Genomic DNA, 72089 nt, shown 5'->3' with positions numbered 1-72089 from the left:
TTTCTTATTTAATAAAAACTTATAACTATATAAACCCATTACTAGAGTTTATTCCAGGACCTTGAAGCCACCTGGGCAAGTAACATTTCTTGAAACTTAAGAAATTCACTTCATGGTAAGTCTGCTTTCAATTGGCAAAAGAAAGAACTCATGGACAACAATGTGGAGATTGCAGCGGGGAGAGGTGTGGAGAGAGGCGGAGGAAGGTATAGGGGGGATAAATGGTAATGGAAAAAATAGACTAGAATAAAAAAATAAAAATAAATAAAAATAATAAAGTGAAAAGAATAATGAAAAAAATACTGAACCAAGATATTGCTCTATCTTTTTAAATTGTAATTATTGAATCAAATATTTTCTCATCCTGGGGTGTAAAGAAGGGTGTATTGGGGTGAGAAGGGAAAGCAAACTGTGCCACCAACTACTGTCATCCTTCTTCCAACTGAGGTGTTTGCAGGTAATTAATAATGATGATGATGATGACAATAACAACAACAACTAACATTTATTGAGTGTTTTCTATATATGCCAGGCTGTGGGCTGTTTTTTCAACTGTATCATCTCCACCAGTCCTTACACAATCCCACAATGTTATCATCATTCCCATTTCACAGATTGGGCAATTGATGCTCATAATCCAGAAAATACATTCAGTGTCACCCAGTTAATGAGTAGTAAAGCCAAGGCTCAAACTTAGGAATTCTGACTCCGGAGCTTAGGTTCAAAATCACTTACTCTCTATAGTAATAGGAATAAAATTCAGGTCTGATTTGTTCAGATGGCATCTGCATCTTAAAAAGGGTCACCCTAAAATAAAAAACCTTCAGCAATCAAAAATATAAATAAAAATGTGGCATATTAGATGGTTGAGGTGAATGAAATTCATAGACATATAATACTCTGCATGTTCTGTGTGCAAATAGTAGAATAAACCTGTGTGTGTGTGTGTGTGTGTGTGTGTGTGTGTGTGTGTGTGTGTGTGTGTGTGCAGGACTGGTGAACTCTCTCCGTGATGGCATCATCAAAGCCACATCTCAGAATAGCTCATTGCTTTCTTTCTGGGTATACTTCATGGACAGAGATCTATCTAATGCCCCAGAGATTTCCTTAGCAAAAGGTGTTCAGTACACATCTGTGCCCAGAAAACATCAAAACGTGACAGGTTGCAAAATTACCTTAGAAATTAAGCTACATTTAGGGGAAAAAAAAAACTACTTTACTGTAAAGATCACTAATGGGTAATAAATTGGTTACCAAAACTAGACCATAAGTTCATAAAGTTTATTCTAAAAGTCTAAGAAGGCAGGGAGTCCCAGCCTTTGATTCATATTTGAATCTTACCAGCACAGATCCTAGTATATGAGGTCTGTCCAGAAAAGGTTCAACCATTGTTAATATGAGAGCAGTTTGTGCGACATCAAGGTAACCTGGCAGCCAAGGAGAGTGGACTGGAATGTGCATGTGTGAACAATAACAACTTCACTGTACTAGTCAGTGGGTGTGGTAGACACAATTGTGTGAGCATGTGTACTATGTGGCCATGGCATTCAAAATGGCTGAGCGAGTAGAGAAATGAATCTGTATCATATTTTGCCTTAAGCTTGAACATTCCTGTGTGGAAACTATTTGGGTGGTTTAGAATGTCACAGTTATGGGCAACTGGTGATTGGCAGCTTGGTCACAATAATATGCCCACTCACACATCATGTCTCATGCAGAGTTTTTTTGGCAAAACATCAAATCACCCAGGTGACTCAGCCCCGCTACTACCCAGATTTGATGCCCTGTGACTTCTGGCTCTTCCTAAAACTAAAATCACCTTTGAAAAGGAAGAGATTTCAGACCATCTATGAGATTCAGGAAAATATGACAGGGCAGCTGATGGCGATTGGGAGAACTGTGTGAGGTCCCAAGGTGTCTTCTTTGAAGGGGATTGAGGCATCGCTGTCTTATGGACAGTGTTTCTTGTATCTTGTATCTTCTTCAATAAATGTTTCTATTTGCCATATTACATGTCTGGGTACCTTCTGGACAGACCTCGTATAACCATTAGGCTATCTCTAAACACTCACTGAGTGCATCAACAAGCTGTAATGTTTTAAACTATATATTCTCCACTGACTGCACCACAGGTCTTGCATTACTCAGAGCACTAGTTCAGTAGCATCATGCATTTGCTCATTTGTTCCTTCGTCCTATGAAGCAGTGGTTGCCACAATCACTGGGATGGCAGATACTCCTTCCAAAGAGATCATCAACAGGGAATGAGCTTTGTAAAGAACCTTGCTCTCTGAGCCTCATCTGAGCAGGGCTCCTAATTCTAACAGGTGTTTGTTTGAGATCACTCTACCTCGCTGCTCCATCTGCAATAGCTTCCAAGCTTGTGTATGGCATGTCAGAAGTTCTGGCCCCAGGACGGGGCTTGCATCAGCTCTTAATCCCCCTCCTATGCTATCTTTTTGAAAAAGAGCTGTCAGAAGTAGTTCTTGTGATAAAGCAAGATGTTTTGAAATAGATTAAACCAATGACATTTGATTCTGCCTCTTTGTGGAGTGGGACTATTTGTTTTAGCTCATAAAATAAGACTGAAAACTGGTAGACGTGCTGTTACTACTTAAAACTGGACTCTTCTCTGAACATGAAATACAGGCAGACCCTAAGTACCATTTCTAGCTCTGTTCTCTCAGTAGGATGCAAAGCTTTTGTGCACATAATGAACTCAGATGTCTTAATAGCTGATTTGTACCCTTCAGGCCTCTGTTGTTATAACCTCTACTGACTCACTGTGGATTACTATGTGGAGTTTAATATTGTTGATTTACTTCTTTTTATATCAGTTCCTAAAGTGATAGAAGTTGTCACTTCTGTTTGGAACACATTTGTTGAAATTTTTCTAAAGGGCACTTAAGTCGTTTTTATTTAAAAGAAATTAATTAAATTTATCTTCCTCATTCGCCTTAACATGACCTTTTGAGAACTTGGGAATTAAATTTTCTCCTAATATTTTACTTTCCAACTTGGCAAACATTTGACACTGTTTTAGATTCTGAACAAAGTTGAAAAAGTGCAGATTTCTTTTCAGAATCACTTCAGCTTTGAAACAAGAAATGATAATGATTCTGGATACTTTTCCTTTTTAATTACAAATGAGAGGGTAAAGATGAATGTAGAAAATAATGAGATCATGAAAATAACAAGTAAAATAAACAAGAAACACCCATGAGGGTGATTTCAACTGTAAATATACACACTTAACAACGTTAAATGTTCATATTGCCATTTAACATATATTATTTGGCATTGATAAACATATTAAATTACTAAACAGAAATTAAAATATATATTATTGAGTAGGCTGAATTAAAACTTCTACTAATGGTAATGATACTAAGTAAAGTCTCCAAAATATGCTAAAATAAATAAATAGATCAAAGAGAATTTGCTTATAACTTAAAATACTTTTCCATGCTTGATCACATAGTTATGTAATAAAAGTATTTCATGAGTTTTAAGAAATATTTTTAAAGCATTTAAAAATGCTCTTGTTTAAGTATAATAGTGAAGATTCCTTTTTGTTAAAATGTCAGTTTTTTAAAATAAAAGAAATATTTTTACTGTAAGATAATTATACCCTATAAAAACAAATTATAATTTGTGGAGGTCTCTTAATATTTATCTCCTAAAAAGATAGGTAAGACAAATATTTATTTATCTCCATTTAAAGATATAAAGTGGAAGTGATTTGCCCAAATCACACAGATAAAGTGTCAAACCTGGAACTTGAAAACAGGCCATCTGACTTTGAATCTACTTTTTGGTTAATTAAGAAACATACCCTTTCTCAATTCCTGCCAAAGCAATGAAAATAGTTTTCTATGTGGTTTAGCAACACTGAAGTGCTCCCTTTTTTAATTCGTCTCATCATTACTACCACTGATGGATATTTCTTTAATGTATCAGGTTGGTGCAAAAGTAATGTGCCTCTTCTTATAATTTTTTGATGTCACAGAGACTAATGTATACTTTATTTTTTCAGATTATTGAAGTATTGTTCATAATCATCTGCAATATTTGCACTCATGTTCATCCCATCTAAAGACCACATTAGAAATGTTTTACTCTATGAGTTTCATAAAGGTGCCAATGCAAGCACAGCAGCAAAGTCTATTCAGAGCACTTATGGGACAATGCAGTGACTGAAAGAAGTTGCAGGACGTGGTTTTCCCATTTCCAAAGTTGGGATTTCAGTTTTAAAAAAGAGCCAAAAGAGGGTCATCCAACAAAAACTTGATTCAGAAGTGTTGGAAGCTGTTGTCACAGAAAACCCCACCATTACCTCTTATTAAAGCATGTTGCTTGTTGTGAATAATTGCTTTCGCGACACCTTCAGGCACCATTTTTCGGTAGGCTTGTTACAGGTGCTGAGAAGTGGGTCCTTTACTATAACGTTAAATGCCGCTGATCGTGGATCAGTCAAGGAGAAAGAAGAGTCCAGCAACCAAGAGGAGGACTTCATCCAAAGATCATGTTGAGTGTACGGTGGCATATGGAAGGAATAGTCCATTACGAACTGTTAGACAACAATCAAACAATTACTGCTAATCTTTACTGTGAACAACTTTGTCATTTGAAAGCAGCTTTGAACCAAAAGCGACCCTCCTTAGTCAACAGAAAAGGTGTCATCTTCCATCACGATAATACTCATCCTCACACAGCTCGACTCACCAAAACTTTCTTGAAAGAGCTTGGTTGGGAAATATTGCTTCATCCTCCATATTCTCCTGACCTTGCTCCTTCTGATTATCACTTGTTTGGGGGACTACAGAACCATTTTGATGGTCTTAGGTTGACATCAAGAGAAAAGGTTGAAAATTAGTTGGATTCATATTTTGCTTCAAAACCTGAAGAATTTTACAAGTGTGGCATTTATAAGCTAGTTGACAGATGGAATGAGGTTCTAGGAAGCAAAGGAGGTTACATTAACAAATAAATATTTTCATAATCATGGGCTTTTTCATGTTTAAAACAGACCTCAAAATCGGACATTATTTTTGCACAACCTTATAGTAGTTGCTGCTATGGAGAACTCAGAGAGGAATGAGAAGAGCAAGTCATGGGCCAGGCTTACAGTGAGAGGCCGGTAGGGGAGCAAGCCAGGAAAGGATTGAGTCACAGAAGGGACACACACACACACACACAGCAAGAGTGACAATTCTAAGTAGCAGTGGCCTTCACAAAAAGAAGTGATCAGCTTGGAACTGGGGTGAAAAACAAATAATTCAATCCTTTTTTTTTTTTCCTAGTCAACTATATTGAGGTATAATTTATATACAATAAAATGTATCTATTTTCAGTGTGCTGTTCAGTGACCATCAGAGTCAAGTGCAAAAGCATTTCCATCACACCCAGAAGTTCTCTCCATTTTCTGCAGCCAATCCCTCCTCCCACCCATGGCCTTATACAAGCACTGGTCTAGCAGGTTTTAAAAAACTTGGAGAGTGTAAGGGAAATAGGGAAAAAAAAGGAGGATTTAAATGAGAGGAATTTCCCAATTTTTATAATTCCAGGTTATAAGTCTAAATAAAATTTCCAGGCAAGGAAGAGTAGTGAGTTGGGTGTGGGGGAGAGGGACAACCAGATGCTTCTTCTCCCTGTTCTTTCTAGCAGTAATTTCCTGGTTTCTCACTCCCTATCTCACCACCACCACAGTCCCATCATTGCTTATGTTTATGGGATGAAAATGGCACTTGCAGAGGCAGCCCTGTCTGACTGAGAAGCTGCAACCTGCATTACACTGGTCGCTTCCGCCACCATCCTAGACACCCCTGAATCATTGTCAAGATTCGACTCACGTGGTTCTTAAACTTCTGGGGGATACAGACCTCTTTGAGAAGGCTTTTGATCCTCTCCCTAGTGACATGCAATTCAACACACAATATTGCATTCAGGTTCAGGTGGTCCACAGGGTCCCTCAAGCCCATTTTTAGTATCCAGGGGGTGTCCTTGTTATTCAGCACCCTCCTCTGGGCACACCAGGGAGAAATATCTCATACTGTGCAAAAGGACTCAGGAAAGCATCCACATCATCATTTTTAAGTCCTACATTAGCACTTCCTCTGGAAAGTTTTTTTTTTTTGTTTTGTTTTGTTTTTTGCCTTTTATAACACCAGATCGTTTGTTGTGTTTGAGGTGAAGACTTCTCACCACTTTACACAGAAAATAACATTCTGAAAAAAAACTTGTGTGGTTAAGGAGTTGTGTGTGGCTTGTCAAAAAGAAATGCAGTGAAATGTAGAGAGAACACAAGACCAGGGTTCCTCTTAGTCCTTTTTCCCCCCAATAGCTGTGGGTAAAATGTTTAGAAAGTAACAGACTTCTCTAGGTATCATCAATATGCTCATTTTTCAAATGAGAAGGAATTAGATTGGATAATGTGGTTTAGCTCAATATTCTAGGATTCCATACTCCCTCTTCCTAAGTGAAACAACCTTTCTCTTTTATAATTGAAATAAATATTCTGCACACTTAAAGTCACCTTATAAAATATCCAGCATACACATGCAAAACATCTAGATTTTTGAGAAGCCCCTAAGACTAAGAAGTGATCTGGAATGTCAGTGGCCAGCAGGAACATGTTTCTGAGGCTATCCCGCCTTTGTTAAGCCATTTCTACACTGAAGCCCCCTTTAATGGGGGCGCACAGAAAAACTGCACTTCGCTTTAGGGACCAACTGACTAAACACACTAACAATGTGACACTGACAAACCAGTGACGTCTGTGACCAGCATGCTGGGTGGGTGGGTGAGAACTATGCCAAGGAACAACATACCCCCAGTTAAATACGTCTTGAATGCATGCATGAGAAGAGGGAAATTCTGTCACATTATCTGAGCACATGAGGTGCGACAGGGAATGAATACCTAGATGTTTTATTTTAACTGGGACTATCAGATTTATTAAATGTGCATTTAAGGTAAGCCTGACTTGGGAGTTTCTTTGCCTGTGCAACAGGCACTGAATTTGTTCTATTTGCTTCATTTCTAACCTTATTTTAAAAAGACAATTAAAATGGTGCCAAACAGTCCCCTGTGCACAAAAAGTCAGCCGCTTCCCCAAACTTCTCTGGCTTTATAGCTGTGGAGACTGTGATGTGTCTTTGGGAGTTTCCCTAATTCTTTGTAACATTTTAAAATAAGTACTCTGGGACAGCTAAACATATAACTTGTCATCTAAATATGCATTTAGAGACTCCTAATACATATTACAAATATGTATTTAGGGATTTTCTTACAAGGAATAAAAAGCTTTATAACAACTCCTTTGGAAGAATTGTATTCTATTGGAAGAATTGCATTATATTCCATTATGTTCACTCTCTTTAAAAATTCATGATATTTGCTTCATAGACCAGGATGTCTGATAAGAGATGGTAACGAGACACTATCATTGAGGCATGCAGAATCTCAGGTTCCACATGTGATGCAAAGCCCCATTCTTTATAAAGACAAGGTATTTAGAGAGGAGCTGAGGATTCTTTTATTTTCTTATAAATAATGCAATAATACAATTGCTCACATATCAGCCCATAAATGGGCAAACACAATCCACATGAACTGGGTCATCAATGTTCAAGGCAACCTGTGAGGAAGCCTTCACACAATTTTGGGTGAAAGATGGAACATGCTATTAGGTGCAGATGGCTGAATGCAGTGAGTTCCTACACTGGAACCTACAGTCCCTTCCTCAGTCAGATCCTTTTGGTCCCAGGCATGTACACCTTACTATTGTCTGGAGCAGTGGACACTAGGATTTTTGATTAAGTATTCCATAAGTAAAATATTTTTGCAAATATATCTCTAGTATATGTATATTCATGAACTTATAAGCTAATTATATTGAATAGTAAAGCTTAATTTATATTTTATTTTTAAATAAAACATGCGTGTAGGTGATGATATTTTTCTCCCCACTACAATAAATCACCAGGTTTTGGAAAAGTCAGCCCAGATAGGGGAGCATGTCTAGGACATTTATTGCTTCATTAAAGTCTCTTCAAAACATGCATAGAAGGGAGCCAAAGCCTGTGGCCATAGCAGCCCACTTCAGCAATTCTCTTTGACCACAAGAGAAGCTAGGAATGGGTCAGAGGGTGAGTATTCATCTGTTTGCTTGCCAGAATAAAATTCTGGATGGACAAAGCACCATGACCTCTGGAGAAGTTGGTCAGAGTGGGAAGATGAAGAGAACAGGCCACTCCCCCACTGCCAGAGGCATTGGCAAGGGCTGTCCCAGAACCAAGGTGACCACTCCAGTCATCTTACTGGAGGAAAGTGTCAACTTTGGTGGCATCTGTAGGCAAGACAGGTGCCTTTACAGTGAGCATCCTCTTATGAATAGGGCAAAACTCTAAAGCAGGGTTCTTTCTTCAGCCCTATTTGCTTCTTTCTAGAACCTTTCCCCATCTCCATATTAAGTTCCCATGGTCCTCATTTCTTTCTCATCACAACAACAAGGCCATGTCACTAGGAAAACATTATAATAAACAGAGTCATCCTTCCTTTTATTTGACAAATGTTATTGAGTTCCAATGATGTGCCAGGTTGAGAAACACGTCATTGATCAGGAATTACTCCCCTGAGGGCTATCTGCTTAAAGAGGGTCTTCTATGGCTAATGGTTCAGGTGTCAGTAACCAGATCTGCCACACACCACCAGGGCCATGCCACAGACCACTGAAGTCTCTCAGCTAAGCCTCCACTGCATCATTCCCTGCCATCAGCTGAGTCCAGATCACAACGAGATGATTTCTCTGGAAACTAGCCAACTCTTCTCCATTTAGTTGTCACATGAACCAAGATCATGGCCCAGGATTCATATGCACTGGAACTAATGCCTGGGTTGGGGATATGTAGAAAGAAGTGCAGGATGAGAGGAGGTGGTGAGGTTGATGCAGATGTGTACATCAAGACTACAAGGCAGACCACATAGAGCTAATTAATGTTAGTGTGTCTATCAGCATGTGTGGCTTCTGTGGCCCTCAGAAGCACATGGGAATTGAATAAATTCCTTGGTTTCTCTTAGAGTGCCTTACAGTTTTACCCTCACACTGAAAGGATCACACTGAGCACATTCTTTCGGAGAAGGAAATCCTCTATATAGCTTGGAAAGGGTGGGTGTGGGGCTCATTCTACCTAAATGGACATTGGCTTTAAGCTCCAGCTAAATGCCAGGCCATCCATTAATTCATCAACCGTTCATTAAAGGCTTCTCTGAACCATGAACAGTACCAGAGGCCAAAGCAAATAAGGTACAGCTTCTACTTACAAGAAGCTCGCAGTAATTTAGAGCAATAGATGTTTACATTCATAATAATATAGAGAGAGGTGTGGCAGCAGATGTATGTCATGTTCAGTAGAGGCAAAAAGGAAAAGAGATTAATTATGCTTGATGGGAAAGCTTCAGAAAGGAAATACTGACAGAGCCAAGAGGGTCTTGCAGAATGAGAGGCAGTGCCAGTGTATTCAAGGGTGTGAGGTGTTCTACCAGAGGACACAACATGCCAGAGAGTGTGGCATAAATACAGAACTGCATGTAGCTTAGTGCGTTTGCAGCATGGGTGTCTGTGGGGACATGGCTGGAGAAAGAGGCCAGGATTGTAAGCGAGTTAAAAATCAGGGAAGGCCATGTGTGCACTCTGTGATTTCTGGACTTCATCGGCAGCCAAGTGGGCATTATTGATGGCTTCTAACAAGGAAAATGTGTTTTCAAATGGATTGGGTCTGTTGAAGTCATTATCACTTTGCTGAGTATTTCAAAACAGGAGTTCTCAAATTCACTACAACACACATGACATGTGATACTCCCACATGAAACATTGTTATAACTACAGTAGGTGAGGTGATGTTTAATTTCCAGCATACTAGCTATAACTCCATTGTTTTCTCTTTTTCTGAAAGAAGCCTATATGATTTCAAGCAAAGGAGGATGAGATTAATACAAAGATAATATTGCAACAAAAAAATAAACCATTTGTAAAGGTCATTACTGAGTTACTGTATCTAAACACCTGCTCTACACCAGATTGAGACCTGCCAGTGGGTTATGACAATGAGTGACCACTACTGATTTAAATAATTATGTGCAGTGGTAGTTCTTAGCTTAAAAAAGTCTAAACACCCCATTTGTTAACTGAAGAACTGAAGTTTATGCACATATCCTCTATATAATGTGTACATAAGTGAAGAACTGTATGTAGCTTAGTACGTTTGCAGCATGGGTATCTGTGGGGACATGGCTGAAGAAAGAGGCCAGGAGTGTAAGTGAGTTAAGTTGAAAATTTGAACCAAAATAGTAAAAATTAAAAAGTGAAAAAAACAACCTCTTTACTGAACTGCAAACAATATAAATATTATACAAAAGGTTCAGTAATCATAACACATGGGAAGAATGAATAGTAGGCAGCAGCTAAACTAGTACTAAGGAAATTAATACTCAGTAACTAAGTACTACTATGTTAAGTCAACAAGTGTGAAATACCAACTGGTATACACCATAATTAGCAATATGTGAAACAGAAGCAGGTGTGGTTAAGTCCTGAACAGAAAGGAACATGGGACATGTTCAAATGGGAAGAGTTGATATATAATTGTAATGGGACGATGAGTGAGTTTTACTTTTGTTTTTTCAATTTTCCATACATTTTTAAATGACATTATCATAAAAAAATGACAATATCATTTTAATAACATACAAATGTAAGTATTGTAACAATCTGAAATCAAACAGAAATTTTGTCTGTGTAATAGTTTTGTACTTTTCCCAACAAATAAACGAACCTATATCATTCTGGATGCAGCTGACCATTTGCCCCATTATCTGTGTTTTGACATGTAGTTATTATACTTACTCAAAGGACTGAGGATGAAGAAGTAGCCTTCCATCCTTAAAAGCTTATGCTGGCACCATAGGAGTTATCTTAGTTTAAAGGAAATCAGCTGACCCACCACTCTCAGCTGCTCCGCACTCACTAGCAATTTGTTGAAGGCTTATATATCCCATCTCCACTGACAAGCCATCCTTATTCATTCTGGCTAATATGAATGCTTTACTTTTTGAATATCCACAGCCTGTCAATATTACTTAGCTGGGGATCACAATCTACTTTGTATTGTTAGTAACTCTGTGTGTTGATTATAAATTTCATAAGGATTTGTTATACTTCTCTGAATTGCTCCTTACAGTGTTCTGCATGTAGAAAGTAGGCACAGGGGAAAAGGTCCAAGATACAGTCATTGATGAGAGAGATAATGGCATACTCAGTCACGTTTCAGCCAGGTGCAGATCACATCCAGAATGAGAGTGTGCCCGACTCTAAAAAGTAAGTGAGCCTCTGATTGGGATTCTGACCACATCCCAAAGACACTGTGACTGTTGTCTAGATCATCCATTTGCTTCTCATCCTTATTTACTCTCTTTGCACTTACTTGGGTCTAGATATAGTAGGCTATTAGTAAAAGGGAATGTTTTTAGATGTCCTGGGAAAACAAACTCCTACAGTAGGTTGCCATAATTAATTACTTAATAGTAGCTCATGTGTGAGTGTACCCTTTTACCTTCAAAAAACTGAGGAATTCCAAAGTTGTTAAAGTTTGGTGGTGATATCTTGATGGAAAACGCTTTTAAAAAGTTTTCTTTAAAGGCTTATGTCAATATTTTTTCAGTGTATTCTAGTTATATATTACTATATAAAGACCATCCACAAACTTAGCAGTTTAAAACAATAATAATTGTATTATCTCCCATGGGTTCTCAGACTCAGGGGTTTGGGGACAGCTCAGCTGGGTGTTTCTGGTTGGGGTCTCTTGTGAGGCTGCAGTCAGATAGTGGGTGAAGGTGGGACAGCAGGTTCTTGAGCAGTAGGAGCTGGTGGAGCATCTCTCTGCTCATATAGTCTCAGGACCTCTCCATGAGGTCACTCCACGTGGGCTAGTTTGGGCTTCCTCACAGCGTGGTGGCTTTAGAGCAGTCAGACTGTTTAAATCGTATCCAAAGGCTCTAAAAGAGTCATTTTCACTGAGCAAAGCAAAAGCTGCATTGCCTTTACTACCTCGTCTCACCTGTCACTTCAACTCTTCTCTATTGGCCACCAGTATAAGAGCTTGCCCGGTTTCAAGGAGAAGGGCACAGATCCCACCTCTCAATGGGAGGACTGTTCGGATTGGAAATACTGATGCGGCCATCTTTAGAAATACCAGCTGCCACAAGGTGACATATCTATCATTGCATTCCATGTAATTGGTAATCATTTTAATTTGCTGCATTGGAATGCAGTTTTCTACCACCACTGGCAGAAGAAAGCAATGTTCTAGTCAGTGCACTCATTTGTAATAATCTGAAACTACAGTACTCCTGGTTTCTAGTAGGATTAGCCCACCTATTTTGGTTCTGGAGACTGCTACATGGTACACACACATCAGGCTTAGAGGGAAGAGACAATAAAGAGTAACTCTAGTCTATTTGGAATTCTTAGAGGTTTGTGGGTTTTAGGGTTATTCTGTGTAATAGCAGGATTTGCCTATCTTATAGCAAAACTTTTTCTATACAGAGAATCAACACATGGAAAAGATGACTCTGTCACATTGCAGCTGAGGACCAAAGCAAATGCACTTCCAGTCCTGGCATTTCTAATTTAGATAGTAACAATAAAGCAGACTTGTATAGCACCGCTCACCCTGGAAGGTGGCTAGCAACCTAAACAATGTCAACTTGTAAAGTTTAAAACCATAAACTTTTGTTAGCACTTCCACATATGTTGTTTCTTTATAAGACAGGTACCTAGAGAAGGTATTTTTCTCATTTGAGTGATGAGAAAAGAAAGAGGCACAAAGAGATCAAGCGACACAGGTCATGTGGCTAGCTGGTGGCAGACAGCAGGACCCCCAACTGCAGACAAGGGCTTCTTCCTGTTCAGCTTTGTGGGGTAAAATTTTCTGTGATGGCAGAGATAAGAGGGTATCCTTTGACAGTGTGGTTATAACCTACGCCCTTCACAGGAAGAGGTGGTGAAGAGAGAGTCTTGCAGTTCTGAGTGTCTCCAAGATAGACCATCACATAGTGTGGTCACAGATCTTGGAAACATTGGCGATTCTCTGAATTGGACGTGTATAAACATTATTAATGGATTTTAACCAAATTTCAGTAAAAATATTGTCCATGCATTGTGAATACAAACTTTGCTAGACATTTGGAATCCTTTTCCGAGCTATTTACTCCAATTATAATATATTGAATGAAATTAGGATAAGTTTTAGCTACCTTTACATAGACATTGTACACTATACAGAAGGTATGATAAACTTACTGGAAAGTGGAAATAATTCATGAGTTAAAAACTTGGCAGAAAACATAGGCAGGAAAATCTAAGATATCACACGTAACAATATTTTCATGGATACATCTCTTAAGGCAAGAGAAATAAAGGAAAAAATAAACAAATGGGACTACACCAAACTAAAGAGTTTCTGCTCAGCAAAAGAAAACATCAGCAAGATGAAAAGGAAACCAACCATATGAGAAAACGTATTTGCCAATGATATCTCAGACAGGGGACTGATCTCCAAAATATATAAAGAGCTTATACGACTCAACATCAAGAAAACAAACAACCCAATTAAAAAATGGGCAAAGGACCTGAACAAACACTTCTCCGAAGAGGACATACAGAAGGTCCATAGACACATGAAAAAATGCTCCACACCACTAGCCATCAGAGAGATGCAAATAAAAACCACAATGAGATACCACTTTACACCAGTCAGAATGGCCATCATCAACAAATCAACAAACAACAAGTGCTGGTGAGGATGTGGAGAAACGGGAACCCTACTGCACTGTTGGTGGGAATGCAGACTGGTGCAGCCACTATGGAAAACAGTATGGAATTACCTCAAAAAATTAAAAATGGAACTGCCTTTTGAACCAGTGATTCCACTGTTAGGATTATATCCGAAAAATCCTAAAACCCTAATTCAAAAGAACTTATGCACCCCTATGTTCATAGCAGCACTATTTACAATAGCCAAGTGCTGGAAACAGCCTAAGTGCCCATCTGTAGATGAGTGGATCCAAAAACTGTGGTACATTTACACAATGGAATACTATGGAGCAGAAGAAAGAAGGAACTCCTGCCATTTGTAACAACATGGATGGAACTAGAGAGAATTATGCTTAGTGAAATAAGCCAGGCAAAGAAAGCAAAATACCATATGATATCACCTAATACAGGAGACTAAAGAACAACATAAACAAAGGAACTAAATAGGACAAGGAGCAGAATAACAGTCAATAGGGGAGAGGGGGAGGGAGAGAAGGGGGATAAGTAAGGGAAGGGTTTAATTAAAGAACCTGTATAAATGACTCATGGACATGGACAACGGGGAGGGATATGATTGCGGGAGAGGGGGTGGGTTGGGTGGGGGAGAGAAATTAGGGGAAAAGGGGACAACTGTAATTGAAAAACCAAAATAAAAAAAAAGAAAACTTGGCTAATTATCTCATCCAGTTATACTAATATTAATAGTAAACTAAGGAAGTTGGATTTGCAGGTGTCCTATCAGTGTAGAGAAGCGCCATTCTCCCTCCCACACTCCATCCCTCCCAACCAAGGGAACCATATGGAAATCAGCCTCAGGCTACAAACATTTGCTTTACTCCTTGGATTGAAAGGTTATTAACAGACATTTATAATATATCATGCTTTGGAACATATTCAAATCAACCTTATTAGAAAATAAAGTGCATTGGCTATGATTCCATAAGACATTTGAGAATATAGAATCTTCGAAGGCCAGTTTTTTTTTTTTTCCTTCAGTCAACTGAGATCTACTGTTGCCAAAAAAAAAAAAAAAAAAAAAAAAATCATGCAGCATCTATGGCTGAAAGACATCTCTGCATTTTTAAACTCCTGCCCCTAAACTTTTAAAAGACAAATGGTATGTCAAGCTATTATATAAATGACATTGTGTCTACATTACTTTACAGTAATAAACATATCACTCATTGTGTGAACCTTCCATTATATCTTTACATCGGTGATTTCTCACTACATCTTGTTTCCACCTTCCCCATTTGCACTACAAATTTCTTTTTACTTCTCTGACTTTGGTCTACTGTAGTTTCTTTCTGACATTATTTGTTCTGTATTTCCCTTCACTGCTTAACTTGTTTTCCACTTCCAGATGATTATTTTTCCATTAAATGTCAATTATAAGGTGAAAACTTGTAAAAAATAATAGTAATAATAATAATATTTTGGAAGTTAAGAATTATTGCCTGAGAAATAGACTTATTTGTATTGAAATACATGTGATCTGCTTATGTGACATAGGTCATACATACTTAAGAAAGACCAAAAGAGACTCATCAGTAAATACAAAATAGTATTATGTACAGTGAAGGTCTTAAGGCTAAGAGGACACTATTTATGATTGAGCACACAGGGCTGCCATGGAAAGGTAGGTGTCAAGCAAAGTCTTGGTGAGATGGTGGCATTTCAAGAACAAAGGAAGAAGGAACAAGTTGATGATAAATAAATGAACTTGGTTGTAGTGTTTGGTCTTCTAAAAGTCAAGAAAAGAACTATAAATGTGAGTCCTAGCAATAGGTTCTTCAGAAGATTCCATAGAAAATTGTCACAATTCCCACTTTCTTTTTCTATTCTCCTTTTTATGGGATAAAGTATCTGATTAGATATATTTTAAGTTGCCTCTGTGTCCTCATTGCTAAAGCCTTTCATCTGAAACAACATGGCTGCATTACTTTTTGATCAAGAAAATGTCCTCTGAGGTCACCAATGACCTGTCTAATTTGTCTATCTTCTGTTCTTGAGTTCAGCCACTCTTATTTAGACATCATTCATATCTTCTTAGCTTTACCTTCAGAAACATTGTACACTAGCTAGTTTGACGCCTGCCAAAGTCATTCTTAACAAGTGGTCCTCCCACCTCTCTGTCCCAAAGCTTAGTTGGGGGTCTCGTCCTTTTTCCTAGGTGCTCTGTTCCTTTCCAGCCAACAACTCCCACGGTCCTGCCCAACATGTTTGCATCTGACTCTCCCAGTGCGATCTTCAGCCCAATATTTCTTACTGACTATAGCTTGATGTCACACAGATTTCTTGCCAGTAACGAGTGAAATATAAGCACAGCCAAGTTTGTTATAAAATTTCTATTCACAGTTTATGACGAACACCCACTTTCATGTCATTTTGTTTGGCTTTATTGATGATAAAGATAATCTCTTTCCTCCCTGTATCTCTACTCTCTTTCATTTCTTCATTCTGCCAAGTCCCTATATTTCTTTCTCCCTTGTATGTCTTACAAATGTTCCTTCCTCTATTTCAAAAACCACTGTCTTCATCCAATCTCCTACACATTCACAACTGTCCTAGCACATTGCCAACCCCCTGATTTCCATCCCTCCTTTTCTTCTCCCAAGTTCAACTTATATATGAACAACACACTTTTATGTAACTCCAGACTCATCATAAAGTGTGTGCTTAATAAACACTGGAGGTTGAAATTTCCTGTTACTTGAGACTATCTTGGATGCATTGTATTTTTCTCCTTTTCCTTACTGCTTGCACTGCTTTTTCAAATAAAACTACCATCCTCTTTGTATTCAGATTCCTCTTGGCAAGTGTGATCTGGAAAAATTTTAGTATTATAATGCTGAAAGATTTTTAAAGATTTAGGTTAGTATGTTTTTCTGAGACCTCACAGTTACTTTTTATCTGGCTTTTATTGTCTTCTTAACTTGGCCTCTAAGCCCACAGGGCAGAAATTAGGTATAAAGTATTCAGTCATAAGAACAGCATCAGCACTTCTTTTAGCTTTGCCTTTGCAAAGTGAATGAGAAATCCCACAGGAAAAGCCTGTAATGAAAAATACACCATGGCCAAGAGGATCTTGTATAGATCATATCATCACTTAGGTCACATGATAAATCCTCTCTGTAAAGGAGATTGCACACATTCAGAGAAGAAAGTACATTCAAAATTATAGTGTTGGCACAGTTCAGGCCAAATTGTTAACAGTTGTTTCTAGTAACTATAGAAACAGAAGCACAGAATCTTGAGTAGCATATAATTAAAGACTTCTAGAGAACTGATCTTTATAAATACAGAGACCATAAGTATTCAGTTTATATAGGCTTTTGAAATAGAAGTGAGCTGACTCACAAACATTAAATATGTACACAAACTACTTAGTTCTTGGTACATGGCTATTATTTAATTACAAAAATAAAACATTGCTAATGAAATAATTTGCAAAGTATATGCTTGAATTAATTGGCACAATTCTTTAATTATAACATGAAAAGAATACAAGGTGATTCCCTCCTGTCATGGCATAGAAATCAGAAATTAAAAATTCACAAAAGCTCCAGCTCTCAGATGACTCTACAGCTTCTCTTTTTAAATTAAGAGTTTCAGATGATTTCATTCTTTCTCCTTCCACTCATTCCTGAAATGTCACCTCACCACTCCTACTGTTTACCGACTGGTAGGAGAGATCACTATCTCAAATGCATTCATTTACTGAATATTGATGAACTCCCATTGTGTTTCCAATACTGTGCTAAGCATGGGATGCAATGTGAGCCAAAAGAAAAAAAAATTCTCCCACATGAAGTATACATTTTAGAGCCTGAAAATAAACAGTAAATGAAATGAAAGCAAAAATTAAGTATAAGCAGAATTAGAGACACCAGGGTGAGGACAAGGGCAAATAATGAGAATAGGTCACATTGAGAAGAGATTTGAGAAGATGAGGAGGGGGATGAAAGACTTAGCTATCCATGGGGAAAAACATATAGTTGGCAAAGAATAGCAAGTGCAAAGGTCCTGGGTCAGGAGCATGTCAGGGGGGTGTCAGGAATGGCAGGGAGACCAGTGTGACTGGAGCGCAATGAACAGGTATAGAAAATTTTAAGAGAGAAGAGGAAAGAAGTAATAGGGTCCATTCTCATAGGACATAATAGGCTGTTATCAGAAGCTTGGCTTGTACAGTGTATGAGATGAAAGTCTATTATGAAATTTTGAGAAGAGAAGTAATAAAATCTAATCTATATTTTAAAAGTTCATTCTGGCTGCTTTGTCAGATAGGTTCTAGGGGATCAAGAGAGGAAGCAGAGAGAAAATTGGGGAGGTGACTGCAGTCAGGAGATGATGGCAACTTCCTCGTTCCAGAATGGTGACAATGGAGGAGGTAAGAAGTGGTAAGATTATGAATACGTTTTGAATAGATTCAGTTGGGTATTCTGAAAGATTATGTGTGAGATGTGAGAGAAGAGCAGAGTCCAGGATAATTCCAAGATGTTCTTGTCTGAGCAATTGACATAGGGAAAGCTCCAAGTTGAATAAATTTGGGGGTAAAGATAAAAAATTCACTTTTGAAGATTTAAAGTCAAACAACTCACTTACACCAACCAAATTTGTTAGCAGTTATAAATTAGAAGTCCCAGGAATAAGACTATTTTTACAAGCCCCTCCTTCATTCATCCCAGATTTTGATATACGTTTAAGTCACAGCAAGGGCACAGAGTGAGGAGGAGTTCTCTAGCAGGCTCATGAATTAAAGAGGCTTATAGGGGCTTATTTCTGACGTTTTCAAAGAAAACAGTAGAATGAAAATGTAGTGTATTGTTTAAAGATAAACCAGTCCCAAGGTTCTTATTTTGCCTCACCTCTATGAAAAAGATAAGTCTTAATTATTGTAAATTAACCTAATCATCTATATTGGCCTATGATTGAGACGAATCGGTGCTATAAAGTCTCTTGAAGGAGGTTCTCTTTTAGCCAGAGGAAATGAAAGTGATTAAGAGCCAGGCAAAGAGATTGGTATCTGAGGTGAAAGATCACTTCTTTGTACTCTCAGACTAACTAGATACTGCTTAGTTCCTTTGCTAATTTCAGACTGTGGAGGGTAGAAAATGACTTGGGATGAAGAAATAAGATTAATATTGTGTACCAAATGTGCTGAGGAAAATTTATACAATTTATTTTCCATTAGATTGGAACTGAGTATATAAAACTTTTCTGACATGATTGGAGATGACAATAATTTTGATGCATTGATTCACTCAACAGTAAACATTTATTATTGCTTACTATGGCTTATGGATTGTATTAGTGGTGGGGGTTAAATACATAGAAAAACATGACCTTTGCCCCCAAGAATGATGTAGGCTTTCCAAGCCTCTGAGAAGGCTAGCTCTTCCTTACAATAATCTGAATAGGCACATAACACAGGGGGATGGCCATAAGACAGCAATTGGCTGACTAGGTGTTTGACTGAAGGAACCACTGGACACTTTTTTTCATTTTTAGGATGAAGAAAGGAGCCCTCTTTCATCAGTAAAAAACAGACAATCCAAAGATCCATTTTTAATGTTGGGGCCAAGCAATCATTTTTTCTATGGCATTTTTGTTTGATGCCATAGGATTCAAAAGATTAAATTTCCACTTTGGATAAATATTTAAAAACATATTAATTTAATGTAGAATCTATTAAAGCATCACAAATGTTATCTGTATTAGTCAGGCCAGGTTAACAATGACGTGGTAACAAACAATGCCTAAATCTCAGTGCCTTAACCCAAGGAGTCCAGTGTTTGTTTATGCAGCATATCTAATATGTAGAGGGCTCTCCTCTCCAGAATTATTCAGAAACAAGGGCTCTGGGATACTCAGCCTCCTCAGGGGATGAGAGGCTAGTTCACTGAGCATGGGTTTCTCACTGCCTCAGCCTGAAAGTGACTTGTGCCACTTCCCTTCATGGCCCATAGACCAGAGTTAATCACATCTCCCCTACTAAATGGCAAGGATACTGGAAAATGTAAGAAATATTTGATGAATCATTTTCTTTTCTATATCATCATCATCTTTACTTTTAAGAAAACAAAAACCACAATGATATGACTCGGGAACAGGGTTTTAGTGACCCAAAGTATGACTCTTCTTTAAAATGTGTACAGAAGGCAGTGGAAAACTATCTTTAAAAACTTCTTAAATTCTTAATAAAAGTCAGACAAAAAGATCAAATTATTTCAGTCAAAAGTGCTTTACCGGCCCTGGCTGCTGTGGCTCAGTGGATTGAGCGTCAGCCTGCGAGCCAAGTGTCACTGGTTCGATTCCCAGTCAGGGCACATGACTATGTTGCACATCAGGTCCCCAGTTGGGGGTGCAAGTGAGAGGCAACCACACAGTGATGTTTCTCTCCCTCTTTTTCTCCTTTCCCCTCTCTCTAAAAGTTAAATTAACAAATAAATAAATTTAAAAAAAAAGTGCTTTACCTACAGAGAGCCCAGTTTGAACCTTGCCTCTCTCAAGAGCCAGACCTGAATAAGCCAAAATGAGCCAGAGCCTTCTGAGGACCTGGCAGCCTCAGCACCTCCTGTAACTGAGGTGCTCAGAGGGAAATGAATCCAGCCCAACTGGGGAGGCAGCCACTCACCCTCAGACTTGCCATCTGCAGCTCATTGTTTGTCATCAGGGCCTTTCAGAGTACATAGGTCAGGACCCAAGGTATATGTGGAAAAACAGAACTTCTACCATTCCAGGAAGTCAATTTTTTCATGAAAGATGGATACAGAGTGAAGAGAGAACATACTATATGTTGCTAATGGTTTGAAGAATTATAGAATCAAAGAAAGGGGCTGATGGCTTACAAACAAGGCTGCTTCTACTGCAGCTACTCCACAGAAAATTCAGACTGTTGTTTAGAATATTTCTTTCTTCAATCGGGAAAATGATCTTTTCAAGTTTGACCTTCCAAGAAAAGCCCAGCTTCCCCACCGCCTACTGCTAACCACAAAATCTGTGAAGAATAAAGCAAAGTAATATAAAAAGGTACTAAAACATGAACATTAAGTTTTCAACATGGTTAAGTTTAAAATCTGGACATTCTCTACTACCATGCAACCTAGTGATTCATTTTTAACATTTATTATCTTCATTTGGGATCAAAATAAAGCTGTCAAAGAATTGATGTGTGTGTGTGTGTGTGTGTGTGTGTGTGTGTGTGTGTGTGTGTTGATTCTGATGACCAGCTGTGTTTAGTCCTTTGTAAAGGTCAAAGGAAGGCCCCTTTTTCTTCTCATCTGGTATATTTCTTACAAAGAGCGTACTGATATAAACAACATATTCTTCTTGTGCAGTTGATCTTGACCTTGGATTGATTCCGGGTAAGTCAATGGGCCCTCACATATGATTGAGAGGGAACTATGCAATGTGGGACCACACATTATCCATTTGTAGAGTAAACTCTGTATATCAGACACTCTTCACGTGCTGTGTAGGATACAACATTGGATCAAACACAGATTTGACTCACAAAGCAGCTTCATTCTAATAGTCTATCATCTGCCTTTAATCAATCATTCTGAAGACTGAGGCAGGGGGAGGGGGTTGTATTTATGTATCACCATTCATGGGGGAAACCACAATGAAGAAAACAGCAGAAAATTGTCAGGATGACATGTATCAGGAAAAGAGACAGAGGGATGGGAGATGGGAGAAGGGAATCATATCTACTTTGATTCCGAGTTTATGCCTTTATAGCCAGAACCTTCCACCCTCTGATTCAGTTCCACATCTGTCAGCCCATTGAATTTTTTCAGTTTGTATGATTCAGAATGTGCTCATTTCAAAAGCATTAAACCCCTTTCCTCCAAATTGCTTCCACCAAACTTACCTCTTCTGTCAATCTTTTCAATATTCAGCACTAGACTTGAGACTACTGTTATCTTGTTCTCCCCTTCTCCTTCGGCCCCCCAAACTAATCACTCTGCCCAATTTTATCACACATCATTTCTCACTTTCTATTAACAATGTCACCATCTTCACATCATTTCTTACCTAGAGTGCTGTCATGGTCTCATACTTGGCTTTCTTATTTATGTTTTTAGCTGACTTTGTTGGGATGCTAGAACTTATTGAGATGACGAAACAATGGAGACTTTCGTGGCTTTTCATTACCCAGTCAACTTCCCCAACTAAAATAAATAATGATTTTTTCCTCCTTAAAACACCAGGATTTGTATTTTGATAAAAATAGACCCATTGTGTAGCTATTTGTGTGATTACTGCATTTCATGTACTTTTTGCTTTATTTTACCAGACTCTATTTCTGTCAAACATTGTAATCCAATGTTTTAGGGACACCTTTAAGGCTCCATATTCTCACGCATTGCTCAGTTCGCTGGAGCGTCACCCCAGCTGAGCCATGTATCATCCATTGCTGGTGGCTGGAGTGGGTATTTAAAAGAATAAAAAGAAGCCATTGATACTTTTAACACTTTTCTTTTTAATTTTAATTTATTTTTAATTTTAATTATATTTTATTACTTATACTTCTAACACATTTCAAGATTGTCCTAATGAATGCAGTATCTTGTGCATACACAGATTTATGAAATAAATTATAAGCTTATTTATAATTATTATCTTTGTTTCAACAGAAACACTGAGATATCTTTTAGTCACGTAAGACATGTCTTGATGTCAGGGCATTTTCAACTGTACTGTATCGGAAGTCTAAACTGTCCATTTATTTTGTACATGTGAATCAACAAAAGGCATTGAAAACAGATCACACAGGAAGCATTTTTGTGGGTGGTCTTGGAATTGGGGCCAGCATGATTCACACATCCACATGCTGGACCTTACAGTGCAATGACAAAACTGTCCCTACTGTCCATAGTGGCAAGGCTGCCAGTCTGCCTTATGTCCAGCCCTTAGTTCCAAACATACAACCAGAAAGATGTGGTTAGTGGGCAATCTAGTAACACTGTGGAAGGATGTAGGTTTGCTGAACAGCAGGAAGAGGAATAGAGAGAATTATGTTCACAATGAAGATAAAACAAGGAGCAGAGATTTGGATTTGGAACCATTTAGGCTCTAAGCAATATTACAAGGGGAGGCAGATTGTGTTTCAACTGATGCCAAGCTCAAAATGAATTAATTAACTTGAAGATAATCTATCTAAATAAAATTTTAGTTTATTATTTATTTTATTATATTTAATTTATTATAATGAGGTAATAATACCTAACTATATTATAAAAGCTTCAGAAATAAAAAAAAATTTAAAGAGGAAGTTTAAGACTCACACTACAAATTGCCTCACACATAAATAGCCATCCATCTTCAAAAGAGAGGCCTAGAATGAGGTAGTGGAAAAAATGATGCTTGAACCTCATAGGCATGGGTACCACCTTAGACCAGCAAGCTACTGTTGCCAGGCATTCACATCATAGAGGCTTCTCACTTTCAAATACAGTGATATGGGCTCCAAGCCAACATATAGGATGCTTTGACTATATTATATCATTTAAAGGTGCAAAAAAGTAAGAGAAACTTTCATACGAGTTTCATCTGTGTTCTTCAAAAAAGAAGTTGAAATTTGGTTCAACTAAGATTGGGAAAAATCATATTCTGAGCCAAAAACAGAGTCCAGTTCATTTAGAGGTCATTGGTTCTATAATAGTTGCAGAAATGATTGCTGTCTGTGATCCAGAGGATTGGCCGCTGTGATTTGCTTCACAGGAGGACTCAGTGACTAGGGCATCCCAGGCAAGACTGCTTGCTCCTGCAGTTCAGTATCCCTACCCCCACCCCATCCAAGAGGCTGTACCACTGAAATGTCAGGGGGATTGTGGAGAGTGAGGAGATGTGCTGGCGTCTGACAATTCTTGGTAGTCCTCCAGGAAATATCATTCACTACTTTTCTGTGCTTTTCTTCCTATCTTAAAAATTTTGCATTTTTACAGGCAGCAAACAACTAGAACATGTACATATGTTTGAGAAAGTATGTAGTCATCTTCATATCTTATCAATATTTGTCTGGACTTTGAGACATTACCTTCGGCCTGTGGAGGCTGGGGTAGGAACCGAGACAGGGAGCTAATTATAACTTTGAGAGAAAATGTATGTTTTTTCTTTCCCAGCATTTTACATGTTTTCTTCCTGTCTCTCTGCTGTTCCTTAGCATTTCAAGGCACAGACACTGAACAATTTGACCTGCCACATGCGAGACCCAGCTCACTGGGTCTATGCCTCAATCTTTCTGCCCTTCCATCTGCCTCATTAAAAACCATACTATTTTTTATCAAAAGATATAACTTGCTTTTTTTAGATGAGCCCCTAGCCTGATGAGATGCCAAAGAAAGAAAAATATTTCCTAGATGATCACAGACAACAAGTAAACACATTCCAAGGCAGTGATCATTTGTGGTAATTGTGCAAGTAAGAATGGCTCCCAAAGTGTGAGGGCCCCACTTCTCCTTTGCTGGAGGTTCCTGTGCTGGCAAAGAGGAATTCTCTCTGCAGCAGGGGAAATTGTTTGGCCTACCAACGAGAAGATTACTTGGAAGATAGGGTATAGTGGGAGAGAAGGACAAATAGGGATTTAATGCTAAAATCAAAGAGGAGCTGGCGCAATGCATTGTTATTACTTTTCCTCACTCTGATAAAAGTCTGGCACCTGAGGGTACTCACGGGAATGGTTGCCAAATCAGGCTGGAAAGCACATTAGCTCACCGTAGCAATCTCTCACTTTCAGATATAGCTGTATGGGTCCCTGATAGCGATAGGCTCCAAGTTGACATACAAAATGATTTGGCTGTGTTATGTCATTTAAAAGTGCAAAAAAGTAAGAGAAGCTCTCTGTGGATGCCCGCTCAGTTATCACTAAGTCCCCAGACTTAGTGATTTTCTAACCATTGGTAAGGTCAACTGGTTTGGTCACAAAAATCTGAGAGCTTTAAAACTCCCATGGACAAAAACAAAAACAAAAACAAAAACAAAAAACAAACAACAAAAAGACTCCCATGGACAAAATTAGTTACATTAAAAACATATTTTCTTAAAAACACCCATGAGCTTTTCAGTTATTCATAAACTTTGACAAGACAGAGCACAGTGGACTTTATCACACAATAGGACAAAATTGATTCAGAAGAATACCATCTGCCCCACTGTATTTCCTCCCAGGCAGTTGTTCCCTGTAGAGCCAAGCACTTGTGGCCAATGCACAATTCATTAGTGTTCTGTTGCCTTACCTTTTGCAACAGCATGGATGGACCTAGAGAGTATGATGCTAAGGGAAATAAGCCAGGGAGAGAAAGACAAATACCATATAATCTAACTTATATGTGGAATCTAATTAATAAAATAATTTAAGAAATCAAATAGAAGTATAGAAACACAGGACAGAGGGAAGCAGGATTGAGAGGCTGGGTGAAAAAGGTGAAGGGATTAAGCACACACATATATCATATAGACACACAGACACATAGACAAGAACAACAATATGGTGACAGATAGAGGGAAAAGGGGGTGGGGGGAGCTGGAAGTCTGCAAATGGGGGATAAATGGTGACAGGAAGAGTTTTGGTTGTGGATGGTGAGTGCATGATGCAGTACACAGGTGATGTTTTATTGAGTTGTACACTTGAAAGCTGTATAGTTTTATTAACTAATGTCACCCCAAAAAATTCAATGAAAATACTCTGCTGAAAAAATATACACCTCCTCAAAGAGGTAGGAAAGAAAGTTCAGGAAATTAGAAAGAACTCCAGTAGGATAGGACAAATTTCTTCATTACTTCTGAGGCACAGCTCTGAGAGTTGATGATGATGGTGATGATGATAATGGTAATAATAATGCCATAAATGAGAGCACTATCTCTTTTAGAATTTGGATCCAACAGTCCCATGCAAGTTAGAGATTACAACACTATTCTCATTTCACAACAAGCTTAAATGATATCCCTAAGATCATATTATTTAGAAAAGAGCAGGCAGGAATCTAATATAGGTTTTCTAATGTCATATCCAGCACCTTTTCTGAATTGTATATTTCTCCTGTTTTTAAAATAAATTCATTTATGATACATAAAGGATAATACCACTGAGACCAATGTTTTTCAAAGTGTTTTCCATAGAATCATAATTCCAGGTCAGGTTATAAAACATGACATAAAGAAAAGGAGTCCAATAAATTTGGGATCCACTAGGTTAAAAAATGTTAAGCTGCAATATTTCTCAGAGCATTGAACCTGCAGCTGTGCATTGCTGTGCACTGTGACTCTACCGGAGTGTGCTGAATTCCCCTGACCCACTAGACTGAGGCACATGCGGTACACAGCAGGTGTGTGCAGTGTTTCTCAAACTTATATGACAGAGGGATCATTATGTTGCACAATATCTCCTGAGACTTGTGTCCCAGAACACTGACTCTGGGCAATACTGATCTCTGTCAGTGCCTCTTTTCTCCCCATTGAAGTATTTCATATTGTAGGTACCTACAATGTCATGTCTTTAAATTAAAGAAAATTATGCTGTCCCTGAAAATGGGTCTTACTCCAACAAGATCACAAAAGAAAATGCAAATATGTCTTATTATACCCCACTGGTATTTGAAATTGCATTTGGTACCTGACTTACTAATTTCTTTTTACAATAGCTTAACCTACATAAAGAAGCATGTGATTTCTACCATTTAAACCCTATCAGTAAAACGATCATTATGTCTTTTTAACAGAAAATATTCCCTTCAGATTTATGACTTGCATCCGGTAGAGAAACACTATGTAATTTATAGAGTTTGTTACCACAATGGTAACAAGAATAAGAATCACAGCAGCCCTTAGGATATTACAAAACAAATTTAAAAAAATATTTGGTATTATGTATGTGTGAAAAAAAGAATCTGAGTTTCTATACCCTGTAGGAAGTACACATCAGGGATGTGCTTTTATATGTTAAAGAAAATGTTAATAAAAAGACCAAAATTTATCTTCAAATATTTCCTTCTGTATTTCCATGCCTTTTAACTAGAAACCCTTGGGAAGAAAGATTTTACCAGCAATGGTCCTAAGACTCTATCTTTCTGAATATAAAGACTACATCCTCATGTATCCCACATGAGAGGATCAGAAAAGAATGGGTTCAATTAATCCAAATATTTCTATGCAGGGTACTGATTATCAAGAATAAATCCATTGTGCTTTCCTCTGCATCAGAAGCTCTGCAGGTTTGTGTGTAAAATGGGGCACCATTAAACAGAAATATCAAATAAAAGAGAAAAAAATAACAATTAAAACCCTTGCACTAAGCTATTTTAGGTCATAGGTAACACAAAATCAGTGTTTATTTTTCTGGAATTTGCAGGTCCAACAAAAAAGTGCAGAAGGCTTTCAAGGGATGAGACAAGTAGACAAAGTAGCAGTTATTAGTATATAATAGCACAAATAAGGAGTCTCTAATAGGTTATTTCCCCCAATTATTATGGAACACCTGTCAGTATCATGCAAAAATCTCCAGCAGAGAATGAGTAAGTAATTAGAACAGGTGTTTATTGGGCTGGAAAATTAGAAGGGAGACTTTATACACTGAAGAGAAGCCCCCAAAATGTCCTTGGACTTGGTAAAAACTTGGAAGTGGAAGCAAAAGGTCCCTTTACTATGTAAGTCCAGTGAAATAACTTCCTGTTGCATTCAAGGAGATGGTGAGGGACATCGAATCACACTAGCACTATGCCAAGGAGTGAAAGGACTTAAACCACAGTATAAAAAATTAGTATTCATTTTAAGGGAAGTCTGTCCATTAGCCTCCTAGGCCAACTTGGTGGTTAAAAATAGAATTCATGCACCTTATATCTTTACTTAAAGTAAATTTTATTGAGTATGCCATTACAGTTGTCCCAATTTTTCCCCCTTTTCCTCCATCTGACTGGTAGCCCCCTTTTCTCCAACATTCCATCCCCTTAGTTCATGTTCATGAGTCGTGCATATAGGTTCTTCAGCTTCTCCATTTTCTTTACTGTTCTTAACATTGCCCTGTCTATTTTGTATCTACCAATTATGTTTCTTAATCCCTGCACCTTTTTCCCTATTCTACTCCTTTCCCCTCCCAGCTGATAACCCTCCATATGATCTCCATACCTATGATTATGTTCCTGTTCTAGATGTTTGCTTAGTTTGTTTTTGTTTTTCTAGATTCTGTTGTCCATAGCTGTGAGTTTGTTGCTATTTTAATGTTCACAGTTTGATCTTCTTCTTTTTCATAAATCAGTCCCTTTAACATTTTATATAATAAGGGCTTGGTGATGATGAACTCCTTTAGCTTTACCTTGTCTGGAAAGCATTTTATCTGCCCTTCCATTCTAAATGATAGCTTTGCTGGGAAGAGTAATCTTGGTTGTAGGTCCTTGTTTTTCATCACTTTGAATACTTCTTGCCAGTCCCTTCTTGCCTGCAAAGTTTCTTTTGAGAAATTAGCTGATAGTCTTATGGGAACTCCTTTGTAGGTAACTCTCTTCTCTTCTCTTGCTGCTTTCAAGGTTCTCTCTTTGGCATTTTAATTATGTTGTGTCTTGGTGTGGTCCTCTTTGGGCCTAACTTATTTGGGATTCTGTGCTTCCTGGAGTTGGATGTCTATTTCCTTCACCAAATTTAGAAGGTTTTCTTTCATTTTTTTTTTCAAATAAGTTTTCAATTTCTTGCTTTTCCCCTTGTCTTTCTGACACCTCTATGGTTTGGATGTTGGCCCTTTTGGAGATGTCCCAGAGTCTTATTCTCTCTTTGTTTTTTTGAATTCTTGTCTCTTCATTCTGCACTGGTTGACTGTTTATTTCTTCCTTATGTTTCAAATTATTGATTTGAACCCTGCTTTCCTTCCCTTCACTATTAATTCCCTATGGATTTTTCTTATTTTACTTAGTGTAGCCTTCATTTCTTCCCTTATGCATTTGCCACACTCATTGAGTTCTCTGAACATCCTTATCTTCAATGTTTTGAACTCTGCATCTGATAGTTTGCTAACTCCATTCACTTAATTTTTTTTTCTGGGGTTTTGTTCTGTTCTTTCGTCTGGGCCATATTTCTCTGTCTCCTCAATTTGGCAGCATATCTCTGTTTGTTTCTGTGTATTAGGTAGAACTTCTCTGACACCCTGTCTGGGTGCACCAGATATGTTGCACCTCAGGAGAGCCTTAGATATTGCCAAGGTGGGGCAATCTGTTTCACCGCTTTGTGGTATTGCATATTGGGGAGGGGTCAGAGAGGGAACAATGCTGCTTGCTCAGCACTCACCCTTTTTCCAGTCACTTCACCCACTTCCCCTATTCGACTGGTACTTCTTTAGTTGTTGCTCTGGTGGTGGTTCCCAGACTGGGTGGATTTGTGTGTGTTCTATGACCATGTGGGACCTCTAAATGGGCTCTCCTAAGAGATAGGTAGTTTCTTTTGCAGCCCTAAACCCCACTGGTTTTTACAGCCAGAAACTTCTCAAGGCTTTATTTTCCTGAGAGTGGAAACCTGGTCTGTGGGTTTAGCTGGGGCTGGGATGGATCCCCAAGTGCCCGTGCCAATTTTTATCTGCCACACATGAATGTGGGACTACCCATTTCACTGGCTACTGTCACACCACGCTCTCCACCCTGGATCCCTGTCTCCACCCCTCCTCCCAGTCTGGATGAATAGTTCTCCTTTAAATCCTTGGCTGTCAGACTTCCATGCAATTTGATTTTTTGGCAGTTCTGGTTGTTTTTGTTTCAAAGTTATTTGTGATCCTTCTTATGGTTGTGTGAGGAGGCATGGCATGTCTACCTTACACTTCATCTTGGTCAGTCATGCACCTTATTTCCATTGACTCTACCTACGTCATATAGCTTGGGTACCAATTCCAAAGTATGAGAAGGCTTAACATTGACCAATATTGTTGCAGAGCATCTCTCATATGCAAGCAATTTTTTTAAATGAGTGACTGAGTCTAAAAAGTTAACTTATAGTAATCTTTTTACTTAAAAAATTGGTATAAGGATTAAAGAAGGACTAATCTTTCTTTCTTCTTTCCTTTCTTTCTCATTTCTTCCTTCCTTCCTTCCTCTTTTATTGTACTTTTTACCACTTAGCCCCCTTATGACCTCTCCCCTCAGCTGCACCACACTGTTGTCCATGTCCATATATCCTTTTTCACTTTGGCTCAGTCACTCTACCCCCTTTAGCTGCCATCCTCTCTATTTATGAGTCTGTCTCTACTTTGCTTGTTAGTTCAGTTTGTTCATTAGATTCCACATATGAGTGAAATCACATGGTATTTCTCTTTCTTTGACTAGCTTATTTCACTTAGCATAATGTTCTTCAGGCTCATCCAAACTGTTGCAAAGGGTGAACTTTTCTTCCTTTTTGTGGCTATTCCACTGTATAAATGTCCCATACTTGTTTTATCCACTCATGTACTGATAGACACTTGGGATGCTCCCATATCTTGGCAACTGTAAATAATGCTGCAATGAACATAGGAGTGGGTATATTCTTTTGAATTACTTTTGAGTTTCTTCATATATATATTTCCAGAAGTGGGATTGCTGGGTCAAAAGGCAGATCCATTTAAAAAATTTTGAGGTGTCTCCTTACTGTTTTTCACAGTGGCTTCACCAATCTGTATTCCCACTAACAGTACACAAGGCTTATCCTTTCTCCACATCCTTGCCAGCACTTTTTGTTTATTGACTTATTGTTGATAGACATTCTGACAGGTGTGAGATCATATCTCATTGTGGTTTTAATTTGCATTTACCTAATGATTAGTGACATTGAGCATCTTTTCATATGTCTATTGATGAGCTCTATGTCCTCTTTGGAGAATTGTCTATTCAGCTCTTTTGTCCATTTTTTGATTGGATTTTTTTTTTGAGGGGGTGCTGAGTTTTGTAATATTTTTATAAATTTTGGATATTAATCCCTTATCAGATGTATCAGCAAATATGTTCTCCCATTCAGTGAATTGTCTTTTTATTTTGTTGATGTTTTCCTTTTCTGTACAAAAATGTTTTAGCTTGATATAGTCTCACTTGATTAGTTTTTCTTTTGTTTCCCTTGCCTGGGGAGATATATCCAATGAAAAATTGTTATGAGCAATGTCTGAGATTTTGCTCCTATGTTTTCTTCTAGGATTTTTATGGTTTTGTATCTAACATTTAAGTCTTTGATCCATTTTGAATTTATTCTTGTGTGTGGTGTAAGAAGGTGGCCTAGTTTCTTTTTTCTTCACATATCTATCCAATTTTCCTAACACATTTATTGAATAAACTATCTTTAGCCCATTGGATGTGCTTGTTCTTCTGTTGAATATTAACTGACTATAATGGAGTGGGTTTATTTCTGGGTTCTCTATTCTGTTCCATTGATCTATATGTTTGTTTTTATGGCAATACCATGTTGTTTTAATTACTATGGCCTTGAAATATAGTTTGATATTAGGTAACATGATTCCTCTAACTTTGTTCTTTCTCAGGGTCTCTGTGGCTATGCAGGGACTTTTGTGGTTCCATATATATTTTTGAAATATTTGTCCTAGTTCTGTGAAATACAGCATTGGAGTCTTGATAGGAATTGCATTGAATCTATATATTGCTTTGGATAGTATAGACATTTTGATGATGTTAATTTTTCCTATCCCTGAACACAGTATGTTTCCAGTTATTTGTACCTTCTTCAATTTCTTTCTTCAGTTTCATAATTTTCCAAGTACACATCTTTTACATCCATGGTTAGGTTTATTCCTAGGCATTTTATTCTATTTGAAGCAATTGTGTATTAGATTGTTTCTTAATTTCCCTTTCTGTTAGTTTGTTTTTGGCATATAAAAATGCAACTTATTTCTGGATATTAATTTTGTATTCTGCTACTTTGTTAAATTCATCTATAAGTTCTAATAGTTTCTTGGTGGAATCTTTGGGGCTCTCTATGTACAGTATCATGTCATCTGCAAATAATGACAGTTTTACTTCTTCCTTTCCAATTTAGATGCCTTTTATTTCTTCTTGTCTGATTGCTGTGGCTACAACTTCCAGTACTACGTTAAATAAGTGAGGTGAAAGCGGACATCCCTGTCTTCATCCTGATCTTAAGGGGAATGATTGTACTTTTTGACCACTGAGCATGATGCTGGCAGTTAGTTTGTCATATATGATCTTTATTATGTGTAGGTATGTTCATTCTATTGACACTTTGCCAAGAGTTTTTATCATAAGTAGCTGCTAGATTTTATCAAATGCTTTATCTGCATCTATTGATATGATCATTTTGTTTTTATCCTTCATTTTCTTAATATGGTGAATCATGTTTATTGATTTGCAAATGCTGTACCAATCTTGCATTCCTGGAATAAATCCCACTTGATCATGGTGTATGATCCTTTTGATGCCTTACTGTATTCGGTTTGCTAGTGTTTTGTTGAGGACTTTAGGGCCTATGTTCATCAGGGATATTGGCCTATAATTTTCTTTTTTGTAGTGTATTGGAAGCTTAGCCTCCTATTAAATTTTTTGAAATAGTTTGAGAAGAAGAGCTGTTAGTTCTCAGAATGTTTGGTAAAATTCACTTATGAAGCTGTCCGGTCCAGGCCTTTTGTTTGTTGGGAGTTCTTTTTTATTATTGTTTCAATTTCACTAAGTGTAATCTATCTATTCAGATTTTCTGATTCTTCCTGATTAAGTTTTTAAAGATTGTTTGTTTCTAGAAATTTATCCATTTCATCCAGATTGTCCAGTTTATTGGCATATAGTGATTCATAGTATTTTATTACAGTCCTTTGTATGTCTTTGGTGTCAGTTGTTATTTCTCCTCTTTCATTTCTGATTTTATTTATTTGGGTCCTCTTTTTTTTTCTTGATGAGTCTGATTAAAGGTTTGTCAATCTTGTTTATCTTTTCAAAGAAACAGCTCTTGGATCATTTGTATCATTTTTTTAGACTCTATTTTGTTTATTTCTTCTCTCATGTTTATTATTTCCTTCCTTTTTCTCACTTCGGGATTTGTTTATTGTTCTTTTTCAAGTTCCATTAAGTGTTTATTTAGATGATTTATTTAATTTTTTTCTTGATTTTTTTTTTTTTTTTTTGAGATGGACCTGTAATGCTATGAATTTCCCTCTTCAGATCGCTTTCCCAGTGTCCCACGGGTTTTAGATTGTTGTGTCCTTATTTTTATTTGTTTTAACATATCTTTTGATTCTTTTCTTGATCTTGTTGTTGACTTATTTGTTTAATAACACGTTGTTTAGCTTCCATGTCCTTGTGTGTTTTCCAGTGTTCTTGTGTTTGAGTTCTAGTTTTATAGCATTGTGGTCAGAGAAGATGCTTGACATGATTTCAATCTTCCTAAACTTATCAAAACTTGTTTTGTGTCCTAACATGTGGTCTATTCTAGAAAATGTTCCATGTGCACTTGAAAAGTATGTATATTCTGCTGCTTTAGGGTGAAATGCTCTGAAGATATCAATTAAATCCTTTTGATCTAGTGTGTCATTTAAGGCTGCTCTCTCCTTTTTGATTTTCTGTCTGGGAAATCTACCTACTGAAGTCAATGGGGTGTTAAAATCCCTGATTATGCCTGTATTTCTGTCAATCTCTCCCTTTACGTCCATCAAGATTTGCTTCATGTATTTAGGTGCTCCTATGTTGGGTACATAAATGTTTACTAGGGTTATATCCTCTTGTTGGATTGTTGCCTTTACTATTATGTAGTTTCCTTCTTTGTCTCTTACTATAGCCTTGGTTTTAAAATCTATTTTGTTAAATGTCAGTATTGTTACCCAGCTTTTTTTCCCTTTCCATTTGCATGAATATCTTTTTCCATCCTTTTACTTTTAGTCTATGTGTATCTTTTGATCTGAGGTAAGACTCTTAGAGGTAGCATATATATGGGACCTGTTTCTTATCCATTTAGCTACCCTTTGTCTTTTGATTGGAGAATTTAAGCCATTTACATTTAAGGTGATTATTGATAGATATATATTTAGTGCCACTTTATTTCTAGACTATTTTTCTCTATTTTCTTCTTCTTTCTTTCTTTCTCGTCTTCTCTTCTCCTTCTTCTTCTCCTAGCAAGCCCTTTAACACTAATTGTAGTACTTGCTTGATGTTAAAAAGCTTTTTTAGCTTTTACTTGTCTGGGAGGCTCTTTGTTTCCTCTTTGAATTTAAATGACAGCCTTTCTGGATAAAGTAGCCTTGGTTATTGGTCCTTGCTTTTCATCACCTTTACTATTTCATGCCACTCCCTCTGGCTTGAAATATTTCTGTTGAGAAATCAGATGAGAATCTAATTGGTTCTCACTTGTACATAACTACCTGCTTTTCTCTTACAGCATTTAGGATTATCTCCTTGTCTCTAAGTCTTGGCATTTTAATTATGATGTATGTCAGTGTAGGCCTCTTTGGGACACTCTGAGCTCCCTGGACTTGTGTGGTGTGTCTTTTTCCTTCACCAGATAAAGGAAGTTTTCAGTCACTATTTCTTCAGATAAATTCTCAATCCCTTGCCCACTCTCTCCCCCTTCTGTTATTCACATGATGCAGATGTTGTTACACTTCATGTTGTCCAAAATGTTTCTAAGCTCTTCAATTTTCTTAAATTCTTTTTTTCCTTTTACTGTTCTGCTTGGGTGTTTTTTTTCTACCTTGTCTTCCAAATCACTAAGCTAATCTTCTGATTCATCTAACCTGCTGTTTATTCCTTCCAGTGTATTATTTATTTCAGATATTGCATTCTTTATTTCTGACTGGTCCTTTTTTATGGTTTCTATGTCTTTTTTCATGCTGTTGAGTATCCTTATAAGCATTACCCTAAATTTTCTATATGATAAATTGCTTGCCTCCATTTTATCTAGCTCTTCTGAAGAATCCTTTTGTTCTTTTTTTGGCGGGGGGGGGGGGGGCCTGTTTCTCCACCCACCCTCTCATTTTGACTGCTTCTCTGTGTTTGTTTCTATGTATTAGGTAAATCTGCAAAGACTCCAGTCTAGGCCTTTGTCAGATAATGCTTTTGACTGGCCCTGGGCAAACTATTTGGAGCTATCAGTGATCCATAGTGTATGGCTCCCTATGCTAGGCCTATTTGTGCGTAGAAAGATCTAGGCTGCACACCAAGGCTGGCTTTTACGAACACCGGGCCCAGTGGAGGGTCAGCTAAAGTTCAGAGCTCCCTCAAATCTGCCTTAGTTATTAAACTTAATCAATAATATAACCTCAAGTTGTACTGAGGAGCCCATCTTAAAATCCAAGAGTGGGGCAGAATAATTCCTATGGGTGGGGTTATTGCTTCCCCTCAGGCTGATGCCACAAGAGAGGAGTGCTCTGCTTGAGAAAGATGGCTTCTGCAGAATGGGGAGTGACTCAGCACTGGGATCCTGACAGCTGTTCCTTCAGTTTTCTCTCAGAGCCACCAGCATCTGTCTCTCTTCACACTTCACTAGTCCTCTCTGCCATCCCTCTGCCAGAGGCCAGAGTCAGTGCAAATGGAATTTTGTGCATTGGCCCTTTAAGAGGCTCTCCATATCTCCATACATCTCTCCATAGTGGACAGAAACACTGTTGCTTTTCACAGCTGGATATTTTCTGGGTTTCTTTTCCAGCTCTAGTGCTGTAGGTTGGGGATCCCAGCTTGGGGTTTAGACCTTACACTTATCAGAGGGTACCCCCTGGCCACTATATATCCCTTTGGAACTTCAGCAGCTCCTCATGGGAGCCCAACCAGCCCTCTTGTGCTTCCTCTGCACTCTCTACCAGCTTTGTTGTGGAGAAGTGGTCTCTTCCACCTGTCCTTGGTTATAAGGTTTCTCTCTAGCTTAGTGTTCAGCTGGTTATTCAAGATGATTTCTCTACAATTTAGTTATAATTCCAGATTGGTCCTGGGAAGAGGTTAGTTTAATTTCCACTTACTCTTCTGCCATCTTGGGTCTCATAGGACTAACATTTCATCTTGGCCTCTTCTGTAAGATTTATTTATTCCTTGCTTGACTTTATAGGCTCCTCCCTCTCCTATTCAAACAAAAGTCGCTTGTCAGTAGCTCCATCTTTGAGTTTCATTTCAGCTTCCTCAAGCTCCACTACTTGCCTTGCCCCAAGTAGTATTGAGTACATGAATAAATGGATGAATAAATAATTTAAACAAAACAGAAGAAAGACATAATGTCTTAGATATTTACTCTGAACATATTTTTCATATAATTATAAACAGATAGGTTCTAATTTAACCAAGACTTCACATAGATAAAATTTTTATTTCATTAAAATTTATTTTATTTCATCATGAGTGATCTATAGGAACAATTGAAAACATAATGTTTCAAAACTAATTTCTTTTTTTCTCTATTACTTAAAATGTATGTCCTTTTTTCAAGATCCATGTATATTCTAAATTCTTCTATTTGTATTTCCATGACAGACATCTATTTTTAAATTCCAGCAATAATTTAAGGAATTGGCAAATAGTCACTGAACACTCTCCTATGGATGTTTTTAGTGTACTCTCCTAGTTAGTACAGTTGCTCTCTAAACAAATACATTCACTGATACCACAATTTAATAATCCTCTACATTCCACGTGCCATTTACTGCTTCAGATGTTGCTTCCCTCTCTAGGCCTTTATAATTTTCTACTTAAAATTTAGTAAAGTTGACAAATTCTGTGAATCATAGAATCATTCTATGAGCTTGTTTTGTTATAATGGAAACCAGTACAGACTATGAGTGCCTCATCTTTTAATTATGGACAACCTTTGCCCATTTCCAATGGTTGGTGTAATTTAAAAATAATTTTAATTTTATTTAATACTCATAGCAACAAAAGCATACAGTGATATCAAACACCAATCATTTTTACACAACTCCCAGCCTGAAAGCACACACAAATACCTAGCCTGGCAAAGCAAGACTGAAAGAATAGAGTTAGAACTTACTTGCTGGATCCCTTGAGTCTGGAGGAAAATCCATAGTCTAATTTGTTTACTGCAATGGTGACTATTTCATATACATCAAGACATACTACAGTATATCAAAAACATGAAATATAATTTCTCACTTGAGGAAAAAGTTGATTCCTTTATCCTGTGGATTTGTAGTTGCTGTGTTTCTCTGGTATGCCATCTAAGGGATTAGTTGTAGTACTATATGTTATTTTGATGAAGACTAGGAATTTCATTAGACAGGGTCCCAGGTGAGCTATCAAGTATGTTATTAGATGTGCTTTGACTAAGAAAGCAAGAAGTCAGATTCAGAATGATTGTAAGCATTCAAATAATTCTTGAAACAGGCAAAGCTAATCATGAGTAATCTAATTTGTTGTTTTAAGAATGCCTGAGAGGAGGTGATGGTAAAGATAGTTTATCAGTGGATTAAGTCTGAATTCTAGGCCCCAAGGTAGCTATATGTTTCTTAAATACACAAACACTCTAATGAGAACCTCCATATTTAGCCTCCTACAAAGTGAGAGCTTCTTGGGTGGTTCTCTTTCATGAGTAAGATTTAAATGAAAGCCAGATTTCAATGTTCTCCAAGCATTAGAGGTATGGCCCATCATTTCATAATACATGCAGTACGATGCACACATTACAGTGACTCAGGGTCAATCAGAAGGAACAGGAACTCTACTTACAGCTCTTATTTTAGCAAAAAGCCAATCCTCACCTTTCATTTGTGTGTTTTTGTTAAAGGCTCTTTTGGCTCAAGGGTCTTCTCTTCTCACTCTTACCAATTTCCTTCGAGGGCTGGCCTTTAGTTTCAACTGAGTTATTTTGATGATAACGTTTCCTTTAACATGATTATTTGTTTAAAGTTCAAGCTAATAAAAGTAACTTATCCCATTAAAAATATTCTGGGGAACAGAACAACATTTTGGGATGTTAATTGCTCATGTTACCAGTCATCCATGAAACATATGCCAAAAATGCTCTAAAAGGTTCCAAAATGTCTCCTGTGGCTATAAATCTTTTACAGGTACAATTATGTGGGAAAAGAAGTAAGAACAAGTGCATCCAACATCTGGAGTCAGATGGTTTACTGAAGTAAAATTACAAAATTAAATTTAAATGAACTTAGTTAAAAAGGTGGGGGGGGAGATCCAATTTAATATGGACATTCATCACGTCCTAATTGAAGTTTCTCCTAGCACCGGAAAAATACAATAAACTCTGAATACAAAAGTTGGATAAAGCCTCTAATGGAGTGTGAAAAGATGACCAAAGAAACACAGTCAGGCAGAATATATCCTCTTTTTCTCCTGGCTATTTTAATGACTTGGAATACCCAATTGTTTTGAAAAGACAGTATCAATCAAGAAACTGAGCTTGGAAACATATCTGTTTCAATCATCTCTTCTGTTTAGAGTTTCATTGTACATTATTTCCTCAGTTAAGGAAGGTGATTACTAGGTTTGAAAAAAAAAAAAAAGTAAGGTTTTAATTTCAAATCACCTATTCTTTGTTTTTCATTCTCTAAAAAAGAAATAATCAAAATATTGATGCCCTTTAATATTGTGTCACTGAGTTCTTGCTGCTCATTGATCAGTTTATTTTCTTAAACATTATGAAACATTCTTCTTAGTTCTGTGCTATTCTTCTGTGTTAGGAAACACTATATAAGTTAGGAAATAAATTACATGTCATAAAATGACATGTCTATAACTACACAAGATAATAACATTTTATTTTATTAAATTGATGGATTAACAGATTCTAGAAGAGACAGTCAATGTTCTTTGGCAAATTTTCACACCTTGGTAGTTCTGCATACCATGGACATTGCTAGAAGTTTGGTTTATAAATATTTTATACCATCAGCTGACACTCAGATTCCCATAACATCATTTTTCCCTTCTTCCCCTTAAATATTTGCTTTTGTCATACATGCCATTAACACTTTTCCTTCAGATCCTCCTTATCTAAAAAAGAGACTCATAACACTTCCCCTTCCCAGCCACAAAGCTAATCTAAAGGGCACACACTCATAGGTCAAGTAGAGTGCAAAGGCAAAAAATACTTAAGCAAAAGGAGTAAACAATTGAGGAGGCTAGAGAAACAAAATGGGAAAACTAACCAAGCACCTGAGGCTGAAACCAAGGCGCAGATGGTAAACAAAGCACTGTCAATGCATATTTATTAAGCACTTACTATTTATAAGTTGTAGTGTGCTGAACACTTTCAAATACCTTAGAGTAGTTAATAACTCAACCCTGATAAGAAAACAGAGGATCATAGTGCTTATGTAATTTTCTCAACATTGTACAGCTGGTAAGTAGCAAAGCCACTGAAGTGGGTATACAGAAATAACCAGTGGTATGGGTGAGAATGAATAATGAATAATTTTAACTGTTAAGAAAAATTCATTAATTTAAGTCATGTGTTCTTCACTGACTCATAGCACTTACTTCTCATAAAAAATACAAAAATATTATACTCTAAAATCCTTGTGATTATCTCTACATTGTAGGACAAAAAGAGAAATGAACAATTTTGTAATTCACAATAACACCAGTAGTACTGATGGTGTGTGTCTCTAAATGTTATCCCATTCTATTCAAATTTTATGTGTATATGTTTCATTTATTCAGAGAACCGAATAGTTGTTTTCAAATTCACAATGGAAAACAGCTTTATTTTTTCTATAGGTATTGGGCCTGAGGATTTAGATTTAATTACAGCTTACATTTTAGGCCCACAGAGTGACTGACCATCTATGGTGCCTCCAAAAACTATATGATATTACTATCTCTCCCAGAACAATGTTGGTTTTAGAAGTGTTTTCAATGGAAAGATGAAGAGTTAAGAGTCATTTATGATTCAGCTGTAGTTTTCAAGTCAGCTGTGCAAATACAGAAGTTCAGGACAAAGGAGAGGGTCAGGGTCACTATAACATGCAAAGTCGATACCTTCACTCAGTTCAGAATGTATGGCATCCAAGAGAAGCAAAATTGTGAGGGAACCAGTATTTCAGGGACTGTGCAGCATAAGAGAACATAGTACTTCTAAAAAAAGTAGAGGACGGAGTATTGTGGACAGATATTCATTTACCCACTACATCAAGAAATGGAACAGGCTGGGGGAGAGAAGCAGAGAAAGGAGGAAGTGTTTCTAAGTAGGTTGGTGGGGAAAGATTTAGAGCAAAGATAACAGAAGAAGGCCATTAAAGTGCCATGAGTTCCACAGTCAAGTCTGTATCTGATGGGCCAAGTAGTACAATCTGCTGATACAGGAATTTAAGGTAGGGGATTCCAATTAAAGCTGAGCCATTAGGTTTTGAAATGAGTTGAGAAGGAGCCAGCCCACCCAACATAAGATGACCTTGCGCAAGACCAATGTTTGGATCAAGTCAAGGGAATATCTGTATGTTCTGAGTCATACCACTCCTCTGAAGGGCAACTGTCTCCTTAGCAACAGTCAAGTGGGACCCTCAGAACACTTCATGTTCTTGAAACTTGCACTCAATCCTCTCCTAATTCTCAACACTGACAGCCTCACCACCACCATCTGCAAGATGAGCAGGACAGCTCTCATCAGGCCTTTGTATGCCACCACCATCTCAAATCCCTATAGGACTTTGTTCACTACTTGTTTTGACCCGGCCCCATAACCCCTGAAACCATCACTCTGAACCCTCTGGGACTTTAGATCAATCACCAGTAAGCCTGCTCATTCTCAACTTCCTTTGGAAACTTCTCTTTCTCTTTTTGTATTACTTGAAACCCTGCTCCACACACTAACACAGGTTCTAGAGAAGCCTTCAAGAGGTAGCTTTCCTCTCATAGGTCCCTGTTACCAAGGAGGCTGACAATATGGTAGGTGTCCTTTTTGCTCCTTATTGCGTCCAGTCCTTTCTCCCTTCTTCCTCTTCTAAATCCCAGCTTTTCATTCCACACCATTAGGCTACACCATCTTCTACCCCTGTTGGTGCTTCTTCCATTATTCTCCAGCTCGTTGCCACTCCGTTAATTGAGATTTTGGTGTCTAGCTCATGATCACTCTCTCTAACATTACTCCTACTTAATTTCTGGTCATTTCCATACCCAATGGGATGATCCTCCCAATATCTAGGCCTCTCATTTCCTGGACTACTTCTCTTCCAAAGATTTAACCAGCCGTCATTCTGGAGCCACCCACTCCCACAGTTGCGGTCTTGACCCACTTGTTACCAACAGATGCAGCCCCTGCAAAATCTCAGTTTCATATTCTTTTTTTTTTTTTATCACGACTTCTTATTTTTCCTGTCCACTCTTTCTAACCCCAAATCCTACAATTCTACAACCCTACCAGTATCTAAAATCCACTCTCTCAGTGTCCCTGAGATATTTCTCTATGATATTTTCCTTGCCTGCTTTCCACCTTAAATTCCATAGGTACCTATTATAATAATATCCTAGCTCCTGTTTTGCATTGGTGAACTTCTCTTATGAAATCATAACCCTTACTAAATCCAATCAAACAGCCACTCAATATCTATACTCTTGTAGCCTGATATAACTGATATTCATAGGAAATCAAAAGAAAACTTCCACATGCTTTCACTATCATATCTCTCCAACAATCCATATCTCTCCTTTTACTATGGATAAGTTCTCCATGCTCATAGTCAAGGGCAGCCTCTCCATTAAGGCAGAAGACTTTATCCTTTCCTCCCTTACCAGAATTATTTCAGCATGTTCCTAAGCGGTCTCTCCTCTTATGCCTTCCCTTCCCACCTCATATGTCACCTCCCAGAGTCCACTCTCAACATGGCAGCCAGAATAATTCCTATAAAAATATAAGTCACATCAACCCTGCCAATTTTCTACTCAAAACTCTGCGAAGGCTTCCTAGCTCACCAATTAGGACCCAAGCTTCCTATGGCATCAGGGCTCTGCATGATCTGGCTCCACACTGCTTCTCTGACCTCACATCCCACTACCTCTCCTTCTGTGCTCACAGCCTAGAAAACTCTTCCCCCAGGTATATCTGCATGGCTTGCTGCCTCAATTTCTTCAAGTCTTTTTTCAAAAGTTCTTGACATAGAAAAGCCTTATGAGACCACTATCTAAAATTCAAACCCCGACCTGGTGACATTGAATATTTCTTTTTCTATTTTTTCTCTTTAGTAGTCATCTATACGTAAAATAACATGGGTGTATGAAGTACATAAAGTATACAAACACTATATATTTTATTTTATTATTTATTTGTTCATTTTTATTCTCATCTGAGGATATGTTTCAATGCCCCTACTGGGGATTGAACTCATAACCTAAATATGTGCCTTGACTGGAAATCAAACCTGCAGCCTTTTGGTGTATGGAAGAACACTCCAGTCAACTTATCCACCAGGCTGTGGCACAGGCACTTTACATTTTAGATTTGTGTCTTGCTCATTACTCATCTCCTCCACTAGAAGATAATACATGAAGGCAAGAATATTTATCTGTTGGGTTTAGTTCAGTATCCCCAGTACACAATAAATAATGCTTAGCAATGCCTAGTAGGTGATAAATAAATAATTGTTCAATAAATGAGTCAACATTAAGTGGGTATATGAATGACTAAAGAAGAAAAAACAGAAAGTTATATTTTTCACATAAAAAATAGTATTTAGAGATGTCTACTTTTACTAAGAGATCTGTTTCTGAAATCAGGATTTCAAGGGGATCCTAACACACAAGGTCTGTCCAGAAAGTATCCATCCATGCACTATGAAAAATAGAGACATTAATTGAAGAAGATACAAGAAAAACTATACTTAGGACAATGATGCCTCAGTCCCCTCCAAAGTGGGCACCTTGGGACCTCACACAGTCTCCCAGTCATCATCACCTGCCCCATCATATTTTCCTGAATCTCATGGATGGTGTGAAACCTCTTCCCTTTCAAAGGTGATTTTAGCTTTGGGAAAAGCCAGAAGTCACAGGGCACCAAATATGGGCTGTAGTTGGGCTGAGTCACCTGGGTGATTTGATATTTTGCCAAAAATCTCTGCACTAGATATGATGCATGAATGGGCATGTTGTTGTGATGAATCTGCCAATCACCAGTTGCCTATAACTGCAGCCGTCTGAATCATTGTAATAGTTTTTGTGGAGAAATGTTCAAGATTAAGGCGGAATTTGATGCAGGTTCATTGCTCTACTTACTCATTTTGAATATAATGGCCACACAGTACACATGCTCACTCAGCAGTGTCTACCACCCCCACTGACTAGTACAGTGAAGTCATCATTGTCCACACAAGCACATTCCAGTCCACTCTCCTTGGCTACCAGGTTACATCAATGTTGTGCAAACCATTCTCATTATATTAACAATGGCTGGACTTTTTCTGGACAGACCTCATACAATCATTGTCACAGTGGTGCCTTGACAATGGAACAATGTAGCTCACTGAGCAACACAAAAGCATGAAGAATTAAAGCAAATCCTTGAATAATTCTAAAATAAACATATTTAACCTTAGCAATAATTGTCACTTCTTGAAGAAAGAGATATTTGGTTGATCTTGCTTTTTCAGGTAACCTGTAAAAGTTCCATTTCTGATGATGTTTACTTCCTACTCTCAGACATTCATCCCTCCAAATACACTCACCATATAAGCAGATAAAGTCTAAAAGCTGATGTACATAATGAAGGGGCAGGCTGTTAGAGCATGTCTCCTTTCCTTGTATTTGGATGAAATCATAGTATGCTCACAAACTTACGTATCTCATCTGTCCTTGCTCTCTACACTACCAAAGAACATGTATATTTTTAAGCTTTTAAAATGTTTTCCAGGATACTCGTGTCTTTACAATGTATTTTTATAAATATATTTATATAAGTAATTAGAAATTTTTGTAGATGGTTGATAAGGTACCAGAGAACACATTATTAAAAATAAATTATATGTTCTCCCCTCAATTCAGTAAAATCCTTCAATGATATAAAGATTATCTTTTATCAGAAGTTCTCAATCTTTCCTGATTTTCCATAAGTCACTGTGCTCTACTGACATTTTATTAGATGCAAAACTTGAAAATAACACATGAAAATTCACTTTTGACTTTATTATACCAAAAATGTCTGGGTGATAGATGGGACCATTGCTGATATGGTAGCTCTTTGGTTCCTATTATTAGTCATGGGTTATCCTGACCAGCTGCAAAGTAATAGTCAGTGACTGGAATACAAAACACTTGTAGTTTTCTGGAGCCCCAGTGAAATTCTACTGAAAGTAGCTGAGAGTTTAGAGATCCTACTTCAGTTTCTATCAATACCCATCCTTTCATGACCCCACCACTGGGAAGGGTCCTAAGGAACCCTCTTTGCTGATTATATCTCACCTCAATTTTGACTTTCAGAGAAGCAGGGAACAATGATTAAAAAGAGAAATTACCTTTTGAATTGGGAGCACTGAACATAATAGAAGTATCCAGATCAGCCAGAGCCCAAGAAAATTGGCTCACTGAGTTGTTAGTAGTATGGTCTGCTATGATGAGTAAAAACTACAATTTTCAGGCTTACTAGGTCAGTTATAAATACATGGAAATCTGGATGGAGTATTTTAGGATAATATTTTTTATATTTAACCTTATTCTTGTCTTAATTTTTTCTTTGGTTACTTTCTCAGATAAGTCTCAGAATATTGAGACCCAAAGAAAGTTTCAGCTAGGTTAAGGACAAAATTAACCATACTCAGGCTTGAAGAGACCATTGGTTACTTTTGTTCTCTTGGGAGAGTAAGTCGATAGAAATGAGGGTGGGTTTTATTAGTCAGAAAAGGTACAAATAATGCTTGCACATAGTTGGGGATGTTGGGAAGAGGATGGTAGTGCACATAGGTAAGCACCTTCACAATGGGAAACATTGGATGGGTTCAGATTTTATCCCTAAAAACAGTCAAATGATGATACTTTGGTTGGCATTTCATGTCAGCCAGTTTCTCTGACCCATAACCATTATGTTAACATTCTTCTCTAGCACTCTGAATAAAAATTTGGACCACTATGTTTAACTACATCCATTATTCATAGTCCTTGATTGCTTCTAATATTAGTACATGAACTAGGAGCTTTGGAAGGTTTTCTATAACATGTTGGAATTTCCTTTTTGTTTTTTAATCTAGGTAATGTTTTCCAACAATTATGGCTTTATTCTTAAACGACATGTAATCCACAGTTCTTTACAGTGACAAGGACTATGGTGCACTCAAGAAAATTGTGTTTTTTGACCCAAGACATCCTACCGTCCTCCAAATTCCTATTGATTGCCTACATCATTTATAATGAAACAGAGTCAGAGAGTAAACTCAGGGCTATGGGGATGTATTTGTCTTAGAGATCAAACACTTAAAGCAGGATTTATGGAAGCAGAGGGCTGTGGGTCAATAGCTAAGAAATGGGATTGTAAACAAGTAGAGGACTGTCTGAGGTGTGAAGGAGAGGAGAACGGAGACTGGAGGGGGTGGAGAGGAAGACGAGAAGAGAATCTGGTTTAGTAAAAAGCATATGTCTGAAAAGAATGAGAGGAAGGGAGGTCTGAGAAAGGATGATTCACCTCAAGAATCAACCCCAGAGACGCTTTCTTTCCCATCTTGCTGACAGGGATTGTATTGCAAACATGTTTTCTATTCTCTCCTATGCTCTCCTTCTGGAATAATTCTAGGACACTGAAATCTGGGATCAATGCAGCATAAACACCAGAGACAGGTTCAGATACAAGTCAGAGACAGTTATAACAATTAATTTTTGATGTTATAATTTAATAGAAAAACCAAGTGTATTAGGGCCCAGAGTACTGCAAGCCTTTTTTGCAGTATGAAGACATCCATAAAGATCTATGAAGATGCTTTTTTGACATAACAAACAAGTGCTATTAATAAGAAATCAACTTTCTAGCAGTAGTAAATTTTGTGTAGTGATTTTCAGTCCCTCAATGTGTTTCCCATTTATTACTTTATCTTTGGATAAGTATACAGAGGAGTATAATGACTATTAACCTTATTTTACAGATTGAAAGCTAAGGCCCAACCGTTAACTTACTGTTTAAGATCTCAAAGGTAAAAACAAAACAAAACAAAACAAAAACTCTAAACTTCTTTAAGTAAAACCACTATGGTGTTAGGGTTTGGATTTAGATACCTTGACTCCTAAACCATTTTCACTTATTTCTATTACGCCACTGTGCGCCAATGTAGTTTTTCTCAAACAAGCCTATCTGGTCAACAGAATGTTCTCATATTGCTGAAGTGGCAAAGGATTCAGTGCTGTCTGATTCTCTAGAGATTAGGAACTCAAGGGCTAGTTTCCAGAAAACCTTTCCAGATCTCAAATGACACAAATCAGTTTAGCATCATCTATTGCATTTCTTTGAGAAGGTTTCACTCTCGATAACAAAAAGCCTAATTCAATATACATAGCTCAGATGAAACTATGACTTCTGTAGTCCAGAAGTGAGCTATTAGATCAACTACTTCCATAGAGGTTTGTGGTTTCATTAAGACCAATTATACACATGTTCCTCTTACTTTTTTTTTCTCTTCAAATTGCTCAGCCTTGGGGATTTAAAAAAGCCCTGTTCAGTTTAACTCTGGCCCTTCTGATAGCTGAGATTTAAGAACTCTCTAATTAGGATGTTATCTTGAATTTCATGCATATATGAAAAACCATGACTTATGTATGGGAAGTAGGGTTTAGTGGTAATTCCTAGAAAGCACATCTAAATCATGAAATAAAACTCGAGTGCAAAGTAATTTAATTTTTAAAAGGAATGTGTTATTCGGATAAAAGAAAACATAATGGTTCATTCATTTACTCTTATATGCACAAAAGTGTGAAGTTGTACTGTCAGTTCCAGGTGTCAGTTTAAGTAATGCATCTTCCAGGCTATTGCACAGTCATTCTCCCATTGTTCCACAAATAGGTTATGTGACTACAAGCTGTTAAACTAAAAGTTATCACAATAATATAACTGAATAAAGCATCTGGGTGATTTGGGAGGAATATACTTAGAAGGCTAAATATGAATGCTGAATTGCCAAAATACATCCTTTGAAAATTCGCAGGAATAAAGCCATGTCTGATACACAAAAACGGAAAAATATGTTGGCTAAAAGTCATGGTTTGTTCAATGTACTGTGAATCTGCTACAAGGCCACATGAAAACGTTTATAGAAAATGTACTCAAATCATAAGCCTTAGAGAATTGGATGTGCGGAATATAGTCTCACTCAATGAAGATCTGGTTCAACTTGGAGTTGGAAATGGAATATGTATTATTACTGAATTCGATCTATTAAATTCAATAACTCAGGGTCTCCCCCAAAAAAATCTACCTAAACTCTAGGTGCTCTTGTTTGACTTCAGTTAGCCACATCATGGTACGTTTTCTACTTTACATTGGAAATGTGTCCAGAGACTTTGTTCTCTTCCACAAAAACCAGGGTACTAATTTTTACTTTATTCAATAATATACGTAAGAGGTATGTGTGTACATTCATACAGGATGGGACAAAAGTAGGTTTTCAGTTGTTTGTATGGAAAATAATACAATAATTAATAAATAGTAATACAAGGATAAACTCTGTGTTCTGTGTACTCACAACTGTAAACCTACTTTAGCCCCACCATGTAGATGTAAATATGTACAAGGAGTAGGAAACTTTTCTTTTCAGAACAATCTTCCAGTAACATGATTTTCTATCCATCTGCTAACATCCTCATCATTATGACTCTCTTTCTAAGAAGCATCATAAGGTTATGCCTGTGAGGGCACCAAGCATCCAGTGTATTGCCATACTGTGGACAGCTGGTATTCTTCATTTTTATGCAGTCTCTTAATTGGCTACACATTTGGTTATTTTAGAAACCCAATCTCTGGACCCACATTAAGGGCATGAATGTCCCTTAAAATATTGAAAACAGAGTTGCCTCCCCTTTTTTCTCCCCATTAATCTTAAACTTTGTGCCTGTTTGTGTTCTAATATTCATCACTCTTCTGAATACAAACACTTTAATTGTTCAAAATGGAAACCATTTCTCCCCCTTGATCCAATAGTGAAGAAATATAGAAATATTGATATTACTTAGTTTCTCAATTTTTACCAATGTCAACAACACCATATTTAATTGTTTATGGGTTATAGATTTCTCTTGTGTTTACTGTGGTTTTGCAAGGTAAGAGACCTGTGTTGGTCAAAAAAATATTATACCAAACAACTCCAGTTTCCTATCTACTGGAAAAAGCCAGAACCCAGTAATATTTAATGGCCTTCATTGTTATATCTTTAAATCTTACCACTGCAAGCAAATGTGAAAATCCTTAAATGGCTGGCTTCAGTGTTCCATGACAACTGGCATGTGTTCAGGTTGGAGATCCTGCCAAAAGTCAAAGGAAAACATTTATGAGACAGAGCTTGATGGACGATTATTTTAATCCTGCATGTCCAGCACTGCCGGCAAGCTTGGTTTATGAATGCCTGCTGCTGCTTTAATGATAAGACCTCTTAAACACAGCTGAATGCAGGGCATCAATAGATATTTTTCCCTAGCCCTAACTAAGAGACTGATTATTGATCTCCACCTGAATGTCCCTATTGAGAACAGGCCATTCATGAATATAAACTGGAAGAATAATGGATGGTGCACTGCATGGGCAGTTTTAATAAACTGCAATAGGGACATAGTTTCTGTGGAATAAAAGAAACAAGTCCTATTTTAATGAAGCATGTGCTTACATGACTGAAAAGTCTGTGGGCATTCTATGGGCCAAGCATCAGACAGTCCAGGTGCCTGGGCTTTGACTGAGTGCCACATCAGAGTGAGTATAGGACCCCCAGATACACTATACTCCTACCCAAGTGAAGCTTCCTGCTTCTCTATGTTGCTCTTGGAGTGAAACTTTGAGGCTGGAATGAACTGAACCCAGAAGCAGCAATATAGCTGCACAAGAGATGTGAGACTAATGAGAAACTTGAGACTTCAAAACCTGAAGACAGAAAGGTGAAAAGCTGCTGAATGGTTATCCCTGAGAGTTCCCTGAAGTTGCTTAGAAAACAGCCAGAGAAGCCTTAGATCAGGAATAGACAGCTGATAAGGCTTAACGCAGACCTGCAGCACCTAGCCAACTCTGTGGCATCGTTTGGACACACTCTGGGTTCTAGGTCATGCACAAGCAGGAGGATGTCCAGGACATCTATTTTTAAAATGAGTAACTCAGTAGCTTAGTCCAAGTAACAGATACCCATTCACTTGTTCATTCATTTATTTATTTCAGATCTAATGTGTCTTAAAGTTTGAAAATGTCAGACAGTAATTCTTATATGGGTTTTTGTTCTACAAGTATATAAGTGTGTGTGTTAGCTTCTTTGATGCTAAAGATGAGATATAAGTTTTATATTGACCAAAGCTAAAGGACACTTTAGAATAATCCACTTGATAATTTTATATTTAAAAAACAAAGCAGAACTATGAGGACAATTCTTCAATGGCAAGACTATGTGCAATTGTAAGTATAAAAATAAGAATATTTACTAAGGACACTCCTTGAAACAAAGGCCTCAGGGAAGGAGTCTATGTACCATACACAGTGCCTACTGTAATACTGGCATTGCCACAGTCACTCAACTCCTTGTATTTCAATTGAAGAAAAAATATTATAGTTGAAAAATGAAAAACTGAAACCTTTAGCATAATACTGTTATGCTTTTGAAACATGTTTTCTGAATTATGCATTACCTTAACATTTCAAAGGCCAAAGAGCCATTTAGGATTGAATCATTGTTAGATTAGTATTATTAAAGGCTGAAAATATTTGGGCATACATTGAGGAAAGCAATTCTTAAATGTGAGTGTACATTTGAGAGGGTTTATAAAGACAAAACAAAACATATTCTTTGGCTCTACTTCCTAAAGATTCTAAACTAACAGATCTGGGATGGGCTCCAGGACTACGTATTTTCAGGGAAAGCAGAGCATTCTAATGTACTCACCCCAAAGCCTGAGGTTAAGAACTAATTCATAGCGGCCACCTTCAGATTTAGTTAATGAGAAAACATTTTGTTTTAGCCAGCCCCTACCTGTGTTACCTGGCTTACAGCTGACATAAATCAAGCACTGGAGTTAGCAGAAGTTAGAGGAACAACAGCTGTGATATTGAAGTGGGGAACTTGCTTTTTAAAAATAGAAAACTGTCATCAACAAAATAGGTGAGTAAGACTTATTTGGAGGGACAGATATAAACCCACACTTGTTCCAGTTGTGTTGAGGTGCTTTCTATGCAAATGAAGTTATTAAAGCAAAATAACTTTGTAATTTGAGGGCACGTATTTCCATCACATAAAAATGTTTCTTTTAAACATCTAAGTATGCTTCCAGCTCTAAAATGCTCAGAAATACTAATAAACTGGGAGTGTGAAGCTAGACTGTATTTTGCCATGTCCATTGGCCTAGTCTCCTTGTTATGGGGGAGAAAATAAACTCCAGAGAGCTTAAGATGCTATACTTATAATGAGAGATCAAAAATTGAACACAGGATCTCTGAGTCATACATAATTCGATCTTCATTCTAACACACAAAAATGTATAAAGCTCTATTCTCAGGCTACAGCTTTACTCATTGATTAAGGGAGTTTTTCAGACAAAATTTTCCTCTTTTGGCTGGGAGAGGGGTACAATGTGTCCTTTGGGGTTCTCTTCCAGATTTTCTCAGGGAGATAACATCTGCTCAGGTCCCTAGAGAATTGTGCTCCCACGCTCACAGCTGTATGACAGGCAAGAAAAAGCTGTCTACAAGCATTAAAAAAATAATAATAATAATAATCAGCATTTGCAAAAGTGCTCTGGGGCATCTTGGGAAGGTGTTCCAAGAGAATTGTTTTCATAAAAAGATCACTAGGTTCTCTTCTCCCGGACCCTACTCCACACTCAGACATTAATATTTCAGGTACATAAGTGATACCCACTTGCTCATCTGAAGTTCAACATTCAGCAAGGACACCTGGCAACACGGGCTGAGTCCTTGCCCTCAGGCAGATTGCTGTCCAGTGGGGATCTGCGGCCTCCTGGAAAGTCTCTGCATTTCTGCCTGTGCTCAGTGAGAACACTGTGCTCTGGGTCCACCACCTCCCCAAGAGAGGGAATCAGGCTTCCTTTGAGTTGTTCTCTTTCCAATTTGTAAACATAGCTCATGAGAGAATCTCTATTATTATCCAAACAACTTTCATTAAATCTAATAAAGCATTATACTCTGTATGTCCCTCCTCGTTCTATCCATACCCATTTGCTTATCAAAATCCTGCTTATCCAATAACACCACGATCAAGTCCTCTCTTCTCAATCTCCCTGTATGACTTTATCCCACCTACTTTACAATGTACAGAGCAACCTATTTATTCCCCTTATAGCACCTGGAGCATAGGGATTCTAGACCTACAGGAATTATAAATCACTGAGTTTAACTTTACTTTTTAGATAAGGAAAGAGTGGTCTAGAAAGATGACATTGCACAGTTATTGTTAATGAGCTTTTGAAAATCAAAGAGAAAGAGCAGGGAAGTGCATTTTTTTTTTTTGTTTGTTTGTTTAGCACTTGCTCAATGCTATGTTCTTTGTAAGATTTTAAATACAAGATTTCATCTAATTCTCAGGAAAATCTTGCTCAGTAGATATATTGTTATCCCCATTTACAGAGGCATTAAGCAAGTCTCTGAGGGAATAAATAATTTAAAGCAGGTCGGATGGCTCCATGGGTAGCTGGAAGGGGTAGAGTTCAAACCCAGCTCTGTCTGAGGATTCCAGGCCATGCCAATGGCAGTTCTGATCCATTAGCCCTCTCTACTTCCACATGGGGTCGCAGGGATGAAAAAAGTGTTGACTGAGAAAGGGAACGGGCAGCCCGAATGATTAACAGTAGGTCCCTGATAACCTGGTCAAGGACTAATCTACTGTCTACTTCTGAGACCTATCATCCCTCCCCACCTAAGGGGCAGAGAGGATGGAGACAGGTCTGAGAGTATCAGCTTTGAGGGAAACAAAGGAATAAAGACTGGCAGAACCTGCAAGGATCTGAGCTTCTGACTGGATATCAATCAGATGGGCTTTGGCAGCCATGTTAAATCTTTAAGCTCCATGAATAAGAAGAACTCAATAGCTGTAAAATGTAAAAAATTGCACTACTGTTAGAAGGGAGGACCTCCCAATATATTTCCAAATACTATCCACCTTTTATACACATATGAGACACCTCGAGGCTTTTCACACTAAAAGATGGAAAGGAATTGGGCTTGATGGGCGAACACGTCTGTTGTTCTTCTGCAGATCAGTAGCAGCCGATAGTTACTTCCACTGGAGTTTTTCCAAATATTCTTGTAACTATGACAGCCTGAGTGCTTCAAAAACAATGATATGATAATAACCACGCTATCTGACTATTTACACTTTTTCACTTCACAAAGTATCTTTGCATGCACTGTTATTTAATATCCACAAAAACTACATAAAGTGAACAGAAGAGCTATTATTAGTCCAATTTTAGAAATAAGGAAAACGAAGCTCAATGAAGTGTCCAAGATGATATGTAACAATGTAAAAACAATAAAAGAGGGCTTGCTGTGTGTTACTCACCATTGCAAATGTTATTTGTTTTCTCACTTAATGTCATAACCATTCCATGAAGTAGATATTATCATCTTCATACAAAGGTGGAATCTAAGTTACTAAGAAGGGCAAAATGACTAGCATAAAGTAATCTACAAGTCAGTACCAGAACTAGGATTCAAATCCAGGTTTATTAAAAGTCAAAGCCCAGAGTCTCAAAATATGACCTTGAACCTAGATAAAGTAATAGAATTTCCAGAGGGTTCTTCATTGCCTGAGCTTCCAGATCCCTAGCCTGCCATACCTTGCCTTTGTTTGACATTCTGTGGCTTCTGTCTCCACTTTGAAATACAGGAAAAATCAAGTTATTAGAAATTTCCAGTCAAGATTCTTTACTATTACTCTCCATAACCACGATTGTTCAGGCAAAATGATCTATGTCAGGGCGATCCAGCTACAGGTTCTGTTTCCCTCTTGGGAAGCCTTGTTACTTTTCTCACTTTTTCCTGCAACTACTGGTGGTTATCTGCCTACATGTACGCAACACTGTATATGACACATAATGTGAACGCTCAAACACTGCCTTGTTCTTTCCATGGGTTCACTAAAAGGAAACTGAAGGATTGTAAAGAGAAAAGGTTAAAGCACTTTTCCTTTCAAAGAGCAGTGCTCAGATCCCCTTGCTCACGGCTCCCATGTGGGTGACAACGGAGGAAGTACTTGGGGTACCCTGTAGGGCATGTGTCTCTGCATACGTATGCATAATGCCCTTTTCACATGCTGGAGCTACCAGATGCCTGGTTCTGCATGGAAGGGGCATGGTAGCCCACTTGAAATTGTGAGAATCCATAACTCAGTTATGCAAGGTGCAGAACCCCTCTAGACAACATCTGCTCTAAAGAATGATTGAGAGAAGAATGTAGTAGAGCTGAAGACGACAATGAAATACTAGCAGCATCGCACAGTGTATATCAGGCACTCTCCCTCCCCCGAGATGGAGTAATTATGCAAGTCAAAGGTAGAGCCCTCTAGCCACAGAAGGAGCAAAACAAAGGAAGTAAGACTGTTTTAGGTGTCAAGGACTAATTTTGTTGCTATGGGGAAGGCCCTGAGTTTTTGATTCATTTTATAGGCAGATATGCAGACCTCAACCTTGAACTCTCCAGGCTAGCACATGCTGGGCAGAACTGTTCCACCATCCACACTTGACCTTAAAAATTACTTAACCCTTTGAGGGTGTGTGTGTTAGGGTGTGGCCTGGGGAAGGGGATAATTATGATGGACTCAGACTCTGCCTAAGATAGGACTTTAGGGTCTGATTCTATTCTTCCGGTACCATCCTCCTTCAATCAAATGTTTCCCATTGGTGTTCTTTTCTTGTTTTTTTCTGAAATACCAAGCTCATGCCACCTCCCTCTATTCCCTACACACCCGCTCCCCAATACCACTGCCAACACTCTGCACAGGGATGAAATTCCTACTCCTTAGGCTAGAAAACAAAGCCCTTTATAATCCTTTCAGACTTTTCACCTCTTGCCACATGGAATTTCTAGCATCTCTTAAAACACTTTCAGTTCACTGTGCCTTTGCCCTCCTTCCCCCTTCTCCTGGAACAATTTTCTCAGTTTTCCACTGGGCAAATATCCTACTTGTTCTTTAAGGAACAGCTGCCACATAACTTACAAGGTAAAGACATTCTCAGACTCTAGAAAGGAGCTGGTAATTCCTTTGCTATACCCTCTGGGTTCATGACACCTGCTTCCACCTCTTTCTATTGTTCTAATTCAGCCTGTTACGAGCATGAGCTGAATTTGTCACTTAGAACAAGAAAAGCCTAGTACAAGATTCTTGTACAGCTCCAAATAAGTTTGCTCTCTTTGTATTACAGTGCCCATTTTCTCCCAGTGTGAAGTTTCATGAGGATGACCTAAGTTTTTTAAAGGTTACTCTTCATGGTCAATTAGCCATTCAAATTTAAAAGTATGGATCACTAGAAAGAGTGTGCCGATAAGGAATAGGAGGGAGCCAAGTATTGTCCCTTTTTAATTAGAGATGAGGAAGATGAGAACTGAGCAAAGGAGACAGAGAAGCAGCAGCCAGTTAGGTGAGAGAAATAATGAGAGTGCCATGCCTCAAAAGTCATAGACATATATTGTAATAACTATGTCAAAGTCATATATTATAATAACTATATGTGGTGCCAGGTGGGTAGTAGACTTATTGGGGAGATCACTTCATAAGTTATATAAATGTCTAACCACTATGTTGTACTCATGAAACTAATATAATATTGAATGTCAACTATAATTAAATTGTAAAGTCAATTAAAAACAAGTCAAGCCAAGATGTGATGTATAACAAAGAGAATGATCAGTGGTGTCTAAAGCTGCTCAAATGTTAACAGTGACAGTCAGTGAATGGTAAGAGTTGTTTTATTTATTTTTTAAATTCTGCTTCCTGATAGAAATAAGAAAAGTGGTTGGCTGGGAGGAGAAAGGCAGGTCATGAAAGTAGAGAGAAAGAGATATCAGGGAGCTTCCTCGGTGGTGAAAGTGTTTTATATCTTGACAAGAGTGTGAGTCACACAGGTGTAAACACTTTCAAAGCTTATTAAACTGTACACTCAGAATCTGTGCTTTCACTGGATGAAAAGTATGCTTTGATTAAAAAATAAATTCCATTTTCACACAAAAATATGTGGTTTTTGGATGAAAAAGGGACCATGCACATATACACATGTCTCTACTTGACCACTTAGTACCCTCCGTCAGGATTATATTTTACATGTTTTACCTGCACAAAACTATGAATTTCTGGAAGGCAGGAACAATGTCTATAAATAAACCTTTTTAATCCTTCATACTTAGCAAAGTGCCTGATACATATTAGCCTAATAAGTATGTATTGGTTAGGTAAAAACATGACTGAATGGCTCCCTCATTTCCCTCCCATATACTTTTAGCAAATTAGCATATGACCCTTTATCATCCTTTGATACACTATAGTGGAGATATTAGAGGAAAAAGGTAGCTCTAACAGGCCAAAGATCAAAGTACTGGCTAGACATCTTTGTCCCAAAATCTATTCCTTTTTGCAATTTCTTCTTTAATATAAGTGACAGCCTTCTATCATGATGCTAGGGAGGGTTTTTCTCAGGTCATAACACTAAAGCTCCCAGAGAGAGGCAGTGTTGTAGATACAAAGAACTCAGGTTTTTCAATCAAATGGTCCTTGGCTCAAATCTAGGCATGGCCTCCAGTAGTAATGGGAGCTAGAGCATGGCTCAGAATCTACCTGGATTTCAAGCTACTGCTAGATAAAATGAGGATGTAATTCCTACCCTACAGGACCATTGTATGAAGATCAAATTAAATCATGGCTGCCAACTATACATCTCATGTGGGTTTTCAATAAATGGTAACATTTCTTTTTTACGTCTTCAGCCTCACTCTCTTCCATTTCTTGACCCTCACAAAGTTCTGCTCTTTAGAATAGGAGTAATCCTTGCTAGGATGACTAGAATGTGGACTGTAGATCAGAATCACCTGGGATGATTTTCCAAATTATATTCCCACATTCTTTTCTAGAAACACTTCTGTAGTATACTATCACTATTATTGATGGAAGTATGTTTTATTTCTCAGATAGTAAGGAGGCTGAGAATCACTTCTCTAGAATATATCTTGGAAAGTCTTGCTCTTTATTTTCACAGCCTTAATTCTAACTGGGACCCTAAACCTCTTACCCTAAAATTGTTATAATAGCTTCCCAAGTGACCTTTTTATTTAGAGGTTTTCCTCCTGTCAATCCATCCTATATTATAGCAAGAATCAGCTCACAAACTCCAGAAATGCAGAGAAATCTTCTAATGAAGTGAACACCTAAGTGGTTCCCCCTAGCACTCCCAACAGGCTCCATCACACAGGTCTGTCTCTGCCTGTGCTCTTGCTTCTAATTGGAGGGCCCTTCTTTTCTCTCCCTAGGCTCTATCCCTCCTCAACCCACATAGCTAAACAATTTGCACATCATTCATGACAGAAGAATAGGAGACCTCACTGTCCTCTGCTTTGTGCCACCACTGGACCTAGCTCACCTCTATTATTGCATTCATCACACTGTTACATTATTAATTTACAATTCTTACTACTGTGTTAGATTGTGAAGAAACTGTGTCTTAATTATCCATGTATCTCCTCATAAAGTGATATGTGCTAAATTTTTATTGAACTAAATTAAACTGAACAGAGATGAATCCCTGTTCATACTCTGTTTAAGCATTTAACTTGCTCCTGCCTCCTCCTAGGACGTGCATGTGTGTGCATGTCCAGGATGAATTCCTGGTGTTTTCTCATTACTTTTATCCAGGGCCTTTTCAGACAAAGACTGGGCAAAAAGAGAGTTTACATCTGCTGGTCAAGTTCATTTCAGAACATAGGGAGACTGGGCAAGCTCTGCAGCTAACACAGAGATTATGAAAAAAAAATTTTTTTTGTTACAACAACTTGTTGCTTCCTATTCACTAAATCCAAATTCCTTCAGGTGGACTGCAAGATGGTACTGCCAACTCTACTGAAATTGCACTCAGTTGAGCTGCCCGGACTGGCCTAGAATGCATAATTGCTTTCCTTGACAATTGTCCTGCCAACAGTACAGGACTCTGTTTCCACATGCCTTCTGCTCTAGAGAGTGACATTGCTGTAGGCTGATGTCCCTCTAGTTTATTCATTTCCTATGATGGATGTGCTAGCTCTCTGGGAGTCCCCAAAGTGTTGTCTTATTCCTTGATTCAATGTTCACTCATTCATTCATTCATCAAACATTTATTGACCCTCTTGCTTATGTCAAGTGCTATGGTAAGTCCTAGGGAAATAAAGATGCACAGGAAAAAGAGTCTGGCTCTCAATGAAGTCACTTAGAAAGGGGAGAAAACAGAACATGGACAGATAATGACAGTTGAATAAGACAAATGGGAAACAGATACATGAACATAATGCCAGGGGCCCAGTGAAAGCAGATAAAGAGGGGCTGATGTCTTTTCCCACTTAGCTCTGTAAAGAACCTGAAAGCATCTAACACTGACATTTTACTCAGGCCCCAAATATATTCCATGAATCCAAAGACTGGAGAAGAATGCTAACCTTATCACAAAAATTGCTGTTGTAGTTACCTGGGTGACTCTAAGAGCCTAAATTCCCCCTCTGAAGAGCCATTATCCCATCACAGAGGGAGTTGTGCCTATTAAGAGAAGAGTATTGCTGTCTCATTGCAGCATCTTAAAATCTTTCTCCAACATATGTAACTTTCTCACTTCAGACAAGTATAAAATATAGTATATCACTGAGGAATATGGATAGGTAGTACTCAAGAAGAAACTTCAATAAAATCCCACCCCAGCTCTAACTGTATAACTGTGCTCTCCATTAGCCACTAGCCAAATGTAGTTATTTAAATGTAGATTACTTAAGACTAAATAGAATTAAAATGAAAGTTCTGTAGTTGTATCAGCCATACTTCGTGATTCCAACAGGCACATATGACTAGTGGCTGCCACACTGAAAACATATTGAACAGTTTCATCATTACAAAAAGTTCTATTGGAAAGTGATGCTCTAGAAAATAATCTAAAATTTTAATTCATCAATCCATTTAGTTTACAATTTTATGACTTGCTTACTTTGTAAAAGACTCAATTCTGGGTTGTGGAGGAAATGAAGATTAAAAGTATAAGTTACCTACTTTTGAAAGGCTCACAGTCTGGTGGGTAAAACAAGTGTTTTTAAAAAGAAAAAAATGGATATTGTGCAATGGGTGATATGAGTGCAAGCAGACAAAATAGCTTAATTTTGTGTAAAAAAAGTTAAGAGAAGACCTCAAAGAAGCGGTGATGATATGATTCTGGAAGAATGAATAGCTACTCTCCTAACTGACAAAGTGCCCAGTGAGGGCGCTGCAGAGCGCGAACACTGTGTGCAGACGCAGGGCAAAGCTTAGACTGTTGCGAGGTGTTCCGTGTTCCAGGAGTGGAGTGTGAGCTTCTCAGAGTCGGGTGAGCACAGACTGCTGAAGTAGGTGTCATAGTGACTGAAGGGCACTGGTGAACAGGTGGTGGGAGGAAGGGGAGTTACAAATTACAACACAGTGATTAAGAGCATTAAAGTTATCCAAAAACTGGGTTTATACTCAAAGTTTGCCACTGCTAACTTTATTATCCTTGGCAAGTCTTTAAAATCTGTTTGAATCTCAAATTTCCCATTTGTAAAATAGTGTTAATAACACTGCCAACCTCATGTGATTGTTTAATAAAAAATAAAAATGATTATAAGTAATTCTATATGGAATGTGGTATTATGAAAAGATTTGAGTAGAAGAATAAAGTTATTATATTGGATAGCAAAATAAGACATATAACAATTAAGTATGTCAATGATAATAATAAAAAATTACTAATATTGAGAGTATGTACTACATATTAGGCATGGTTCCAAGTGTTTAAATAAACTAATTTATTTAATGCTTTCAACAACCCTACAAGGCAGACTACCATTACTATCTATCTCCCTTTTACAGATCAGGAAACAAAGGCACAGAGAACTTAAATAATTTGTCAAACTACTAGTAAGTAACAAAATGGGATTCAAACCCAGATATCTGGCTCTTGAATATATATCCTTAACAGCCAGGCTGTTCTGCCTTTGTTAGAAATTTTTTGACAAGTCTTCCCAATTTTATATTGAATTATTTCCCATTACAGTATGACTTCAAAATAATTTTATTTAATCACACATCTTCAAAAAGACATTCTCCCAACATAAAAGCTAGTAAGCCTATATGTGTGCTCTAGAAATATTCCATAGAAGGTCATCTGGACAGAAAAGGGCAAGTGCTTGATATGTTGTGTAACTTTGGAAAGGTAGGTTCAAAATCTCTTTGGATAATCAAGACAGGCCTATAATTCCAGAGAATCCTTAACAACACTGAACCTGTAGCAACCTCTCATAGAAATCAGCTTGTTATGAAAATGGGGCTAATGAGTCCCTCAGAGGTTAACGAGAAATATTAAATAAGAGAATGTATAGAGGATTTTGCACTGTGTGTGGCACACTGATTGTGTTCATTGAGAAGGAGCTTTTGCGGCTTCAAAGTTTTGCTCTTTTAAGTAAAGCATCATCTTCCTATACAGGATCTTCTGAGTCCTGAAAACCTTTCCTGTGACTCACGTGAACTCTCCTAAGCATCTTAAGAATGGAGAGTTGGGTATCATAGATGAAACTCTTTGACACAAATATACCCCAGTCTATGATCTAAACTCCAGTGCTTCTCATTTAAAACCTTCTCTGACTCAAGTTCAATAACACTTTCCAGTATGTCCCCATGTTTACCCAAATCTGAGCCCAGGTGAGCTTAACACATTGTTGTTTTTATTGATTGACCTCACTACAGGCCGTGTGTCTCAGGTAAGTTCTTCCAAATGTCTTTTCTTCTGATATTCTGTCCTTCAGTCTGATGTTTCTCCTCACGTAATTCCACTTTAAGGAGTGAGGTAATATAAGTACCCTTCAAATGTGTTCCACTTCCCCGGAGTGCAGCCTCTCTCACGGGGCCTCACTAGCATCCCTGTGCTTTCCCCAGCATGAGGCCCTGGCCTGGGTACCCACAATGAGCAAGGGGGCACATGCTTCCTTGCTGAGAGTGGCAAGTAATACTTTTGGAAGCACATATTCTCAAATCACCAAAACAAATATTTTTTTCCCCAACATTTATTTTTATTTTGCATACCTAGGAAACAGGACCCTATCAAAATAAAACAAAAGAGAGAAATGAGCCAAGTGTTGCAGAGGAAGAACATGTACAAATCTGCTCCAGGTTCACCCCTAACCCCTGACTCTATGAAATTTCAACAGGGCAGGAGCTGGACTCACCCTAAGGGGTGGGCACAGTCCACCAACACACAGAGGAAATGAAAATGGCCGGGAAACGTCACCACGAGTGAACAAAAGCATATCCCTTTTTGTTGGTCCTACAAATTTGGTGTGGTCAGAAAGCAGATCTTGGGCATCAGCTAGGAAGCCAGAGAAGTTCAAGTCTAGGAGGCCTGGATTTGGGAAGAGAAGATGGTCATATGGCTGATACACAGTTTCCAAGCCCTGAGTCCAGTAAAATTCTTTGAGATTCAGCAGGATGATGTCTGGTAGCAGAATCAGGAAGTTGAATGTTGCTTTGGCACTTGATTAAAAGCAGATTGCTGGGAGCGGGGTTGTCATAGGAATCTCACTGGACCAGAAATCTCACTGCGGGTTTGTGGCCTAGAATTACCAGCTATGTGACCTTGAGCAAATCACTTAACCTTTTATTCTCTGTTGTTTTTTGTCATCACAAAAATGCAGATAACTAAAAATAATGAAACAGTAAAGAGGGTGGGTTTTTTTTTTTTTTTCTGTTTGGTTACAGAAGATGTATAATAATTTTTATATTTATTAAGTGCCTTTGAATTTATAAACTATTCTTATGTAGAAAATTGTTATGAAAGTGCTTGGCAAGACTGGTGGCTCAGAAATGGTTGCTAAAACAGTCACTCCTGTCTTTCGGTGATGTATTCTAATGGCTATTTTTAAGGCACAGAGAGGTTAAGACTTTTTTTAATTTTTTTTTATTTTTTTATTTTGGTTTTTAAATTACAGTTGTCCCCTTTTCCCCCAATTTCTCTCCCCCACCCAACCCACCCCCTCTCCCACAATCATACCCCTCCCCGTTGTCCATGTCCATGAGTATTTCATACAGGCTCTTTAATTAAACCCTTCCCTTACTTATCCCCCTTCTTTCCCTCTCCCCTCCCCCCTATTGACTGCTATTCTGCTCTTTGTTCTATTTAGTTCCTTTGTTTGTGTTGTTCTTTAGTTTCCTATATTAGGTGATATCATATGGTATTTTTCTTTCATTGCCTGGCTTATTTCACTAAGCATAATTCTCTCTAGTTCCATCCATGTTGTTGCAAATGGCAGGAGTTCCTTCTTTCTTTCTGCTACATAGTATTCCATTGTGTAAATGTACCACAGTTTTTTGATCCACTCATCTACAGATGGGCACTTAGGTTAAGACTTTTAACCAAGGTTATGCTGTTGGTAAGTTTAGCCAGGCAGTGTGGCTCCTGAGCCAGGGCTCCTAGTCCTTACAGTGAGGGCCCTAGATGAGGGTTCTTCCAGCCACTGTGGTGTATCTGAGTTTCAAAGGCAAAGGCTTGGTTGGTTCCTGAGAGGCTGATGACAGCGCCACAGTCATCACCTCACTCGAGGACCTCGGTAGCAATGGCCATAGCATTATCCAGTACCGCTTCCTTGCTCTCAGTTCTGAGTCCTCACACATGCCCTTCTGTGCATCTAAAGTTATGATGTCTTCCCTCCTCCACGCCAACCCATATATCTTCATTCCTTTAAAACTCTCGGCTGAAGCCTCAGAGGCATGGAAAGTAGGAACTGAAATGTTTTCCATTAGCTTTTCAGGATGTTATAAAAACAACAATCAACAAGAACAACAAAAATCTTTCCATTTCATTGGCATAGACGCAGACTCTAGGACCCTCAGAACTACTCTGGACAAGCTGGAGTTCAGGGATTTATAACATCAAAAGTGAGGCATCCGTGATTTTAAAAGGGTATCTTATTTGATAGCAGCTAACAAAGCAAAAGGCAGTGCCAGATCAGATAAGAAGAAAGAACATCTCCGGCCAGAATTAAAAAGGCTATTTTGGGATATGTCAAAAGAAGCAAAGCTAGATTGGAAATGACTGCAAAGATGATTAAATAGGTAAGAACAAAGAGAACACTTCTTGAGTTATGGCTAAGAAGAGAAAAGTTCTTAATCATCTTTTAATTGTACTTCATAATTAGCCAAGTTACAAATGCCATGGCTGGAATTAAAACACTTTCTATAAGGCAGAAACTGCTACGGATTTTGCTAGGGCTGGGGGAGAGAGTGAATACTAAAGCCCTTTTAATTTGTCTAACAATTTGAGAAACAGGTTTTATAAGCATATTTGTTCATAAAGCACTTTTTAAAAAAATATCATTGTTCTGTTTTTACTTTTTTTCACTTTGCAAAAAAATCGAAAAACAGTGATAGCAGTTTTTTCAGAGGAGCAAAATCTCAATAGTAAAGCAAAGAGCCACTGGAAATTGCTTATGATCCTCCCAGAGATAATGTATACACAATAGAGTTATGTTACAACATCTTCAATGACAGTGGTGAAGAATAAGAATGCTGAAGTTACACTTGAGTGAGTTATTCCATACTAAATATTCTTAATTAGTATCACAGAAGACATGGAAAACAGGTTGATTACTTACAGAAATAAAACAATAAAATCACCTCTATCTAATAAGCATGCATATAATATATCAATGTATAATTTCTCCTGGAAAAGTAAACCCTCTCTAAGTTAGAGAAGGAAAAATCCGTGAGAAAAACAATAATACTTTTGAATAATTTGTTGTTTACCTCTTTATTTATTCTCTGGGTGTTTAACACTTATTTTGTATAAGGCCCTTTGCTTATTGCTTGAATTGAAAAAAACAAATAAAAACACATGATCCACCTTTGTGAGGCTTGCAATCTAGGGAAAAAACAAACAAAGATTTTTTTTTTCTCATTTATACTCTCTCTTCTCTCTGCATCTATGTGAGTTTGTTTGGTTTATAGCTTTGAGCAATCTCTACATGTAGACTAATCTCTGAATGATTTCTCTAGCCTTGCTGCTATTATGAGTATGAGACCAACATACCCAACTAGGACTAAGTAGGTTTATTGGTTTTCTACACAGAGGTCTAAGAGTTCTGTCCAAATAAATGTGTCTGAATCAGAGCCGGCCATTTCTTTCATTCCCTTTTCACTCCTTCATCAACCTCTACCAGTCATTCAAGGCCATCAGCAAAAAAAAGCTGATATGACAGAGAAATAGACAGGACATAGAAACAGACCCAGAAGGGCCCCAAACTCTCTTGTGACTGACTCCCTTGAAATACTTAAGGCAGAAACTGTTATCTTTGAACTTGTGTTTTATATGATAGGTCCAATGAGGCAATGATGCATGTGTATGAGAAGAGAAGATACACAAATGAAAAGAAAACCTTGGTATTTTAGTACCTTTAATGGTAGATTCTTCCCTGCTTTCTGAGCAAGAGACCCAGATTTTCATTTTGTACTGGGGCCTGTAGATTGAGCGGCCATTCTTGTGTATGACCACTATACAAACTTGATTCAGCAAGTGTGGTCCTTCCCCCATGTTCATACTCTGTCCGAAGTGTTCCATGACCTCTAGGGCAGTGTGCCTGGCAGTGGACTTGGAGGCTATGATTGCATCCAGGCATCCAGGCATTTCTGCACATGACAGACAGCACTTGTCTCCTGGACAGGCCTTTCCTAGCCTGTGTGCTTTCTCCAAGGGAGCTGGTGATGATTCCTGAATGCTTTTTCACTCTTTCAGAAAAAAAGCTTTCTTTTTATACCATGTGGCAATTAACAGAATATCTTTCTGGCAATCCATGAAAAGACTAAAACGTAAAAAAAGATGCACAGTGTGCCCCTTTTCACAGCCTTCTGGTTTGAAAAGCAAGGTTCACTTCATAGGATTTGACTACTCCATTTGATTTCTCCATTGTCAAAGCCAATGAAGATTTTGCATCTTAAATTTCACACCTTTCCAATGACATTTTAAAACGCTCACTCCCTCAAAGCAGAAATGTTTTTGAAATCCCAAGAGTACTCTTTGAAGAAAAGCTCTTCCCCCTCACAGTGCTTAGTGGAACAATGTCGTATAATATATTTCCAAAGTACAACTAATGGAAGCACTTTGTGTTCCTTAGTTTCCTACATTTCAAGATATCTATTATGTATGTAATTTTATAAATCAGATGTACTGGAATGCCTTACACCTTTATGTATTTGGGAATTTCATCATTTTTAAGTTTTTAAAAAATGTCAAGGAAAGCTATACATTTGGGGGTTTGGCCTCAGGAAGAGTCACATTGGGCTCGATAATCCAAGAGGCAGTTTTCTAAAACACAAACAAAAGAAAGTAAAGGGAGGCTCAGAGATAACTTACAATTTCTTCTTATAAAACTGTTAAAAATTATGGACAATATGAATATATATATATATATATATATATGTAAATGCCAGAATGGAAAGAGAAAAATTCAGATAATTTCCTGACTGTTGGCTCAGAGTTTCTAGTGTATCTTTATTTTCCACATTATTTATGTTTTAAATGCTCCAAGGAAAAACCTGATACAACAATTTCAAGGTATTATAGACTTCATCTTTCTCTCTTTTTCTTCTTTTTTATTTTTTATTGAATTTATTGGGATGACACTGGTTAATAAAATTATATAGATTTTAGGTGTACAATTCTATAATAATACATCATCTGTATATTGTATTTTATCAAGTCTCCTTCGATCAGCATGCATCCCCTCTATACACCGCATAGCAGTCCTGACGAGGTTTGCCTTGGTATAAAATGGCAACAGGAAAGAAGTACAAAATTTTACTTTTCTTCACTTTTAAAAAAAAGGCATCATAGGTTGCCAATTCACAGTAATGTCTTAATATTCTCTCATTTAATTATGTAAATCATCAAAGAAGGCTGCTGTTTATGGTAATTTGCATGTGTAGAGATCTGCTTCCCAAGGTAAGCTAATTTAAATCAAATTAAAACTAAGAGAGATTTACCACTTGTTGATCTAGACAATCATTTATAAATCCACCAAACTGCTAGGAAAGACTGAAGGATTTCAAAAGTGAGGGGAAACAGTAGTGATCCCGCTGTGAAAGGAATCAGCTGAAACACTATGGAGGGATTTAGCATTCCTACTGATGTCAGCAAGAGCCAAAGGCTGACTCTTTTGTGAGGGAAGTGATTAGTGAATACCGTTGACCCCCATTACCTCCACATTGAACCCTTCCTTTACACATGAAGTTAAAAGCTGTTCTTCCCAACTAATTCACCACTTTCTTTTGATACAAATCCAGCACTCTTCAGAATCTGCTTGCATTCTAGTTGCATACTTGTACCAAGTGCTCAATGTAACTGAGAAAAGACCATTGTAAACTATTGAAGTGTTCATGTGTTCCCAGCTCCTTTCTTTATTTTCTTTTCTTTCATTTTTTAAAACTATTAAAGATACTCTATTTGAATTTGAGAAACTAAGCAAGTACTAATTCATCCTTTGTTTTACAGGCACATTTGTTATAGAGTGAATGCCCTTCTTAGGGACTGAAGTGGCCATGGGAGTCTCTAGTAGATCAAGAAAGGTGCACAGGTCTGCCTGGAAGCACACACCGGTGGCTGTGACAATGGCCACAGCTTGGATTTAGCAACAAGAAGGATGCAGGTATAGCAAGCTGATTAAGAAATTTTCTCAATCTCTCTGAATGTCAGTGTTCTTAGGAAAAGGTAGCATTAATTATACTTTTCTTATTAAGGCTTATACGATGGCTGAACAAGCCAATGCATATAAAGCATAAAGCTTTACAGAAATGTCCATCTTCAAAAATAGCAGCTATGAATACTAACAATAATGATGATAATAATGCAGTGTTACAAATGGAAAATGGACCATTTCTCACATATCCATGGGTCAAGAGTTAACAAAACGTTTTCCATTCTGTATGAAAATTTGACCCGCCTTTAACTTGCAAGCTTGGTTAACCAGTTAAAGATAATAAGTTGGCCATGTTGGTAACCAATGTTGTCTATGGTAAGATGTGGCCCATGATTAATAAATTACATCTGGATTGGAAGGTGCATACATGAGCCATAAAATTCATGATAAAAGGCAAAACTTTGGGCTTCCCTGAATGTGCTGACTTTGTTACTGACCTGCCCCTTGTGGAGACCCTGGAAATTATTCCTATATTGTTGTTATGACAAGAGATATTGACTTTTGGTGGCATAAGGCTGTGGAGCAACCTGCCCTATACAGACCTTGTCTCCCTGCAGCTGGCCTGGGCCACACAGGATTCTGTGAAGATGAGAAACACTAGGCTGTCCTACTGGGATGCTAGATTTCCCATCCAGGTCCTTCTAAGTGAATATAGTGTTGAATATCTTCTACAGTAATCTTGTGAGTCTCAATGTTTAGCTGAGTCCAAGAAAACACTTAGTAGATATTAAAAAATATTTTAATTTTGTGTTTTGGACATCAAAGCATGTGCTTAAAGTCTAGGAGTATGAAGACATTAGAATAAAATGGGTTCTGGATCAACTGAAAACTTATGAAATACCAGAATTCTTCCCTGCCTATATATGTTTTCCCATGTCCTTGATGAAGATATTTTTTCTATTGACAAATCTTAAGGACTTGTGAAGCCATTTGTGGAGGTCAGTTAAAGATTTTTTCATTACAATCAATTAATAAAAGTAGGCTTCTCAATGTACTACACAAATGGTCAAATAGAATTAAAACACAGACCTGCCAGAAAGAAATTTCTCTCCCGAGATATATTCAGTGGTCCTGCGAATAGCAATGGCAACAAGAGATGCCCCTAATTTTCATTATAAGTCTTTCCTTACCTTCGTGGCCACCTTTATTAATTGGGTTTCCTAGAGAGAATTAAGCTCTAATGCCCTAAAGCATCTATATTATTTTATTGTTTTTGTTGTAAGAATCATCACAAAATTAGTAGCATAAAACAACACAAAAGTGTTACCTTACAGTCCCGGAAGTCAGAAATTTGAAATGGGTCTCTCTCACTGGGATAAAATCAGGGTATAAGCAGGGTTATGTTCCTTCCAGAGGTTCTAGGGTAGAATCCATCTCCTTGTCTTTCCACCACACAGGCTTCCTGAATTTCTTGGCTCATGGTCCCTTCCACCATCTTCAAAGCCAGCAGCATAGCACCTTCACCTCTGTCTTTTACTCTGACCTGCCAGCTGCTTTTATATTTACAGAGACCATTGTAATCACTGGCTCACCGAGGTAAACTAGAATAATCTCCCTATTTCAACATCTTTAATTTACTTATACCTGCAGAGTCTTTTACCATGTACAGTATGAGGTTTCAGAGATTAAAAAGTGGACACTTTTGGGTGGAGGCCATTAATATGGCACCCTTGTTTGTAATAAATTAATTTCTCTTTTGTGCAACCAGAATGGTACTAATTATGTATCATTCTCAGAATAATTGAGAAAATTGTCACTCAAATCATTTTCTGTGCCCACTAATTCAGATGTGGAACTTTAGTTGTGAAAGAGTGCTTGATGGGAACAGTATCTTAAATGAACAGGCAATAAAACATTTTTAGTGACAGTAGTTTTACAAATTCTTTTTAAAATTGGATAAAGAAATAGAGACAGGAGATAGGCATTTAAAATTAAATGTGAACTCAGAAAACATATTGTGGTGATTTTAAAATGCATTGTTGGTGGTAAATACATCTATAGAGAGAGGAATATTGGTGCAACAGGAGTGGGAGCGAGTGTAAATATGACTAGCCAGTGCCCCCAAATTCAATATTTCCTAAAAATATGCCAGCTATCAAAGTTGTCTTTCTTTTTTAAAAAATCCAGCCTTTGTTATAATGACCCTTGCATATTTTAGTGGATACTTCCACAAGAAATATTCAGCAAAAATGCATGTGTGTAGAAACCATACAATAGCTAGCTTCACTCCTCTTACAAAGAAATAAAATCAATAGTTGTTTCTGTCCCCAAATTTCATCTTGAGCCTTTTTGTGAAATGTACACTTCAATTTAGTGTTGACAGGTCATTCCAGTCAGTGTCAGTTTATACACAATTCAGCTAACTGGAAACCAAAGTACTCCAGTTGGCCCAGAGTCACCTCTCCCCAGTCTTCTTGACACTGTCTTTTAACAAGTAATAGGAGTCATTGTCTGATGGGTTGATTCTTACAACCATCACACAATGTCCAGTGAGAAGACTAGAAGACTCATTATTATCAGTACTGTACTTATTTAGTGCTGAGTGGAGTCTTTGATATAAACTTTAGGCTGCCTAACCTAGCATGTAGAATGTTTTCCATCATAAGAAAGAGTCCTGTAGCAGTAGACAGCAGACCTGGCTGTATGGTTGTGGTTCTGCTAGTACCCAGTTTGTATGCGAGTACAGAGCAGGTCATAGGACAGAGGAGACCCAGTTGGCTGAACGGGGTTAGCAATAAATAATGTGTGAGAAGCATTTATGAGGAGAAGCATGGGCTGCTGTCCAGTTGAGGACTTGGAGTATCTCACAACTTAAGAAATGCATTCATAAGAGAAAGCAGAGCAAAAGGGGTTAATTTGTCAGACTGTGATCAATTGAAGAAGCAGGTGCCTCCTTCAGGACAGAAAGCTCATACCATAGCCCAGAGCTCCCTTGAGAATGGGTGCGTACAAACAGACTTGGGCTACAGTAGAATTTGAGCTGCATGTGCACCTTTGGAAGTCCTAGTCTCTGCTTCTGAATCCTTTCCCGTTCCCTACTTCCTGGTTATTGATTACAAAGGGAAGCTAACATTTCAGTAAATGCATAAAATGCAGGAAAAATCAGTTTAGTAGGGAAGACAGATCTCAAAGCTGGTGAAAAAGAAAACTAAGATAAACAGATATAAATGCTATGAAGGAAGGGTACTTGAGAGAATCACAGGGTACCCCCTACGTATGTCTCCAAGAAAGACCTTTATGAAGAATAGATAGTTAACCTAAAATTAGAAAAAGTAGCTCTGTGAAGACTTAGTGCTTGAGTAAATTACATTTGAAAATGTCTTGAAGCGGGAAAGAGCTTGTCTTGTTTGAAGAACTGGGGAAAAAAATCCAGTGAGGCTGGCTACCTTCAGGTGAGTCACTGAGATAAGGTTAGAAAGGTGTATGTGGCAGATTACTCTTAGGCAATTACTCACTTCTTCCCCATTTCACTGTTGTTGGACTCGGTCGCATGACTTGCTTTACATTCATTGTGGCTAATTGTATTTTGCTTAGCCTTAACTTTGCTTTAGTGTATCATTTCTCTGGTCAAGGGGACATTCACATATATGATGCAAAATGAGGCTTAAAATCTGCTTGCACAGTTGGGCTTGTTCTATTACACTTCTGTCATGGTGTTGAAAGAACATGTCTTGAGTAGCCCACTGGTGACAGAAGGATGAGAGACACATGTAGCGGCAATGGATCCAAAAAGTGGCTTAGAGTCAAGTCAGGGCCAGCTGAGGCCCACCCGAGTCAGTCAACCTCCAGCTGATCTGCAGATGCTTGAGTAAGATTAAATAATGTTCTTTGTTTTAAGCCACTGAGTTTTATGGTATCATTGTTATGGAAATAGCTGATAGATAAGAATATATAAAGATCATCTTACAGAGCTTGTGAGAAAATAATTGAAGAGTTTTAAGTAGGGAGTGATATGATATGAATTATATTTATTGAAGCTCACTCTGGCTGCTGTGAGAGGCCAGAAAGGAAGAAGCAGTTAGAATAGTCCATTTGGTGATAATAGTAGCAGTGGAGTAAAAGGGAAGTGGATATATTTGGAATAACTCTTGGAGGCAGAACCAATAATACTTGCTAATGAGTCCTCTACAGAGAGAAAGGAAAGTGAAGAACTAAAGAGTGACTCCCAGGTTCCCCGCCTAGACAACTGGGTAGAGAGTAAAACACTTTCAATTTTAATGTTGCCATTTTTTTCACAATAATAATTTAAATGGCTGTACAGTTGATTAGTATAGCATAAGCAATTTAATCATTACTTTATGTTGGATGTTGGTTTGTTTCCAGTTTTATCCTTTTACCCCACACTCAATAGTTAACCTCTAAGTACATTTAATTTTCCTATATTTTAGATTCATGGGGGGAGGGTTGACTCTTAGAAATGCAATAACTGGGTCAAAGAATTTCAGTGATGTATTTTCTTTTTTTTTTTTTTCTTTTTGGTCTCCAGAGAGTCCATTCCTTCCCAGAAACAGGATGGAAGTGTAGAATGTGGAAGAAGTGCACCTTCACAAAAGAGCAATTCGTTTTGCTTTGGTGAAATGTCACAGCCTCCTTGAGGCTCCTAATAATAGCAATAGTAATAACAAACCTTTATAAAATGTTTCAAATCTGCCAGATGCTTTTCTAGATACTTAATTTATACATTAACTGATCTAATCCTCACAACAATTCTACAGAAGAGGTACTAAATATTACTCCCATTTTACAGATAAGGAATCGGAGGCAGAGATGCTAAGTAACTTACCTCTCAGAACACAAAAAAAGAGTTGTATAGAAGCCACTGTGTCTGTGGTGAGGACGATGCTGAAACACTTGTAGTTCACCACGGCTATCTTATTTGGACTTGAAAAAGAAATTGCTTCTCATTTTTCTTTCAAATAATTCTAGTGCTTATTCTAAGAAAACAGTCAATTTTTACCTGATGGGTTTTGTACCAAATAATGGTTTGTTTCTGCTCAGCAAATGGCAGATTGTTATTGGGCAGACTTAGGAACTAATTAAGTTCTACCTAAGAAGTCTGAAGCTGAATTTTTAGCCACTTGTGGCAAGTGTCTAGATCTTTATCCTCATTCCCAGTCCCTGTTATACTTCCACCTATTTTACTTTTTTCTTTTACTTCTAATTTTAATTTATGCCAATGTGGATTTTATATATCTCGGAAGCCTCCTTAAATCCTCTTGGAACAAACATAGATATAAATAGTAAATAGCAGACTTGGGTAAGCCTTAAAAAATATCAACATAAAAAAAGTATGTCTATAAAATCAATAGGATAAATTTCACTGATACATATTTATTTATTGCTTGTTTGTTTTTAACATTCTCTAGCTTTTTCAAATTTTTAAAGTGGTACATTCAGACATGATAGTATACCTAGAAAACTCTATAAACTCCACTAAAAGACTACTAGATATAATAAGTGAATTTGGCAAAATAGCAGGATACAAAATAAATATACAGAAATCTAAGGCATTTCAGCACCAGCAATAAAATATCGGAGATGGAGACAGGGATAAAAAAAGAAAATACCATTTACTATAGCAACAACAACAACAAAAAAATAATAAAGTACCTAGGAGTAAACTTAACCAAAGAGATAAAAGACCTGTACACTGAAAATTATGCAACATTGAAGAAAGAAATTAAGGAAGATACAAATAAATGAAAGCAAATACCATGTTCTTGGATGGGAAGAATCAACATGATCAAAATGGCCATACTACCCAAAGCAATTTACACATTCAATGCAATCCCTATTAAAATACCAATGACATATTTCACAGACCTAGAACAAATCCTCCAAAAATTCATATGGAACCAAAAAAGACCCCAAATAGCAAAAGCAATCTTGAAACAGAAGAACACAGCAGGAGGAATCATGATACCAGACATCAAACAATACTACAAAGCCACTGTGATCAAAACAGTCTGGTACTGGCATAAGAACAGACATATAGATCAGTGGAACAGGATAGAGAGCCCAGAAATAAACTCAGGCCTCTATGGTCAACTAATATTTGATAAAGGAGGAACACAAAATGGAGTGAGAAGAGCCTCTTTAACAAATGGTGCTGGGAGAACTGGACAGGGACGTGCAAAAAAATGAAACTAGACCACCAACTTACACCACACACAAGAATAAACTCAAGATGGATCAAAGATTTAAATGTAAGCCGTGACACCATAAAAGT

The sequence above is a fragment of the Furipterus horrens genome, unplaced genomic scaffold (assembly GCF_987537825.1).
Source record: "Furipterus horrens unplaced genomic scaffold, mFurHor1.1.pri manual_scaffold_3, whole genome shotgun sequence".
Taxonomy (NCBI): Eukaryota; Metazoa; Chordata; class Mammalia; order Chiroptera; family Furipteridae; genus Furipterus; species Furipterus horrens.
The sequence above is the reverse complement of the archived record's forward strand: the minus strand, read 5'-3'. Positions refer to the sequence as shown.